The following is a 72,089-nucleotide window of genomic DNA, read 5'->3' on the forward strand; positions in this document are numbered from 1 at the left end:
CTCTGTTGCTCGAGTCGAACAAAGGATCAGGTTAGATGGTTACCCAGAGATGGTGGGAATGGTCACTTTGATTCTGGGCAAAGCCTTCGGTGGTTTGGAGGATGCGACCTTCAATGGTTTCGACGCTGGAGGCGGCGCGGTCTTGAGCTGCTTCGATACCTTCTCAGTCGGCACCGGAGAAGACGTCCGAGGGTGCTTTGAAGACTGCCCAGTTGGTGCGGCCACCAGGTCAGGGGCGCTTGCCGGGTCGTGAGCATGCTTGGACCTCCTTTCTCTGTGAGGAGGCGAGTCGACCTCTTCTTCGTCACTCGGGTCATCGCTCTCCTCGTCCTCCTCTGCATCCGAGTGCCACTCGCCGCTCTCGCCCCCGCTCGCCTCTCCCTCGACATTTTGCTCCTGCACTCCATTGGGCATTGAGTACATATCAACAAGAGCCTGAAAGACAAGGAATAAAAGAAAGGCAGTCGACCGTCAACAAGATGCTACATAGTAAAACAAGAAGACACTCGACAATGCAGAATCGTACCTGTTTCGGCTGGCGTGAATTGTCGAATGGAACCACCCTCTTGGACCCTCGGGGATTATCTTTGTTGCCGGTAATACCTCTCAGCCACTGCTCCACCGTGTCCTCACTAACATCCTCCGGGTGGATCCGAGTGGGATCCTCGAGTCCCGAGTACATCCACATTGAATGGTCACGAGCTTGGAGTGGTTGGATGCGTCGATTGAGGAAGACCTCCAACAGGTCCATACCGGTCACTCCATCGCGGACAAGTTGGACAACCCGCTTGACCAACACCTTCACCTGCACCTTCTCCTCCGGAATCACTCTCAAGGTGGAGGGCTTCTCCACTCGAGCCATGGAAAAGGGGGGAAGTCCAGTCGACTGGCTCGGGGTCGGCTGGTCCTTGCAGTAGAACCAGGTCGACTGCCAACCCCGAACCGAGTCGGGAAGGATCATAGTTGGGAAAGTGCTTTTGTTCCTCATTTGAATTCCAAGACCCCCGCACATCTGTATCACGTGCGTCCTCTCGTCACTCGGGTTGGCCTTCTTGACCGTTTGAGAGCGACATGTGAATATATGCTTGAAGAGACCCCAGTGTGGTCGACAACCCAAGAAGTTCTCGCACATAGACACGAAAGCGGCAAGGTACACGATGGTGTTTGGAGAAAAGTGGTGGAGTTGAGCCCCAAAGAAGTTCAAGAAACCACGAAAGAAAGGGTGGGGAGGCAAAGAAAACCCGCGGTCGACATGGGTGGCAAGGAGAACACACTCACCCTCCTGCGGCTGCGGCTCAGTCTCGTTCCTCGGGAGCCGCGCCGATTCGTGGGGGATCAGTCCCCCCTCAACCAGGTCGTCGATGTCATCTTGACTGATTGTCGAGGGGATCCAGTCGCCCTGGATCTAGCCAGGCGGTAGGCCGGACCTCGACGAAGATCCGCCCCGGATGGTCTTCTTCCCTTTCGCCTTCGTCGTCGCCTTCTTCGCACGCTCCAACGCCACCGTCTTCTCCTTCCCCATGGCAGCGAATCGAGTTAGAGCGGGGCGATGATGCTGAGAGTAGAAGCAGGCGCATCAGAGAAATCTGAGGAGGAGGAAAGAGAATGGGGGCGCACTGTTCAGAAGCCCCGGTCCGGCGCCTTATATAAGGTCACTTCCGAGTGACTGACTTGTAGGCCCGGACGATCTTATCAAATCCCGCAACAGTCGCGCGCGCGATACGTGGCAAAAAAGGTGACGTAGAGATCAAGGCCGCCTGCCTAATCCGTCCCGATTACTGCGGCCTCCCCCGCCCGGCGCGCTTCCCAAAATTTGAATCCCATGAAATCCGCAGACGACAGAACAACCCGTCAGACGGAAGATTTTTCCCATATCAACACTCGAAACTTAACAACGAAAGTTCACTCGACAAAACCAATAATGGATCAAGGCGACTGAACAAGCAGTTGAAGCCATCATGAATGTTCATTCAACCTCTGGGCGAGACATTCTCGAAGCACAAAAGCTGAATCGAAGAGATTATCAACTCCTCCACTCGAACCCTGAACCATTCAGGGGCTAGTGATGAAGCTATGTACCTAGGGTAGGGTCATAGACCTGACCTAGACATCCTCCCCTAGGACATCACCCTAAAGCCAGGATCATTCAAAGGGTACCATCATCCACTCGACCAGAGACATTCCACTCGGAAGAATCAATGTCACTCGACCGTCGCAGAAGTCACTCGACGGACAGAAGAGCTAAAGCCACTCTGCATGAGCAATGGTCGGGCATTTACTTATAGGCTTAATTGTCATTTATAGCACTTTAGTGTGGGTGTTACCAGTAACGTTCTCTCTTCAATGTACCTTAAACCCTCTGTGACGTGGGTGGTTGGGATCCTAGCGCATTCTATATAAGCCACCCCCTCCACAGGCACAAGGGTTCGCACCCCCTGTAACTCACACGCATATAATCCAGTCGACCGCCTCCGGGCTCTGAGATGTAGGGCTGTTACTTCCTCTGAGAAGGGCCTAAACTCGTAAAACTCGCGTGTACAACTCCTCCATAGCTAGGATCTTGCCTCTACATTCCTACCCCCCATTCTACTATCAAACTTAGAACCACGACAATCACTAAAATAGAAAATGTAGAGTCTTGAGCTTGGAGCTTGAGCCAATCCTTTTGTCCTTAGCATCTTGAAGGGGTTCCACATCCGCTAGTCCATGCCACTTCATTGTTGAACTTATCTGAAACATACTAGGTAAAAGTGTTAGTCCAACAAGAGATATGTTGACATTAATTACCAAAACCACCTAGGGAGCACTTGTGCTTTCAATCTCCCCCTTTTTGGTAATTGATGACAACATACATCAAAGCTTTAGATAAAGATATAGAGAATAGTAAGTAAAGCTTTGGAAAGACATGTAACATGCATAGGCCCCCCTACATGTATGCAATCATGTGAATATGGAATATAGGAGCATGTGAATGCATAAACATGACAGAGTAAGGAATGTGTTACATGTATCTTGGCTATATGCATCAGAGCAAATGATGTGAATATGAGAAATGTACCTTCATGCTCATGAGTCCTTCTTGCAAACAGTATGTACATCAGCAAGAATTTCTCATACACATGACTGTGATGCATATACTTACCTTGTGGTCTTGAGTTGGCTTAGGATGGGATGAACCTGCGTAAACAAGGTTAGATAACACAGATACACCTACTGGCCAGAGCAAACAAAAGAAACCACAAGAGTACCAAGACTGGGATGACATATAGAGTGAGTACTAAGTACCACATTGGATATAGACATGTCCCCAAAGGTAAAGATGTGCAATAAATTCAAGGATTTCCTTCCTTTAGATGTCTTGCTCCCCTAGAATCTAGCATGGGATACTGGGAGAAGATAGGGAACAGAAAATCAGAGCTCAAAGGAAATAAACAGAGCTAATGCAAACGAGCAAATATGAACATGTATTTCCCCTCTTGAAGACATGTGACTTCTCTCCTCTTGAACACCAAGCATCTGGGGTCCTTGATGATTACTCTTTATTCCCTTGAGTATTCTCTCCCCCTATAGATATGATTAAGCTTTGATGTGATCTCTCTCTCTCCCCCTTTGACATCAATTTCCAAGAAGGGTTCTTCTGGATTTTTGTCATGATGGGTTTGGTCCTTGAGTCACAGAACAAAGCAGCAAGTTGAATGGGATGCTGGCCGAAGACAAGATTCATTGAGTGGAGCTGGATCAAAAAGAATGCATAAACAAGTGGCAAGATGTCTTTCCTGTAGTGAAATCGGTGACACCGAGTTGTATGGTTCGGTTGTACCGAGAGGATTCGGTTGGACCGAAAGCATCAGACCTGTGAGACCGAGTCCATCATAGAGAAAACACTTGTCACCTCAGCTCACTAGACAAGTAAGATCTCACAAGGATTTGCAAGGAATTAACTGAAAGATTTGAAATGAATTGGATGCAAGGAATGCAGAATAGAAAATAAAAGAGAAGAAACTAAAAAGGAGTCTAGATGAAGTTTGTTTTGAAGAGGGAAACAAATATGCATGAGACAAATGCAAGAGCACAGAAAAGAACACAAGAGAACTTCATCTAGAATTGGTCGGCGACAAAGTCACCTATGTTAGAGTATATTGACTTAGGAGTCAAGTGAGATCACTTGATCATAGGTCATACTCATCGTTTAAGCTCAAAATGGGGTTACCATTTTTTGTTTAAGCTTTTTGATGTATTCACATCTTTTCAAGTTGCTTTAACTCATGACTTGGAGTAAAGCTTCTCTAAGATGGAATAACATACATTGGGTGGTGGTGTTGATCATGATCATGTAGTTGAACTTGTGTGGGTTGCTCAAGGTTGATGTAGCTCATCAAGAGTTGGGAGCACCACTTGGAGTTTGAGTTCATCTACCTACATGGGTTAGTTTTTACAAGGAAGAGCACTTGTGTATCCAAAATGACAATCATGAAACTCAACATAAAATTTGTCAAAGGATATGTTTGAATGGTTGCATGCTTCCTTGTCTTCATCCACCATTGTGTAGAGACTTGGTGATATAGAAATTGCTCAAGATGTGAGTGAGTTGCAATCTCATAGATTTAGATTCATCTAAGTACCTACATGGGTTAGATAACATGCAAGGTGCAAATATATCAAAGACATAAGATAGTCAACATAAAAGAAATATCAAGGATTAGTCATAGGCTCATGCCTTGCATGTATCAAATGGAGTTCCTACTCCAAATTTGAAGCATAAATGATGTTCAATTCACCTCTTAACCTACAAAACACTTTATCATCAAGTGGTTTCATGAATATATCATCTAACTGCTTTTTGGTGCGAACATGCTTAAGATTAATGTCCCCTTTGGCAACATGATCTCGAATGAAATGACGACGAACTTCAATATGATTAGTTCGAGAATGTTGCACGGGATTGTGAGCAATATTAATAGCACTTTCATTGTCACAAAGTAATGGAACATGTTTCACGGATATCCCATAAACTTTAAGAGTTTGGGTCATCCAAAGTAATTGAGCACAACATGATCCAGCGACAATGTATTCCACTTCGGCGGTGGATAAGGATACCGAGTTTTGTTTCTTGGAAGACCAAGACACAAGAGATCTACCAAGAAATTGACAAGTACCCGAAGTGGACTTTCTATCAACCTTGTCACCGGCATAGTCCGAGTCGGAGTAGCCAACAAGATTAAAGGAGGCCCTCTTTGGATACCAAATGCCAAAATTTGGTGTATGGATTAAGTATCTCACTATCCTTTTCACGGCCTTAAGATGACATTCTTTAGGAGCGGCTTGATATCGTGCACACATGCACACACTTAGCATAATATCGGGATGTGAAGCACATAGATATAACAATGAACCAATCATAAAGCGATAAACCTTTTGACCAACTGGTTCACCATCTTTGGTTAAATCAAGATGTCCACTAGTAGGCATGGGTGTAGTAATACCTTTGCATTCTTGCATATTGAACTTCTTGAATAAGTCCTTGGTGTACTTCATTTGAGAGACAAAGGTACCTTCCTTAGTTTGCTTGATTTGCAAACCAAGAAAGAATTTGAGTTCACTCATCATCGATATCTCAAACTTCTCCGACATTACCTTTCCAAACTTTTCACTAAAGTGAGGGTTAGTTGATCCAAATATAATATCATCGACATAAATTTGGCACACAAATAGTCCTCCATTAACCCTTTTAGTAAAAATAATAGAACCTATTTTCCAATTTCAAAGCCTTTTTCAATAAGGAACTTGGTCAAGAATTTATACCATGCTCTAGGAGCTTGTTTAAGACCATAAAGAGCTTTGTGAAGTTTGTAAAAATGATTAGGTTTCTTAGGATTGACAAATCCGGGAGGTTGCTTAACATAAACTTCCTCCTCTATTTGACCATTTAGAAAAGCACTTTTAATGTCCATTTGGTACAAGGTGATATCATGATGATTAGCATAGGCAATTAAGATGTGAATGGACTCAAGTCTAGCAACGGGGGCATATGTCTCACCATAGTCCATACCTTCGACTTGAGTGTAGCCTTGGGCGACGAGACGTGCTTTGTTGCGAACTACTTGTCCATCTTCATCTTGCTTGTTGCGAAACACCCATTTGGTACCGATGATGTTGTGGTTGTTGTCGGGCTTCTCAACTAATGTCCAAACTTGATTTCTCTCAAAGTTGTGTAGCTCTTCATGCATGGCATTTATCCAATCCGGATCTTCCAAAGCTTCTTCAACCTTCATAGGTTCAATGCTAGAGATGAATGAATAGTGTTCACAAAAGTTAGCTAAACGAGTTTTTGAGCGAGTGATTCTCCTAGTTTGGATATCATTGTAGATTTGCTCGACGGGATGGTATTTAGCAATTCTTGCTCGAACTCGTGAAAGCTTTTGCTTGGATCTTGGTTGAACATCTTCTTCATCTTGTTCTTCTTCTTAGCCTTCTTCGTTGTTGACGTCGTCGTTCTCTTGTCGTGGTGGAGAAGGAGGTTGTTGGCGTTCATCTTGGTGCACTTCCTAGTTTTCTTCATCTTGGTGTGTCCCACTTGTGGATGCTTCCGTATCAACTCTTGGTTCACCTTGTCGTGAGGTAGAAGCTTCCACTTGGATGGACGAGGTACTCTCCTTCACCTCCGTAGGACGAATCTTGCCAATAGACAAGTCTTGGATTGCTTCCGAAGGGTCTTTGTCTCCTACATCAATTGGCAATTGCTCTACTTGCGAGCCGTTAGATTCATCAAACTTCACATCTACCGTCGCTTCAACCTTTCGGGCGAAATTATTGTAGACACGGTATGTGTGAGAGTTTGAGCCATAACCAAGTAGGAAACATTCATGAGACTTAGGAGCAAATTTAGAATGACGATGCTTATCAAGAATGTAGCACTTTGAGCCGAATACTCGAAAGTATCCAACTTGTGGTTTGTTACCGGTGAGGAGCTCGTATGCCGTCTTGCCGAGTAGCTTGTGAAGATACAAGCGATTTGTTGCATGACAAGCTGTCTCAACCACTTCTGCCCAAAAGTGCTTTGGCGTCTTGTACTCATCAAGCATCGTTCTCGCCATTTCGACGAGTGTCCGGTTCTTCCTCTCAACAACTCCATTCTGTTGAGGTGTGTACGTAGCCAAGAACTCATGTGAAATCCCTTCTTCATCAAGAAAGGTGTCCACATTTGCGTTCTTGAACTTCGTTCCATTGTCGCTGCGAACCTTCTTGATTTTCACTTTAAATTGATTTTGGGCCTTCCTAGCGAAGTTTTTGAAGATCTTTTGGACCTGTGATTTTTCATCGAGAAAGAACACCCACGTAAATCTTGAAAAATCATCAACTATAACTAGACCAAAAGAATTTCCACCGAGACTTTTGTAAGCGTTAGGACCAAAAATATCCATGTGAAGTAGCTCGAGTGGCCTCCTTGTGGTAATGATGTTCTTCACGGGATGCCTTCCTCCAACATGTTTACTTTCTTGACAAGCGCTGCAAAGTCTATCCTTGTCAAATATGACATCGTTAACGCCAAGGATATGATTTCCTTTAATAAGCTTGTCAAGGTTTCGCATACCAACATGACCTAATTGTCTATGCCATAACCAACCTTTAGAAAAGCAAGTTCTAGGTTGAGCCTTTTTAGTGAAATCAACAATGTAAAGATCACCTCTGCGTATACCGGTAAAGACTATTTTATGATTATCTCTACAAAACACTTGGCAATCTACTTCAGTAAATAGGACATTGAAACCGAAATCAGCAAGTCTAGATACTGAAAGTAAATTGTAGCCAAGAGATTCAATGGGCATGACATTTTGTATGGAGCTATCATGTGATATGGCCACCTTACCCTTTGAGTTGTCACCGAAAGTGACATACTTTCGAGGACCATCGTTTTCAGCAAGCTCACGAAACATGTCTTTATCTCCGGTCATGTGATCGGCACATCCACTATCAAGAACCAATTCCTTTCCTCCTGCCATATATCCCCGAAGATTTGCCATAAGACCAAAGTGTCTCATTGCATCATCAAGATCAAAATCACTATCATCATCCTCGTCATAGTATCCATGTTCAACATCGTCATGCGGTGGATCAAATCCTAGAGAGGGTGATTTGTTAGAGTGAGTTTGACAATGATCTTCTTTATGAATTTTAATAGCTTCGGAAATAATATCACTAATAATTCCAACATCTCCTTTGGCACGCATAAGGTTTGTAAGCTCAAATAGACAATTGCCAAACATAGGATCATTGGAATTCATCTTACTCAAGGCAATAGACTTATGGAGAATTTCATCTAGATTTTTCAAGGAATAATTTGGAAAGCGTTCCTCAAGAAATTTTCATATGGTGTAGGCACACTTAAGAGTAGGCAAACATCCAATCAACTTTCTAGGCAAGCCTCTAGTGATAAGATTAACAGTTCTAAGATTGCGAATCATGTCAATTGACTCATCAAGGGTAGGATGCATGGGATCAACATGAGGTGCACAAGGGCTAGCAATATACTGTTCAAATGATATTCATTGAAAATCACAAGCATCTCATTTTTCCACTCATGAAAATACTCTCCATCAAGTATAGGCACTCTATGTCTAAGACTCCCCAAAGTAGACTCATCAATCTTCCTCCAATGGTGTTTAAACAAAAGCAATGGAGACCAAAGCTCTGATACCAATTGAAAGGATCGAGAAGAGGTGTCTAGAGGGGGGTGATTATACACTAAGTACCAAAAGTTGCAGTTTTTAATTTCTTTAAGTTGAAGTGGAGTTTTGGCACAAGTTTAACAAACACAATACATATCAAGCAAGCATGCAAAGAGTATATGAGCAGCGGAAAGTAAAGCATGCAACTTGCAAGGATGTAAAAGGATGGGATTGGAGTGTGCAAATGCAATTTGGAGACACAGAGATTTTTGAGACGTGGTTCCGATAGGTGGTGCTATCGTACATCCATGTTGATGGAGACTTCAACCCACGAAGGGTAATGGCTGCGCGAGTCCACGGAGGGCTCCACCCACGAAGGGTCCACAAAGAAGCAACCTTGTCTATCCCACCATGGCCGTCACCCACGAAGGACTTGCCTCACTAGCGGTAAATCTTCACGAAGTAGGCGATTTCCTTGCCCTTACAAACTCCTTGGTTCAACTCCACAATCTTGTCGGAGGCTCCCAAGTGACACCTAGCCAATCTAGGAGACACCACTCTCCAAGAAGTAACAAATGGTGTGTTGATGATGAACTCCTTGCTCTTGTGCTTCAAATGATAGTCTCCCCAACACTCAACTCTCTCTCACAGGATATGGATTTGGTGGAAAGAAGATTTGAGTGGAAAGCAACTTGGGAAGGCTAGAGATCAAGATTCATATGGTAAGAATGGAATATCTTGGCCTCAACACAAGTGTAGGTGGTTCTCTCTCAGAAAAGGTAAGTTGGAAGTGTAGGTTCGCTCTGATAGCTCTCTCCATGAATGAAGAGGAGGTGGAGGGGTATATATAGCCTCCACACAAAATCTAACCATTACACACAACTTGCCAATCTCGGTGAGACCGAATTGATAAACTCGGTCGGACCGATTCAGCAAATCTAGTGACCGTTAGGATTTTCGGTGGGACCGGCATGCAACTTGGTAGGACCGATATGGTTAGGGTTAGGGCATAACGTAATCTTGGTGAGACCGATTACACAAACTCGGTGAGACCGATTTTGGTAATAAGCTAACCAGAGAGTTGGCCAGGTAAACTCGGTGGGACCGATTCGCTCATTTCGGTGAGATCGGACTGTTACGAAAAGGAAACAGAGAGTTTACATTGCAATCTCGGTAGGACCGATTACGCAAACTCGGTGAGACCGATTTTGGTAATAAATCCATACAGAGAGATTGCAATCCCATCTCGGTGAGACCGAGATCCCTATTGGTGAGACCGATTTGCCTAGGGTTTGTGGCAGTGGCTATGACATCTGAACTCGGTGGCGCCGGATAGAAAGAATCGGTGGGGCCGAGTTTGACTTTTGGTTTAGGTCATATGTGGATGTGAGAAAGTAGTTGAGGGATTTTGAGCATATCACTAAGAATTTTGAGCAAGAGCCTCATTAAGCAACACCTCATCCCTCCTTGATAGTATTGGCTTTTCCTATAGACTCAATGTGATCTTGGATCACTAAAATAGAAAATGTAGAGTCTTGAGCTTGGAGCTTGCGCCAATCCTTTTGTCCTTATCATCTTGAAGGGGTTCCACATCCTCTAGTCCAAGCCACTTCATTGTTGAACTTATCTAAAACATACTAGGTAAAAGTGTTAGTCCAACAAGAGATATGTTGACATTAATTACCAAAACCACCTAGGGAGCACTTGTGCTTTCAAAGGGGGGAAGCAGGAGGAGAAGAGAAGGAAAGGGTGGCTGCCCCTAGCCCTAGTCCAATTCGGTTTGGTCTAGGGGGGGCACGCGCCACTCCTTGCCTGCCTCCTCTCTTCCACCACTAGGCCCATGAGGCCCAATAACTTCCTGGGGCGTCCCGGTAACCCTCGGTGCTCCGAAACTTATCCGAAATGACCTGAACCATTCTGGTGTCCGAATGTAACCTTTCAATATATGAGTCTTTATGTCTTGACCATTTCGAGACTCCTCGTCACGTTTGTGATCTCATCCGGGACTCCGAACAACCTTCAGTCATCAAATCACATAAACTCATATACGAATCATCATCGAATGTTAAGCGTGCGGACCCTACGGGTTCGAGAACTATGTAGACATGACCTAGACACATCTCCGTTCAATAACCAATAGCGGAACCTGGATGCTCATACTGGCTCCTACATATTCTACAAAGATCTTTATCGGTCAAACCGCACAACAACATACGTTGTTCCCTTTGTTATCGGTATGTTACTTACCCGAGATTCGGTCATCTGTATCATCATACCTTGTTCAATCTCATTACTGGCAAGTCTCTTTGCTCGTTCCATAATGCATCATCCCACAACTAACTTATTAGTCACATTGCTTGCTGATACGTCCATTTTGCATCATGCTTTTATATCGATATTTGTTGCATTATGGGCTGTTATTACACATTATGTCACAATACTTATGCCTATTCTCTCTTATTTTACAAGGTTGACATAAAGAGGGACAATGCCGGCAGCTGGGATTCTGGGCTGGAAAAGGAGAAAATATTAGAGACCTATTCTGCACAGCTCCAAAAGTCCTGAAACTCCATTGAAGTTATTTCCAAAATGTATAAAAAAATATTGAGCGCAAGAAGTACCAGAGGGTGCCACTCACCATCCACGAGGGTGGGGGCGCGCCCTACCCCCTGGGCACGCCTCCCTACCTCGTGGGCCCCCTGGTGGCCCTCCGATGCCCATCTTCTGCTATATGGAGTCTTTCGTTGAGGAAAAAATCATAAGCAAGCTTTCGGGACGAGACTCCGCCGCCACGAGGCGGGACCTTGGCGGAACCAATCTAGGGTTCCGGCGGAGCTGTTCTGCCGGGGACACTTCCCTCTAGGAGGGGGAAATCATCGCCATCGTCATCACCAACGCTCCTCTCATCGGGAGGGGGCCAATCTCCATCAAAATCTTCACCAGCACCATCTCCTCTCAAACCCTAGTTCATCTCTTGTATCCAATTCTTGTCTCTAAGTCTGGGATTGGTACCTGTAGGTTGCTAGTAGTGTTGATTACTCCTTGTAGTTGATGCTAGCCGGTTTATTTGGTGGAAGATCATATGTTCAGATCCTATATGCATATTAATACCCCTCTGATTATGAACATGAATATGCTTTGTGAGTAGTTACGTTTGTTCCTGAGGACATGGGAGAAGTCTTGCTATTAGTAGTCATGTGAATTTGGTATTCGTTCGATATTTTGATGAGATGTATGTTGTCTCTCCTCTAGTGGTGTTATGTGAATGTCAACTACATGACACTTCACCATTATTTGGGCCTAGAGGAAGGCATTGGGAAGTAATAAGTAGATGATGGGTTGCTAGAGTGACAGAGGCTTAAACCCTAGTTTATGCGTTGCTTTGTAAGGGGCTGATTTGGATCCATATGTTTCGTGCTATGGTTAGGTTTACCTTAATAATTTTTTGTAGTTGCGGATGCTTGCAATAGGATTTAATCATAAGTGGGATCTTTGTCCTAGTAAGGACAACACCCAAGCACCGGTCCACCCTCATATCAAATTATCAAAGTACCGAACGCGAATCATATGAACGTGATGAAAACTAGCTTGACGATAATTCCCATGTGTCCTCGAGAGCGCTTTCCTTCATATAAGAGTTTGTCCAGGCTTGTCCTTTGCTACAAAAAGGATTGGGCCACCTTGCTGCACTTTATTTACTTTTGTTACTTGTTGGTCGTTACAAATTATCTTATAACAAAACTATCTATTACCTATAATTTCAGTGCTTGCAGAGAATACCTTGCTGAAAACCGCTTATCATTTCCTTATGCTCCTCGTTGGGTTCGACACTCTTACTTATCGAAAGGACTATGATAGATCCCCTATACTTTGGGTCATCAAGACTCTTTTCTGGCACCGTTGCCGGGGAGTGAAGCACCTTTGGTAGGTTGAATTTGGTAAGGAAAAATTTATATAGTGTGCTGAAATCTACTGTCACTTGTTACTATGGAAAGTAATCCTTTGAGGGGCTTGTTCGGGGTATCTTCACCACAACCAGTAGAGCAAAGAGTTGCTCCTCAACCTACTCAACCTACTGAACCTACTGAAAATGAAAATGTCTACTTTGAAATTCCTTCGGGTATGATAGAAAAACTACTAGCTAATCCTTTTGCAGGAGATGGAACATTACATCCTGATGAGCACCTAATATATGTGGATGAAGTTTGTGGATTATTTAAGCTTGCAGGTATGCCCGATGATGTTATCAAGAAGAAGTTCTTCCCTTTATCTTTGAAGGGGATGCATTGACATGGTATAGGCTATGTGATGATATGGGATCATGGAACTACAAACGATTCAAATTGGAATGTCATTAGAAGTTTTATCCTATGCATCTTGTTCATCATGATCGCAATTATATATATAATTTTGGCCTCGCGAAGGAGAAAGCATCGCTCAAGCTTGGGGGAGGCTTAAATCAATGTTATATTCATGCCCCAATCATGAGCTCTCAAGAGAAATGATTATTAAAAAAATTATGCTCGGCTTTCTGATAACAATCACACCATGCTCGATACTTCTTATGCTGGCTCTTTTATGATGAAGACTATTGAATTCAAATGGGATTTATTGGAAAGAATTAAGCGCAACTCTGAAGATTGGGATCTCGACGAAGGTAAGGAGTCAGGTATGACACCTAAGTTTGATTGTGTTAAATCTTTTATGGATACCGATGTTTTCCGTAAATTTAGCACTAAATATGGACTTGACTCTAAGATAGTAGCTTCTTTCTGTGAATCTTTTGCTACTCATGTTGATCTCCCTAAGGAGAAGTGGTTTAAATATCATCCTCCCATAGAAGTAAAAGTAGCTGCACCTATTAAAGTTGAAGAAAAGACTATCACTTATAATGATCCTATTATTCCTACTGCTTATGTTGAGATACCACCTTTTCCTGTTAGGATAAAAGATCATGCTAAAGCTTCAACAGTGGTTGATACGTCTCCAACATATCTATAATTTTTGATTGTTCCATGCTATATTATATTCTGTTTTGGACATTATTGGGCTTTATATATACTTTTATATTACTTTTGGGACTAACCTATTAACCGGAGGCCCAACCCATAATTGCTGTTTTTTTGCCTATTTTAGGGCTTTGCAGAAAAAGAATATCAAACGGAGTCCAAACGGAATGAAACATTCGGGAACGTGATTTTCGGAACGAACATGATCGAGAGGACTTGGACCCTATGTCAAGCAATCAACGAGGAGGGAACGAGGTAGGGGGGCATGCCTACCCCCCAGGCGCGCCCTCCACCCTCGTGGGCCCCCTGTTGCTCCACGGACGTACTCCTTCCTCCTATATATACCTACGTACCCCCAAACTACCAGATACGGAGCCAAAATCCTAATTCCACCGCCGTAACTTTCTGTATCCACGAGATCCCATCTTGGGGCCTTTTCCGGAGCTCCGCCGGAGGGGGCATCGATCACGGAGGGCTTCTACATCAACACCATAGCCCCTCTGATGAAGTGTGAGTAGTTTACCTCAGACCTACGGGTCCATAGTTATTAGCTAGATGGCTTCTTCTCTCTTTTTGGATCTCAATACAAAGTTCTCCCCCTCTCTTGTGGAGATCTATTCGATGTAATATTCTTTTGCGGTGTGTTTGTTGAGACCGATGAATTGTGGGTTTATGATCAAGTTTATCTATGAACAATATTTGAATCTTCTCTGAATTCTTTTATGTATGATTGGTTATCTTTGCAAGTCTCTTCGATTTATCAGTTTGGTTTGCCTACTAGATTGATCTTTCTTGCAATGGGAGAAGTGCTTAGCTTTGGGTTCAATCTTGCGGCGTCCTTTCCCAGTGACAGTAGGGGCAGCAAGGCACGTATTGTATTGTTGCCATCGAGGATAACAAGATGGGGTTTATATCATATTGCATGAGTTTATCCCTCTACATCATGTCATCTTGCTTAAAGCGTTACTCTGTTCTCTTGAACTTAATACTCTAGATGCATGCTGGATAGCGGTCGATGTGTGGAGTAATAGTAGTAGATGCATGCAGGAGTCGGTCTACTTGTCTTGGACGTGATGCCTATATACATGATCATAACTAGATATTCTCATAACTATGCTCAATTCTGTCAATTGCTCAACAGTAATTTGTTTACCCACCATGAATACTTATGCTCTTGAGAGAAGCCACTAGTGAAACCTATGGCCCCCGGGTCTATCTTCCATCATATTAATCTTTCAACACTTAGTTATTTTTATTGCCTTTTATTTTACTCTGCATCTTTATCATAAAATACCAAAAATATTATCTTATCACATCTATCAGATCTCACTCTCGTAAGTGACCGTGTAGGGATTGACAACCCCTTATCGCGTTGGTTGCGAGGATTTATTTGCTTGTGTAGGTGCGAGGGACTCGTGTGTGGCCTCCTACTGGATTGATACCTTGGTTCTCAAAAACTGAGGGAAATACTTACGCTACTTTGCTGCATCACCCTTTCCTCTTCAAGGGAAAACCAACGCAGTGCTCAAGAGGTAGCAAGAAGGATTTCTGGCACCGTTTCCTGGGAGGTCTATGCAAAAGTCAACACACCAAGTACCCATCACAAACCCTTATCTCCCGCATTACATTATTTGCCATTTGCCTCTCGTTTTCCTCTCCCCCACTTCACCCTTGCCCTTTTATTCGCCCTCTCTTTTCCGCTTGCCTCTTTTTGCCCGTTTCTTGTTTGCTTGTGTGTTGGATTGCTTGCTTGTCATGATGGCTCTATCTAGATTTGGTGATCTGCACCTTAAAAGGTTAGAAGAGATCGAAAGCAACGTCAGGAGTTTTATGGTCTTACAATTTGAGCATAATAATTTCTTTAGAAATGAGCTTAAAGAACAAAAAAACTTTATGGGTTATATGAATAAAGAGCTCGATGATATGTCTAAAGAATTTGATGGTTTGAAATCTCAGATTGCTCATCTTGAGAAGTTGATAGCTGAAGTTTCGGATAAGCAAGCCACCTTAGTTAATAAGATGGCCGCTAAGCCGGATTTTTTTTGGAAGACAAAGATGAAGATCTAAAAGTTATTAATGTGTCCCCTATTAAATCTTTGTTTTGCAATATGAATCTTGATAATGATGGGACTGAATATGATCCACCTTTACCTAGACGGCGTTCCAAAAATTCGGAGTCTTTAGATCTTGATGCTAAAATTGTTAAAATTGGGATTGAAGAAGTCAAAACTTTAAATATTAATGAACCCACTATTTTGGATTTCAAGGAATTTAATTATGATAATTTCTCTTTGGTAGATTGTATTTCCTTGTTGCAATCCGTGCTAAATTCTCCTCATGCTTATAGTCAACATAAAGCTTTTACTAAACATATCGTTGATGCTTTGATGCAATCTTATGAAGAAAAACTTGAGTTGGAAGTTTATATCACTAGAAAACTTTATGATGAGTGGGAACCTACTATTAAAATTAAAATTAAAGATCATGAATGCTATGCTTTGTGTGATTTGGGTGCTAGTGTTTCCACGATTCCAAAGACTTTGTGTGATTTGCTAGGTTTCCGTGATTTTGATGATTGCTCTTTAAACTTGCACCTTGCGGATTCCACCATTAAGAAACCTATGGGAAGAATTAATGATGTTCTTATTGTTGCAAATAGGAACTATGTGCCCGTAGATTTTATTGTTCTTGTGTAGCGACCAGACCTCAAACGGTCCAATCTCTGGCTCGGGTGTCATCCCTAGATCAGTAATGCTGACACCACATAGTACTTGAAGGATTTATAACAGAGTAGCAATCACACACTTATTACATCGAGTGTCTCAAAAGAGAACTTATTACAATAAATATGGCTTAAGGCCATCTAATAACGATAACAGCGGAAGGCTTCGAAGATAAGTGAGTCCATCAACTCTGACAGCATCACTGAGTATAGAACCACGAACTGAAGGCACCTTAATCGTCATCTGAAAAGTCTGCAACATGAACGTTGCAGCCCGAAACGGGTCAGCACATGGAATATGCTGGCAATGTAACACATAGAGAGTAATGGAAGATATAGACTATACTACATGCATATTTGGCTGGTGGAAAGCTCTATGGTTACAGTTTTGTGTAAAGCCAAATTTTCCCTACTGCAAAGGAATAAATTTTATTTAACTATCATGGTAGTTGTTAAACATTGAGAATGGTTGACAGCATTCTCAATCCCAATTAAGCATCATCATTAAACAAAACCCAACAAAATTAATTAGAGTAACATGATGAGATTCACATGATAATCCAGATACTAGATACTCAAGATGTCCATAACCGGGGACATGACTAACCATGATTAGTTTATACACTCTGCAGAGGTTTGCGCACTTTTCCCCACAAGACTCGATCTCCTCCATTGGATTTCTCGCACTGCATGGTGTTTGAGAAACGGATGACCGAGACATAGTCTTTCAGAAGCGCTAGCACCTTACGATGGGTAGACCGTACCACCTACATCCCCTACATCTGCTAGTCTACCACTGTAAGAGTTCGCACGACTTAGTCAACTATGCTAGAGCCCATAGTAGCTTGTGGCTGCACACGGAAGTTTCTAGCATGAATAATCTCATGATCCCTTTGGGCCTGGGTGGCGGTCCAAAAGAAAAATAGGCAATCGCTGGAATACCCAGGTGCGTCAATCCACCCAGATGTGTATTTAAGTTGCCACCTTAGATAAACCATTAATTTAACAATCTCACATCTGTCATGGATACACTCACCCAATCCACGTCTACTAGCATAGCATGGCATAATAAGCAAACGTAGAAGTAACTCCCAAAGGTTTGATAATAAACAGGTAATAGGTACTACCTCAACTACTTCCCAAACCCACAATTTAATTAGATTCTAAACATGCAATGGTGTGAGGATTGATCTAATGCAATAAAACTGGGTAGTAGGAGGTATGATCAAAGTGTTACTTGCCTTGCTGATGATCCGGGAAACCTAGTGATTCGAAGTAGCAAGCGGCGCACTCCGGGTACTCTATCGCAAACAAACAAGCATACAATAGGTACTCAACTAATGCAACTAATGCACATGTAAAACTCGAATAAGGGATCTAACCAGAAAGTTCAACTTAAGAACTCCGGTTGGCAAAAAGAATCAAATCGAACGAAGCAATGAAAGACAAACGACAAAAGAAACATGCTTCGTTTACTATTCTGTATCTAGGGCAATTTTTTACAGGGGCAAAAACTTGTTTGAGTTCGTTAAATGGAAAGAAGGTTTCGAGACGAAACTCCAGGCGCTTGAATCGTCTGATTCCGATAAACGAGCGAAAAGTTATACTAGAACGAAAATTGGATCAGGAATCGCGATCAGAAAAATCGCGGATTTAATCCAAGAAAAAGAAAAACGATGAACAGATTAACGAACGAACGTTCGTTATCTGGATCTAACCGTTGAACGCGTTCGTTAAAATGAACGAACGAGCGAACGCTCGCTAATTAACTAAACCGAAAAAAAACCGATCTAATGAAAAAACAGATCTAACTTTTTTTAAAAAAACCGATCGGTTTTCTTCACGAAAACCGAGGCAACGGCGTCTACCTCGGCGGCTCCGGCGAACGACGGCAGCGGCGGCGCTGCTCCGGCGAACGGCGGTGAGGGGCAGCGGCGGCGGGGCGGCGGGGCGGCGCGGGTGGCGGCGCGGCGGGACGGTGCGGCGCGGGGCGGCGGCGGCGGGGGGGTAGGGTTAGGGTTAGGCCGGCGGGGCGGCTTGGGCTGTCCCGGGCCTCGGGCGGCGATACTTAAAGCCCCGGCCAGGCGGAGTCCTGGCCGGTTACGGCCCAAAGTCGGTTCGGACCCCCCCCTTTTTAAATAATTACGCTCAGAAAAAAACAAAAAAAATAGTAAACGGACTCTAAAAATCCCGAAATAAATTTTCCCCGGATTCTAAAATCAAGCCGCACAGGATGAACATTTATTTGGGGCCTAAATGCAATTTTTAAAAACGCGCATTTTTCCTAAATTCAAATAAAATAGCAAATAAAACCAAAATAAAATCTTATTTGATTTTATTATTAAATCCTCAATATTTCTTTATTTTGGGAAAGTCATTTTATTCCCTCTCTCATATTTTCATAATAGAAATAATTGAAGATAAAATAAATAAAATCAAATGATCCTATTTTCAAAATTTGAGAAAGCTCAAATATGAAAATAACAAAATCCCCAACTCTCTCCGAGGGTCCTTGAGTTGCGTAGAATTTTCTAGGATCAGCCAAAATGCAATAAAATATGATATGCAATGATGATCTAGTGTATAACATTCCAAATTGAAAATTTGGGATGTTACATCTTGGTATCGATTGCAATCCTTCATGTCCTATTATTCTTGGTAGACCTTTCCTTAGAACGATTGGTGCAATTATTGATATGAAGGAAGGGAATATTAGATTCCAATTTACGTTAAGGAAAGGCATGGAACACTGAAACAAAATAAAATTACCTTATGAATCTATTATGAGAGCCACTTATGGATTGCCTACCAAAGATGGCAATACCTAGATCTATCCTTGCCTTTATGCCTAGCTAGGGGCGTTAAACGATAGCGCTTGTTGGGAGGCAACCCAATTTTATTTTTATTCCTTGCTTTTTGCTCCTTTTTAGTAATAAATAATTTATCTAGGCTCTGTTTTGGTTGTGTTTTTTGTGTTTAATTAGTGTTTGTGCCAAGTAGAACCGTTGGGAAGACTTGGGGAAAGTCTTTTTAATCTTGCTGTAAAAAACAGAAACTTTAGCGCTCACGAGAATTGCTGCCATTTTTAAATGGAAAGTGATATTTAGTTAATTCTCTTTGCATATGATTAATAGATAAATTCCTCACGTCCAGCAATTGATTTTAGAATTTTTCGGGTTCCAGATCTTGCGTTAGCTATAGATTACTACAGACTGTTCTGTTTTTGACAGATTCTGTTTTTCATGTGTTGTTTGCTTATTTTGATGAATCTATGGCTAGTAAAATAGTTTATAAACCATAGAGAAGTTGGAATACAGTAGGTTTAACACCAACATAAATAAAGAATGAGTTCATTATAGTACCTTTAAGTGGTGTTTTTTTTTCTTTCGCTAGCGGAGCTCACGAGATTTTCTACTTTAAGTTTTGTGTTGTGAAGTTTTCAAGTTTTGGGTGAAAGATTTGATGGACTGTGGAACAAGGAGTGGCAAGAGCCTAAGCTTGGGGATGCCCATGGAACCCCAAGATAATCTAAGGACACCTAAAATCCAAAGCTTGGGGATGCCCCGGAAGGCATCCCCTCTTTCGTCTACTTCCATCGGTTACTTTACTTGGAGCTATATTTTTATTCACCACATGATATGTGTTTTGCTTGGAGAATCTTGTATGATTTGAGTCTTTGTTTTTTAGTTTACCACAATCATCCTTGCTGTAGACACCTTTTGATAGACACACACATGATTCGGAAATTATAAGAATACTCTATGTGCTTCACTTATATCTTTTGAGTTATATAGTTTTTGCTCTAGTACTTCACATATATATCTTGTAGAGCACGGTGGTGGTTTTGTTTTATAGAAACTATTATTCTCTCATGCTTCACTTATATTATTTTGAGAGTCTTAAATAGCATGGTAATTTGCTTAAATAATTCTAAATATGCTAGGTATTCAAGACTAGTAAAAACTTTCTTATGAGTGTGTTCAATACTAAGAGAAGTTTGATGCTTGATGATTGTTTTGAGACATGAAGGTAGTGATATCAAATTTGTGCTAGTTGAGTAGTTGTGAATTTGAAAAATACTTGTGCTGAAGTTTGCAAGTCCCGTAGCATGCACGTATGGTAAACGTTATGTAACAAATTTGAAACATGAGGTGTTCTTTGATTGTCCTCCTTATGAGTGGCGGTCGAGGACGAGCGATGGTCTTTTCCTACCAACATATCCCCCTAGGAGCATGCACGTAGTGCTTGGTTTTTGATGACTTGTAGATTTTTGCAATAAGTATGTGAGTTCTTTATGACTAATGTTGAGTCCATGGATTATACGCACTCTAACCTTTCCATCATTGCTAGCCTCTTCGGTACCGTGCATTGCCCTTTCTCACATTTAGAGTTGGTGAAAACTTCGCCGGTGCATCCAAACCCCGTGATATGATATACTTTTTCACACATAAACCTCCTTATATCTTCCTCAAAACAGCCACCATACCTACCTATTATGGCATTCCCATAGCCATTCCGAGATATATTGCCATGCAACTTTCCATCATTCCATTTATCATGACACATTCATCATTGTCATATTGCTTTGCATGATCATGTAGTTGACATAGTATTTGTGGCGAAGCCACCATTCAAAATCATTTCATACATGTCACTCTTGGTTCATTGCATATCCCGGTACACCATCGGAGGCATTCATATAGAGTCATACTTTGTTCTAGTATCGAGTTGTAATCATTGAGTTGTAAATAAATAGAAGTGTGATGATCATCATTTTCTAGAGCATTGTCCCAAGTGAGGAAAAAAGAAGAATAAAGGCCATAAAAAGAGAAGGCCAAAAAAATGAGAGAAAAAGAGAGAAGGGACAATGTTACTATCCTTTTACCACACTTGTGCTTCAAAGTAGCACCATAATCTTCATGATAGAGAGTCTTTTGTTTTCTCACTTTCACATACTAGTGGGAACTTTTCATTATAGAACTTGGATTGTATATTCCAACAATGGGCTTCCTCAAATGCCCTAGGTCTTCGTGAGCAAGCAAGTTGGATGCACACCCACTTAGTTTCTTTTGTTGAGCTTTCATATATTTATAGCTCTAGTGCATCCGTTGCATGGCAATCCCTACTCCTTGCATTAACATAAATTGATGGGCACCTCCATAGCTCATTGATTAGCCTCGTTGATGTGAGACTTTCTCCCTTTTTTGTCTTCTCCACATAACCCCCATCATTATATTCTATTCCACCCATAGTGCTATATCCATGGCTCACTCTCATGTATTGCGTGAAGATTGGAAAAGTTTGAGATTACTAAAGTATGAAACAATTGCTTGGCTTGTCATCGGGGTTGTGCATGATGAGAGCATTCTTGTGTGAAGAAAATGGAGCATGACTAAACTATATGATTTTGTAGGGATGAACTTTCTTTGGCCATGTTATTTTGAGAGGACATAATTGCTTAGTTAGTATGCTTGAAGTATTATTATTTTTATGTCAATATTGAAATTTTATCTTGAATCTTTCGGATCTGAATATTCATACCACAATTAGGAAGAATTACATTGAAAATATGCCAAGTAGCATTCCACATCAAAAATTCTGTTTTTATCATTTACCTACTCGAGGACGAGCAGGAATTAAGCTTGGGGATGCTTGATACGTCTCCAATGTATCTATAATTTTTGATTGTTCCATGCTATATTATATTCTGTTTTGGACATTATTGGGCTTTATTATACACTTTTATATTATTTTTGGGACTAACCTATTAACCAGAGGCCCAACCCAGAATTGCTGTTTTTTTGCCTATTTTAGGGCCGTGACCTTGATCGAGTTTTGCAGAGATGTGAAGAAACTAACCTTGTCTTGAATTGGGAGAAGTGCCACTTTATGGCTAATGAAGGTATTGTCTTGGGGCATAAAATTTCTGAAAGGGGCATTGAAGTTGATAAAGCTAAAGTTGATGCTATTGAAAAGATGATGTATCCTAGGGACATCAAAGGTATAAGAAGTTTCCTTGGCCATGCCGGCTTTTATAGGAGGTTCATTAAGGACTTCTCAAAAATTTCTTGGCCTCTGACTAATTTATTACAAAAAGATATACCATTCGTCTTTGATGATGATTGTGTAGAAGCATTTGAAATACTTAAGAAAGCATTGATCTCTGCACCTATTGTTCAGCCACCTGATTGGAATTTACCTTTTGAAATTATGTGTGATGCTAGCGATTATGCTGTAGGTGCTGTTCTAGGGCAAAGAGTTGATAAGAAATTAAATGTTATTCAATATGCTAGTAAAACTCTAGACAATGCCCAGAGAAATTATGCTACTACTGAAAAAGAATTCTTAGCAATTGTATTTGCTTGTGATAAGTTCAGACCTCATATTGTTGATTCTAAAGTAACTATTCACATAGATCATGCTTCTATTAAATATCTTATGGAAAAGAAAGATGCTAAACCTAGACTTATTAGATGGGTTCTCTTGCTAGAAGAATTTGATTTGCATATTATTGATAGAAAGGGAGCCGAGAACCCCGTTGCAGATAACTTGTCTAGGTTAGAAAATGTTCTTGATAATCCACTACCTATTGATGATAGCTTTCCTAATGAACAATTAAATGTCATAAACGCTTCTCATACTGCTCCATGGTATGCTGATTATGCTAATTACATTGTTGCTAAATTTATACCACCTAGTTTCACATACTGGCAAAAGAAAAAGTTTTTCTATGATTTAAGACATTACTTTTGGGATGACCCACATCTCTATAAAGAAGGAGTAGATGGTGTTATTAGACGTTGTGTACCTGAGCATGGACAGGAACAGATCCTACGCAAGTGTCACTCCGAAGCTTATGGAGGACACCACGCTGGAGATAGAACTGCACATAAGGTATTGCAATCCAGTTTTTATTGGCCTACTCTGTTCAAGGATGCCCGTAAGTTTGTCTTATCTTGTGATGAATGTAAAAGAATTGGTAATATTAGTAGACGTCAAGAAATGCCTATGAATTATTCACTTGTTATTGAACCATTTGATGTTTGGGGCTTTGATTATATGGGACCCTTTCCTGCCTCTAATGGATATACACATATTTTAGTTGATGTTGATTACGTTACTAAGTGGGTAGAAGCTATTCCAACTAGTAGTGCTGATCATAACACCTCTATTAAGATGCTTAAAGAAGTTATTTTTCCGAGGTTTGGAGTCCCTAGATATTTAATGACTGATGGTGGTTCACATTTTATTCATGGTGCTTTCCATAAAATGCTTGCTAAGTATGATGTTAATCATAGAATTGCATCTCCTTATCACCCACAGTCTAGTGGTCAAGTAGAATTGAGTAATAGAGAACTCAAATTAATTTTGTAGAAGACTGTTCATAGATCTAGAAAGAATTGGTCCAAGAAACTTGATGATGCATTATGGGCCTATAGAACTGCATATAAAAATCCTATGGGTATGTCTCCATATAAAATGGTTTATGGAAAAGCATGTCACTTACCTCTCGAACTAGAACATAAGGATTATTGGGCTATTAAAGAGCTCAATTATGATTTCAAACTTGCCGGTGAGAAAAGGTTATTTGACATTAGCTCACTTGATGAATGGAGAACCCAAGCCTATGAGAATGCCAAATTGTTTAAGGAAAAAGTTAAAAGATGGCATGACAAAAGGATACAAAAGCGTGAGTTTAATGTAGGTGATTATGTATTGCTATACAACTCTCGTTTAAGATTTTTTGCAGGAAAACTTCTCTCTAAATGGGAAGGTCCTTATGTTATCGAGGAGGTCTATCATTCCGGTACCATAAAAATCAGCAACTTCGAAGGCACAAATCCGAAGGTGGTGAACGGTCAAAGAATCAAACATTATATCTCAGGTAATCCTATAAATGTTGAAACCAATGTTATTGAAACCGTAACCCCGGAGGAATACATAAGGGACACTTTCCGAAACATTTCAGACTCCGAAAAGGAATAGGTATGTGGTACGGTAAGTAAACCGACTCCAAAACAGTTCTAATGGCAATTTTTATCCATTTTGGAATATTTAGAAAAATAGAAAAATAAGAAGTGGTCTAGGAAGGAGACGAGGGTGGAGGGCGCGCCCTACCCCCTGGGTGCGCCCCTGCCTCGTGGGCACCTCGTGCGCTCTCCTGACTCCGTTTTCTTGCACGTTACGTATTTTGGTTGGTAAATATTCATTATATAATCTCCTGAAGGTTTTGACTCCTGTATCATGCAATTGTCCTCTGTTTGTGTTTCGAGCTGTTGCTGCTGTAGATTAGAGCAAGATGTCCTCTCAAGAGTCAGTCGGGGAGAGCCGGGTGTCTCATCCGGCATCGAGATCAAGGACAAACAGCGATGTTGACCACTTTGGTCCAGCAACGGAGGAAGAGATGGAGGCTGATTTGAAGAGGATAGATGCCATGGAGGAGGATCAAGAAGTCACTTCTTGCTTCTGAGCTGGATTCACGATGGGGGAACTACAGAGCTCGATTATTCCAAACTCGATTATCCCTTCCAATGTTAGATTTCTTTCTTATGAAAATATGAAGAAGAGTGTCACTTGTTCTCCCGTAGCTATGCAACACCCTTGGGTGCAAGGAGCTCTAGCTGTCACAGGAAAGCTTTGTAAGGAAATAATGGACCTCAAGCAGCAAGTCAATAAGCTCGAGGAGGAGAATCGTATCCTGAGGGGCATCATCGCCAAGAATATCACATCACCAACAAAGGAGACATAATCACATGGGTATGGGCACTCCCCTTGGCAACTGCCAAGCTTGGGGGAGGTGCCCCGGTATTGTATCACCATCACATCTCTATCTTTATCGTTTTTCTTAGTTCGATCCTTTTAGTAATATCTTGATCTAGTAGAATAAAGTTTTTGGTATGATCTAGTTTTGAGTTTTGCTTTACGATCCCTCTATGTAATCGAGTCCGTGAGCTATAAATAAAGATTAGTGTTGAGTCAAGGGCTTGATTTATCTTGCTATGATCTTGAGTGAATAAAAGAAAAAAGAAAGAATAAAAAGAAACAAAGAGATCATATGGATCTTATGGGGAGTAATGAGCTCACATATAAAGAGTATGATGAATAAAAGTTGTTGAGAGTTAACAAACATAGTTTTGGTCATCGTTGCAATTAATAGGAAGTAATAAAGAAAGAGAGGTCTTCACATATAAATACACTATCTTGGACATCTTTTATGATTGTGAGCACTCATTAAATATGACATGCTAAAGAGTTGACGTTGGACAAGGAAGACAACGTAATGGGTTATGTTTTCTTACATCTGAGATAAATTATACTGTCATGGATCATCCAACATGATTGAGCTTGCCTTTCCCCTCATGCTAGCCAAATTCTTTGCACCAAGTAGAGATACTACTTGTGCTTCCAAATATCCCTAAACCCAGTTTTGCCATGAGAGTTCACCATATCTACCTATGGATCGAGTAAGATCCTTCAAGTAAGTTGTCATCGGTGCAAGCAATAAAAATTGCTCTCTAAATATGTGACTTATTAGTGTGGGAGAAAATAAGCTTTATATGATCTTGTGATATGGAAGAAATAAAAGCGATAGACTGCATAATAAAGTTCCATATCACAAGTGGCAATATAAAGTGACGTTCTTTCGCATTAAGATTTTGTGCATCCAACCATAAAAGCGCATGACAACCTCTGCTTCCCTCTGCGAAGGGCCTATATTTTACTTTTATCTCCTACCTTACATAAGAGTCATGGTGATCTTCACCTTTCCTTTTTACATTTTATCTTTTGGCAAGCACAATATGTTGGAAAGATCCTGATATATATAGCTAATTGGATGTGAGTCTTCATGAACAATTATTGTTGACATTACCCTTGAGGTAAAACGTTGGGAGGCAAAACTATAAGCCCCTATCTTTCTTTGTGTCCGATTAAAACTTCATACCCATAAATATTGCGTGAGTGTTAGCAATTGTGAAAGACTAAAAGATGGTTGAGTATGTGGACTTGCTGAAAAGCTCTTATATTGACTCTTTCCTATGTTATGATAAATTGCAATTGCCTCAATGACTGAGATTAGAGTTTGTTGGTTCTCAATGAAGTTTATGATTCATACTTGAAATTGTGATTGAATTGTTACTTTAGCATAAGAGATCATATGACAATATATATATATGTTGCTGTTCTAAGAATGATCATGATGCCCTCATGTCCGTATTTTATTTTTATCGACACCTCTATCTCTAAACATGTGGACATATTTTTTGATTTCGGCTTTCGCTTGAGGACAAGCGAGGTCTAAGCTTGGGGGAGCTGATACATCCATTTTGCATCATGCTTTTATATTGATATTTATTGCATTATGGGCTAAAAATAATCTCATTTTTTGAAAAACGTTCAAGAATTTCAAAAAATGTTTATGTTTTGAAAAATTCTCCCTGTTTCTTAAAAAAAGTTGATGTTTTGAAAATGTTCTCATTTTTTCTAAAGCTGATTTTATTTTTTCATAAAAAATCAAATAAAAAATTTCGATGTTACTTCAAGAAAACGAACGTTTTTTCTGGAAAACCGCTGGTACAGCAAGCTCTTTGTTTTTTAGTGTACACTGGTACAGCAAGCGCAAAACGCTACAGTGAATCGTTGCTACAGAACGGACCCCGTTGGTACAGTCCTTTGTAAATGGGCCGGCCCAGCCGTTGGTGCGTTGGGGCTCTCTGTTGGGAGAGCGTCATATAGGGCCTCCCCTTGCCACCCTCGCAAAATCTCGCGCTGTCTTCCCGTTCACCTACCTTCCCGTCCCCTTGCCCTTTCCGTTTCCCGCCTCCCCCAACCGCATAGAATGGCCGGCTCCGGCGGCTCTCCCGACGCCGACGATCCCAATTGCGGCGGAGCTGGGGCTGAGCCCTCCAGGACTCCTCAAGAATCCGACGACCGCTAATCCGCGCCCGGCTCCCCTCTCAGCACTCGCCCGTCCGGTCAGCCCCCGGGGACTTCGGTCGTCGCCAACGAGGGCTCCGCCTCGTCCTCCGCCTGGGGATCTGATGACGAAGACGAGCCCGCAGGCAGGTACAAGAACCCCGCCGCCGCTTCCTTCCTCTCGGGACCGTCGAGCAGCACCATGGGAGCGTCCTCCTCCGCCTCCTCCTTCTCCTCGGACAGCTGGATCGGCAGCGACCGTACGTGCGGCGGCGCCTCGACCTCCAGCTCTCTGGACGCCTCCAACTACAGGGATCTCTACAGGGATCCACCCTCTGAGTGGATGTATAATCAGGTATTGCAAGAAATCCAATGCGTTCTTGATTTGGGAATTTGCAAGAAACCTAGTACGTTCTCGATTTGGGAATCATTTCTGTGGATGTTTTGACCATGAAAGATTGATCTTGGACTTATGTGTTTGAATCTTTGATTATGGTTGCAATTTTAACAGTCACTGGCTTGGAAAGATTCACGGATTTAGGTTCTTGTAGGTATCCATGCTTAGAAAGATTCGTCAATTTTGATTTTCTGCATCGTCGTATACTTGTCTAATACCCTGCAAACATTATGCTTTCCCTACTTTCTTGTTAACTCTGTTGGGGATGCCAATGATTTACATGGTCGGTCTTCTGCAAGGCTTGTAAAATCATAGCACTGTTAAAGTCCTATATGATTGCCTCTTTCAGACATAAGCTGGAAAATAAATTAAAATTTACTCCCTAGCTTGGAAAACGATCTTATATTGTGGGGTGGAGGGAGTATATCTTGCTTCTGTGCCTCTTTATATTCCATATTGAAATTTCCCACAAAAAAATCCATATTAAAATTTGCGTGCTTCTGTGTGTGGAGTTGTGTTATCGATGAAAAGTTTTGGCTTTGCTCGAGCAAACCCATGACTTCTATCTCTGCATCCTTTTTCTTGGAAGTCTACATAGCGCCAATGGCGATTCCACTAGGGAGGCTCCAATAGGCTTAAGCCTATCCTTCAAAATCATATTTAAGCTAAACATACCGCTTGACAAATATATTCTGATGCTTTACATGCAACAATTGCACTGCATTTGCTAATTAGACTTAGGAAATTTATGTTTTAAGCCTACCCTCCAATGTCCTGCTAGATTCGTCACTGCATAGCGCGGGTCGTCTTTAAAGTGTAGCAATTGTACTAATGCTAAATGGCATTTGTTCATAGTCACTTCTTATGGATTTCACATTTAGCAGTCCATGTTATCTTTTGTCTTTATATGAATTTTAGCATTATAAATTAGCCAAGTGTAGAAGAATAGAATATTGGCATAGATAGGCAGTAACAGAAACATGAATAGTCTGCACCCTTTTCTTTTCAAAAAGGAGGCAATTCCCCGGCCCTATGAAAATGTCTGTACCTGTGAAGGTCTAGCTGAGAATTTTGTTTGTCACAAATCTTGCTAATTTAGATGTCAGATATTTATTATCCAAACTTTTTAGAATTCCATATAAACTTAATATGAATCGTACCACCAATTTCTTTGTTAAATATTACATTTGTTGCCCAGTTATGCAATGGCTACTTTTTTGTTGTTGCATTTTTTACAAAGCCGATGTTTACAATCGAGTCTTAGTTATCAATAACAGATACTGTTATCAGATAAGCTACTCTACAATGGTTTGCTTACTTTCTTCGTGAACCCTCTTCTATGCTTGAAATACTTAGTGCTCTTGAAGTCCCGTATGCTTGGCTCTTTTAGGTATAAGGTGAAATTTTTTGTTGGTTGTATAAAATTCACCATCTCGTAGATGTCAAAACAAAATGTGAGTCCACACCAGATATTATAAGATCAGCTACGCTTGGTGGTTTCTGTAATTTCTTGCTTAGTCCATTGGGGATGTCAATGGTGCTTCTTCATTTACATGACCAGTCTTCTTTTCTTCAACTTCAAGGCTTGTAAAATCTTAGGGCTGTTAAAGTCCCACATGATCGCCTCTTTCAGGCATAAGGTGGAAAAATATTAAAAAAAATTGCGTTGCTTCTGCACCCCTGTATATTCCATATTGAAATGTGTGTACTTCTATCTGTCGAGTTGTGTGTTATTAATGAATAGTTTCGCTTTGCTCAAACATAAGTTTGTAGCACACCAATATTTACAGTTCTTCGCTTTCTCAAGTTTCCGCTTTTCTTATAAAAGTGTTGGGTCTCCTACAGCCAAGGCCGCAAATGTAAACAGTGACTACAATCCAACTCAGATTGAAACTAGGCATCCTGCAAACTGTTCACAATTCTTCTGTAAATAAAACAAAAGTTTACGTTTGTTTTGTTTTCAGATTCTGGAAGCTCCTTTCTGGAGTCACGAGGCATCTGATGCTGTGAGGGCTTCTTGGAGAGACGAGTACGAGGCTTGTGATGATGTAAGGGTTTCTTTTCAAATGCTTGGTTTAATTAACTATGCCTCAACATTCCTTTCTTAATGTAACGCCCCGAGACCGTTGCGCCAGGTGTCTTCCGGTGTTTCGTTGTTGTTGCCTTGTCATTTGCTTGCGTGTCGCAACTTGTCATGTCATCATGTGCATTGCATCATCATGTTTTCAAAACCTGCATCCGTCCGGGTTCCCCCAGTGCCATCCGTTGTCAGTTCTGAGCCCAGACACACTTGCACGCGCCCGCGGCACGTCCGAAATATTATTTTTAAGTGGCCAAAAAATGTTCTCGGAATGGATTGAAAGTTGGCATGTGGTGTTGTTATGTTGTAGGTAGGCCTCGTCTCCTCGGATCCGTCGGGTCCCGACCATCCCCTTCGTTGCCGGACTCCTCAGCTAGCCGGAGCCCCGTTGCCGCGCCGTCCGTCTTCTGCATCGCCATGGCCTGCTGCTGTTTCTGTTCTTCAGAAACAAAACGAGAGCAGCAGTGGCTCGCTCGTTCGAGCGTTGACCGTGGCCTGCCCAGCTCCTTCGCCTCCTGGGCCACCAGCTACCGCCCCAAGCCAGCCTGCTTCCTTCCAGATCCGAGCTGGCCCAGTCAAGCCCGATGTGAGCAGCTCCCCAGCCCCTCTCAGTTTCGGCCCGAGTCACTATTTTTTTCCTGCGAACGATTTGTCTATTTATCCTGAGGGTGACAGATTTGCAGAAAAACCCCTCATGTTCATGCATTCAATAACTAATTAACCATGCAACAGAATTAAATAAATTATAAATGAAAAATGCTTAGAATTTTGTGTAGGTCCATAATATGCCACTTTCATCCATGTTTAAAATGTTTAAACTGATGTTTGATTAAATTTGCTTAAATAACTTGTTAAAATGTTTTGTTTCATAACTAAATAACCGCAACTCGGTATTTAATAAACTTTATATGTAAATGGGGTGGAAAATGCCTAGTTTATCATGGTGGCATCATTTTGCATGTTTAACAACTATAAAATATGGTTTAGGGCAGAACAGTACCATAACCAAAATATGCTCATGCGGAGTTTCCGGATTTGTTGTCTGTTGTTCCCGGCCTCATTTAAACTTGACTAGATAGGTAGTTTTTCTTTTGCTTCACCCTCTTGCCATGTTAATCAACATTTAATATTGTTGGGTACATAAACAAGATCGAACTAAATGCGTTATGTGGTGTTTTGGCAATATGCACCCCGATGCATATTGAGCTCCACTTAATTTGTAGGATTGTTTGTGCACTTTGCCATGCCATGCTTCATTAAACCGGACATGCATCATACTCGATTGCGCATCATGCCATGTTGATGTGTTGGTTGTTTACTATGTTGTTTGCTTCTTTCCGGTGTTGCTTCTTCGGGTCGGTTCCGATAACGTCGTGTGTGTGAGGATTCGTTCGTCTACGCTCGTTTGTCTTCCTCATGGACTCGTTCTTCTTTCTTGCGGGATTTCAGGCAAGATGACCATACCCTTGAAATCACTTCTATCTTTGCTTGCTAGTTGCTCGCTCTTTTGCTATGCCTATGCCGCAATACCTACCACTTGCTTATCATGCCTCCCATATTGTTGAACCAAGCCTCTAACCCACCTTGTCCTAGCAAACCGTTGTTTGGCTATTTTACCGCTTTGCTCAGCCCCTCTTATAGCGTTGTTAGTTGCAGGTGAAGATTGAAGTTTGTTCCTTGTTGGAACATGGAGATGTTGTTCCTTGTTAGAACAGGTTTACTTGTTGGGATATCACAATATCTCTTATTTAATTAATGCATCTATATACTTGGTAAAGGGTGGAAGGCTCGGCCTTATGCCTGGTGTTTTGTTCCACTCTTACCACCCTAGTTTCCGTCATATCGGTTTTATGTTCCCGGATTTTGCGTTCCTTACGCGGTTGGGTTATAATGGGAACCCCTTGACAGTTCGCTTTGAATAAAACTCCTCCAGCAAGGCCCAACCTTGGTTTTACCATTCGCCACCTAGCCTTTTTCCCTTGGGAGTCGCGCATCCCGAGGGTCATCTTTATTTTAACCCCCCCCCCCCAGGCCAGTGCTTGTCTAAGTGTTGGTCCAACCCAGAGCACCGTGCGGGGCCGTCCCTTGGCAACTTGGGTTACGTTGGCTCCCGTACGCTTAGCTTATTTGGTGTGCCCTGAGAACGAGATATGTGCAGCTCCTATCGGGATGTCGGCGCATCGGGTGGTCTTGCTGGACTTGTTTTACCATTGTCGAGGATGTCTTGTAGAACCGGGATACCGAGTCTGATCGGAATGTCTCGGGAGGAGGTCTATTCCTTCGTTGACCGTGAGAGCTTGTCATGGGCTAAGTTGGGACACCCCTGCAGGGATTTGAACTTTCGAAAGCCATGCCCGCGGTTATGGGCAGATGGGAATTTGTTAATGTCCGGTTGTAGAAAACCTGAAGTTGACCTTAATTAAAATGCATCAACCGCGTGTGTTACCGTGATGGTCTCTTTCCGGCGGAGTCCGAGAAGTGAACACGGTGTTGGAGTTATGCTTGACGTAGGTTGTTCTAGGATCACTTCTTGATCATAGTTGTTCGACCGTGCTTTGCCTTCTCTTCTCGCTCTCATTTGCGTATGTTTAGCCACCATATATGCTAGTCGCTTGCTGCAGCTCCACCTCATACCTTTTACCCTTCCTATAAGCTTAAATAGTCTTGATCGCGAGGGTGCGAGATTGCTGAGTCCCCGTGGCTCACAGATACTTCCAAAACCAGCTTGCAGGTGCCGATGAGTCCGTGCAGATGACGCAACCAAGCTCAGGAGGAGCTCGATGAAGAACTTGTTCTTTGTTTTGTTTCGTTCTAGTGGATCAGTAGTGGAGCCCAGTTGGGGTCGATCGGGGACCGTGTCGCATTTGGGGTTCTTCTTTTATTTTGGTTCCATAGTCGGACCTTGATTGTATCTGATTGATGTAATGCTTTATTCATGTAATTGTGTGAAGTGGCGATTGTAAGCCAACTATGTATCTTTTTACCTTATGTATTACATGGGTTGTGTGAAGATTACCTCACTTGCGACATTACTTTCAATGCGGTTATGCCTCTAAGTCGTGCTTCGACACGTGGGAGATATAGCCGCATCGAGGGCGTTACAAGTTGGCATCAGAGTCTTCCCCGACCTTAGGAGCCCCATTGCTTGATCGTTTTTAGCGGCCGAGTTGAGTCTAGAAAAATGTTTTGAGTCATTTAGGAATTATATATCGGAGAGTTTAGGAATTCTTTTTTACTGCCCAGTCTCCTCATCGCTCTGGTAAGGCATCCTGACGTAGAGTTTTGACTATTCTCTTCTCAAATTTCACTAAATTTTTTTTAGGATCACGCGGGTATCTTGGAATCGTTCCGATGGTTTTGTGACGAGAACATTGTTCTTGGTGCTTCCTGTCTTTAGGGGTTGTGGCAGTCTCCCGGGGAGTTGAGCTCCGAGGTGTTGTCGTCACAATTTTATCATTGCAGTTTTGGAATACCTAAGTTTAGTTCGCCGACATCGAAAATCTCTTTTATGCAGTTGTTGGTGAGATAACCTCGACGCCACCCAGTACTGGGGCGGGAGTTCGGGAGTATTGCCATAACTTGTATAACGGATGCTTTTCGAAGGTTGAGGTAGATGATTTCCGAAGATTTCTTGGTTATGTGTTGAAGGATGGATACAGCTGGATGTAGGATTTGCTAGTTTTGGGTGAGATATTATGCTTCCCCTGTATCCCCAACACCTGATTGCATAACTGGGAAAGTTTCGGGAGTTTATAAGTGGGAATTCAAGTAGCTCTTAGGATATCTTTCCGACAGATGTATGATATGAAATTGGGGTTCGACGTCTAGTGGTCTGCCTATTCACGGTTGATTTTACAGTGGTCTCGTTGTGTCTTAAAGAGTCCTTGGCTATGCCGACTCGGGGACGCTTCGTATGTCATGTGCACTGCCTTGTACATGATGGTGCTGTACGATCGAGCCCGTGTAGGCCCCACCACGAAAACTTCGGACGAAATCTCTATCATATGTTTGTTCTGGCTTATTCTGCAAGCCAATCCTTGTTTTGTTTTGAGTTGTGGTATTTGAGTTGCTTCGAAGTCAAATGTTGATTCCATACCTTTTCCAAATGGTGTTCTCATACTCCTATGTGAATACTAATCCTTCTTGTTCATCGAGATTGTCATGTCAATCCTTTTCAACCGGTGTGTCTCTCTTCAAGTGGATCCGATCATTCCAATATCAGCAAGATCAATTATCAGGTCTTCTCAACGGTGTTTGTTCCATTCGTCCCAAGCTGTCTTTGTTTTCCCGCCCACCCACCCTTTTTCTTCAACGATTCAAATTTCTTAATCAACTATCCATTTTATTGTTGTGAAGTCTCTTCATTCCTTTTTTCTGCCAATGTTCTTATCCGATGATTCTCATGAAGATTCTAACGGAGCTTCAAGTTCTTCACCCTTTACTCATTTTTTCTTCTCCGGTGGTTTCAATTCAAGTTTTGTAGTGTTGATCATATTCCTTTTCTTGTTTCAAATATTTTATCATGCCGGTGCACCTCATTACCATCCACTTCTCGCTATTCAATTGTTCCGAAGTGCTCTAGATATCTCGGAGATTCGTGTTTTCACTCTGCATTCGTTCAAGATCTTTTGAGGATGTTCCCTCATTCAAGCCATTTATTTCAAACGGTGGAATCTCTCTTTTCAAGCAATCATTCTACGGTGTTTCTTTTGAGTGGGCCCTAACCCACAGGTCTTTTTCCAAGATCTTACCTGACTCTTCTAATTCTCCCGGAGATATCCGTAAAAATTCTTTTCGAAGTTTGACGTAAGAATGAATTGTCATCAGTCAAATGCTTTCTCCAAGATCTTATAATTCTTTTCACCGTTGGCTCAACCTCTTCGTTTTGATTCTTACGGAGTGCCTAAATTAGTCATGATGGTATTTCTCGTCGTCATTCTCAGTTTGGAAGATCGAAGAAGATTCTTCTTTCAACCTTGCTCCATTCTCTTCAAGATTCGTCATTCGAGATTGTTGCCATCCTCTCATAATTGTTTTCGATTGTCAGAATTCTTTCTCACCCATCCGAAGTAATTCAGGAGTCTTTTCAGTTTGTTTATCTGAAGGCCATCAATTCAGGATTATTCATTCCAGCTTCCAGCTCTCATTCTCCAAATCTTACCGGTGCATCGCTCAAGTGTTCTCTAATCAGCTCGTCATCTCTTCGTTCTCATATATCTAAATTCTCTCAAGCATCTTCATTCATTTGCTAATTCTTCCCGGTGTTTTCTTTATCTTCTCTTCGTTCATTTTTAAGTCTTACGGTGGTTCATTCAAGATTCCTCTTCTTACGTTATCATACTTCCGTTCTTTCAAATTCTACCGGTGGTTCGTTGAAGACCTTCTCAAGTTGGCGCCATATCTATCCTAATCCTTTCTTCAAGAATAAGTAGTATGCCAAATCCGTTGTTGGTCATCAATTTAAATTGGTGAAGGATACGCATAACATAATTCTTATTCTTGTTCCATCTAAGTGATTAATTCTTTTTCCGGAGTGGTTCATCAAATTCTCGATTCGAGATGCTTTATCTATTCTTTTCCTGGAGTCCCAAGTTCTCTCAATCATTTTGTGACGCACTTGAACCTATGTGGGAGAAATTCCAAAGGCTTCATTTGCCTGGTTCATATTCAGATCTTCATGATGTAAGGCTTCCTGCATTGTTTCATCCACCAATTTTTTAGTTTTGAACCGCCAAGTGCACTTAAGTTATATATTAATTATATTGTAATTCGTCCAGGCTTTTGTGGGCTTCATACTGGAATGTATGGAACAAAAACAAAAACTGTCAGTAAGGTGAGTTTGCATTAACATTGTCGCAACAATAAACTGTGTTGCGTACTTATGTTATAAATTTTGTTGCAGTGGCTATCAAGAGTGGCTTTTCCAGGAGAGTCAAAATGAGCAGAAGTTTGCGAACAGTGAGAATATACAACAATTTTCTTAGTTATCTTGCCAACTTACTCTAATTTTCTGACTCCAACTATTTTTGTTTTGTGTTTAGTACTTTTGTATCTTTGACTTGTGACAGCTATTGAGATATGCACTAAGGTTGAAACTTTTAAGTCATACATAACCGAACTTGGTCAAGGAATGCCTGATGCAATAGGGGTGAGTATTTCCTTTAGATGGTGCAGTAATCTTCTATGCATAATTGAGTGTCATATGTAGGAGTACATTAGAAGCAAATGGTATTGCCTTTCTTGTCTGCTAGTTATGATCTGTCTGTGTGATGGAACTGCATAGTAGGAGCAAAATTTCATCATAATACTTGTACCAGCAACTGGAATTTTATGTAAAAGAAATGATGTGAAATCCTCACTGTCAGATGCCTTATGTGTTTTTGAACTGCAGTACTGCCTGGAGGAGGTTCTCCCAGTAAAGAAAGATGCACAACAAGTGAATCTCACTGCGCTCACCAATGTCCTACAGGTGCCACTCCGAGTTGTTAACATTGACGTTTCACCGATTGAGGAGCCTAACATCCACATCATCTACGAGTCACTAGATTCCTCGGTTCCTACTGTGACACTACTGTATAGACCAGGGCATTATGATATCATCTACTAGAAGCCATAGCTGTAGACTGTAGTAACAGATATCATATGACGTGTCACGGGAGAGTTGCTGGCCGCGTTGCGATATACTGGACTCTTGTTGTGTACATCAGCTGCACATATGCACTATTACTGTTTTCCTTCCATATATATGTGGGGTGAAGAACTACATGAAATTGCATTGTGACCTCTTTCCAAAATGCCACTGTATTTTGGCTATTCTCTAAAAATATCACTAGAATATGACCTCTTTCCAAAATGCCACTCAATTCTCTAATATTCCCAAAAAGCAGTTCCATTTGTTCTCAGCACATTGTGCTAGTCAACTCTGGACATGGATCCACGATCCATGGGTTGTTTGAGCCAATTATGTTAGTCTGATCTTGCAAGAAACTAATTATGTCAGTCTGATGCCGTTATGATGTTGTGATAATTCTGCTTTGTATGCTATTTAATCGTTGTTGAAATTTATGTAGTAAATTTAGGCAAATTGCTGCCAAAACTTCTGCTGGAAACAAGTACTAGTTTATTTTTCTTCTTATGGTGGGGGTGAAGAGGTGAACAAGTGATGGCAAAGCGTATGTTCGGTTGATGACCAAAACGAATGCTATTGTTTTTTTCTCATGACCCAAACATTAGTCTTGCTTGGGTTGGCCATGCCTATGCTCTTTATACAGCGTCAGTTAAGTTTGCTTGCCAATATTGATCAAAACATGGGCAACTAAACACATGGCATCAAATCGAGTTATGTTTCATTGTGTGAAAGGTTAAGGAAAAAAATATTTCTTAGACCCCGTTAGCTTCGGTCTGTCAATAGAGATGATACACTGAGATCGGGAAGGAGAAAAAAAGCAACGAACAGTAAACACGGCGATAATCTATTACTTGTGCATATATATTAATAATTCATCCTAAAAAAAGATTAACCATCCTGATGGATGACACGTGGCATTCACAAATCATAAAGCATCCCTCACCCCTCACTTAAAATTAAGGGGAAGAAAGATTAGATGCTTTGTGATTTGTGAATGCCACGTGTCATCTATTAGGACGGGTCTCACCTGCTAACCGTGAGACCTGGTCTCATATAATTTTTTTTCATTCAACATACAAAAGAACCATTCAACATATCTCAACAAAAAAAGAAGCTAATCACTGAACATATCCTCATCCCACGCGGTGCTCCGCCTCTCCCTGAGCCTCTTCAGATACCCAGCCATAAACCTCCAAATGAACTCATCATGCCCGCGACAGAAGGCGGACAGCTCCTTGATGCCACGGCGTGCCAGGGCGTTGGCTTCAACATGCCGGGACAGAGCGGCCAGAGCCCTGATGTAGATCGCGTAGGCATGCGGATTCATGGGAAAGGTCGCGAGGAGCGCCTCCCCGACGGCCCGGACGCGCTCGACCCCCCCGCCGTTGTTGATCTCGAACCCCAGGTAAGTACTCCAGCCTGCCTTGGACCTGGGGAAGCCGCCTCCCTGGGCCTGTGCCCACCGCGTCCACCGCTGGAGCGCGCGCCGCTGGCTGTCGACGTCGCCGAACTCGCGCTCCCTCCAGAACCAATCCCACATGTATGTCTCTCCATCGGGAAGTGCGGCGAGAAGTCGCTCGTAGACCGCGCGGGCGGCCTCGATTCCGCCGCCCTCCTCCAGCTCGAACTTGACGAAGCGGAGCCACAGCTCGCCGTTCCCCGGGTCCGCCGCCGTGCCAGACTCGAATTCCGCTCGCTTCGCCTCAGCGGACATCGCTGTGATCGCTTGGTCTGCCATCGATGCGTCTCGTCTGGTCGATCGGTTGTCGACCCTTGTTTGTGCGATTTTTCTGTATGGCACTTGATGATGAAGGTTTCCAGCGGTAGGCGGCGTCCAGTTTCCCGTTCCAAATCAGATCGGGTTCGGGGGGCTACGTGCGACTCGGATTTGATTTCCAGGGTACTTTGTCGGGTCGGATCCTGTGTACGTATTTTAGAACGGAGGGAGTATATCACACCATATACAAGGTTTGGACTTGTTTGCTAAAAAATCTGCGTAGCAACCCTCGGTTTGGTCCAGAGGCCTATTCTAGTCTTTCTTTTTCAAGCTACTTAAAAAAATGCCATCCTCAGGATAAAAATGCCATGAACAAAAAAAAATTATACAAATAAAAATTGCCATACTAAAACATTAAAACTGTCATCCTCGAGATAAAAATGCCATGAACAAAAAAACACAAAACTATAAATCGAGAAAATGCAATGCTAAAAAAATGCCGCACTACTTTATAAAACTATCATCCTCTAGATATTTTTTTAATCTAGATACGGCACAAATAAATTTTCATGCCATTACAAATTTAAAAATGTCATCCTCTAGATAAAGTTTTTATTTGGATACGCCCCAGCGATAAGACTGTCATGCCATTATTATTTTTTAAATCCCATCCTCTCAAACATTAAAAAATGCCATCCTCTAGATAAGTTTTTTATTTGGATACGCCCCAGAAATAAAATTGTCATGTCATTACAAATTTAAAAATGCCATCCTCTCAAACATTAAAAAATGCCATCCTCTAGATTTTTTTTATTTGCATAGGCCCCAAAAAATAAAACTGTCATGCCATTATTTTTTTAAATGCCATCCTCTCAAACATTTAAAAATGTCATCCTATTTATAATAAAAAATAGCCTCCTCTCAATAAATAAAATGTCATTTTTTGCAAACCAGAACCAATTCGTTGGGGGGGGGGCATTCCTCAAGTTTGGGTGGAATGGGAATTGCTATTCTTTGGGGGGGGGGCGCTTTGCGGGCGTCCAGGTTCACCCAAACCCCTCTCCCTCGCCCGCGCCCTTTCCCGCTCGAAGTGGTCAGCGCTGCTCCAATGCCACATTTATGCCGGACCAGAGTGGACGCGATCTCTCACGCCACTCCGGCATTGAAGCGGCGCTCTCGGCCCTGGTGCAATGCAACCGCTCCGTGTTTAAACGACACTCCGTCCATTCACTTACCTACATTAAACTTGTGCGGATGCTGAGGAACCTGCTTCGGCGCCACCCGTTCGTTCGCCTGCCGCCCATCATTAACCACCTCACCTGTTGCCCTGCCATTCGCCCGTTATTTAAACTCCAGCCCTGGCCATAGCCGCATCCAACCCTCCTCCGCTCCATTTCTCCTCTCGGCACCACACCCGCTATGGCCTCCTCAAGCTCCAAAACCATTTGGGATAGCCTCTCGTCCGTGCATAAGAAGCAGATCGCCGCCATTGCAGCCGACAGGTAGACGGAGACCAGCGGCGGGGGGCTGGGGCCTTTCGTCCGGGACTAAAATATGTTTGAAATGAAAAAGAATTAAATGGAAAACACAAAACTAAAAGGAAAAATAAACCATAAACCCAAAACTCCTAAAACATATTTCACGATACTACATATTGTACACGTTATGCATATATATAAATAGAATTTCTCGTAGAACCGATCATATATATCATCGAATGTCTCGCACGACCATTCACACTATAACATATGTATATATATACAATTTGGTATATACAATTTTTCCTACAATCTGCAGATCATTACATGGAGGCATTACAACTTGTAATAGTATTCTCCTTTGGGATCTATGAGCTGGTCGAGCAAAAATCCAGTTATTTCCTCTTGGATTGCTCGTACGCAATTCGCTGGTAGGAGCTTACCCCGCATCTCCTTCATCTTTAAAGAAAGAGATCAATATGCATGTATTAGTTGTGTGTGTATATATTAGATAATGATGTAAAAAATTGTGAATAGTGTTCTGGAAAACGTACCCATTGCTCTCTATCAGTTCTGGTCCTTTCGGACGTCATCATGCGAATGTTCTCGCAAACGTAGTATGCACATAAATCAGTCCCCGACGCCTGCTTTAGGGCCTTTACAAGAATATAATTCAATCAGATAATAATTAATCAAGCATGATAATGGTATTGAAATTAGAATTAAAGAGATGGTAGTTAGCTGGTAGTAGCTACTTAATTAATTACCTTGGGTCGACACCATTTCCGCTATTGTTTCCATGGGCCATTAACCTGTTTGATGAACTTTTCCCAAGCCCTGCTCGTCGGCAAAGAAAATGAATAAAGGAGTTATTAATTGGTTGATATCAGGAAATGATGAACTAAAGAGGCCGACATATAGTTCGATAATGATTGAAATTACATATCGACCATCCCCTCATGATTGAGTAGTCATTAACGTCTTTAAATAGTGAGTCCAGTACTTGAACTTTTCCCTCGTCAACTTCAATGATTAACAAGATCCAGTGGAAACTGTATGCACACAAGTTTGCATGTATAATTAAGCGGGCATGTGCATAACTCATCAGCTACCCTAAATCCTATACACTTATTAACATCTAGCTAGTAAGAAAAAACAGAATTTATAGTACAAGACAGTGTGACTCACCTGAAGTTATAAGGAAGTAGTATTTCTGGACAGGTATTTAGGCGCTTCAAGAACTCTAGCAAGCTTTTCTCCGCGTCTTTTCGATCCCATTCACGTGTCCATGTCTCTTGATTAATGGTATTTGGGTCAATGAAGCCAATGCTATAGCATCCAACTTTTTTCATTTCATAGATCTTCATTCTGCATAATACCACAGAAAAGAATATAGTGAGGATAATTACAGGTAATGATCAATGAGAACTACAGCTTGCTAGAGACTTAATTAAATTGCAGAAAGAAATCCCTTACAGACAATAGCAACTGATGATAGATTTGTCGAGTGCGTCTTGATTGAATAACTAAAACAGTTCTTGAAACTCAACATACAGAGCATTTTCATGGTAGTAATGCTCTCGCTTTACTCTCACCATGAGGGACTCTCGATCGGTAGTCTTGGCTTCTTTCATGTACCATTCATACAATTCATACATTCTCACTGATAGAAGCTTTATCTCATCAAGCTTGACCAAAGGTTGGCCGCGGGCATATTTCCATTTTAGTTTCTCCTCTTTACACGTTTCCATGGGCTCGATCTCTAGGAGTTGATAAATAGTGACACCGGCCTCTTCAGCCATCCTTCTAAGATCGTCAGTTATTACTAGCTGATCGGCGCTGGTACTCACATGTGTTGGTATAATAAGCGGGGGATCGATTGCACCGCATGTTCTCCCAGCCGGGGAACAATTTTCTCGCTTTTTTTGGCAGCTGCTTGGCTGGAGCTCGAGCTCGACTCCTTTTTTTGTGCTTGATATGACTTCTTGATTTGGCACTCATAGTCTGAGTCAATATGCTTGGGTGCTGGTGGTTGAGCCATACGAATAAAGTGGTCAATGACATGCTCAGGTACTATCTCCTTTGGTGGCGGTGGCGGTTTCGGTCCAAAATGGGCCTTCACTTGGGCCCTGCATTCGGCTTCATTTTCCTCCTCGGTCAGGTCATAAGGCAACCTCGGAAGAGGCTTGAGGCTTGGACCAAATCTGTATTCTTGCCTCGTGTTGTACCGCTGGCCGTCGTAGCTGCGGCGCCTCTCTTCCGTTGTTGCTTAGGCAGCGGAGACGGATGATGCGGTGCCTGACTTGGAGGAGGAGGACAGGGCTGACGCTATGCTAGACTTGGAGGAGGAGGAATGGGCTGATGCGGTGACAGACTTGGAGGAGGAGTGGGCTGACGCGTTGGTGGACTTGGAGGAGCAGGAGTCTGCTGAGGCGGTGGCAGATTTGGAGGAGCGGGAGTCTGCTGATGCGGTGGCGTACTTGGAGGAGGAGCCGGCTGACTTGGACTGACTTGGAGGAGCGGGAGTCTGCTGACACGGTGGCGGACTTGGAGGAGGAGTCGGCTGACGCGGTGTCGGTGACCTTGGAAAGATGATGCAATCCTTTGTCCATATAATGATACGATATATGGCCTCTCCCAGTGTGCGCTCGTCGTCACCTCCAGGAATGTCAAGCTCTAGCCCCGAATATTGTGCCACCACTTCATCAATCGTGGCACGAGCATAGCCAGGTGGAAACGGATTGCAATGGAAGGTTGCTTCAGTGGGATTTGTATAAGCAACGCCGTCCGCCACCTTCATGGATACGTTGCTCATTTTAAAGTGTAGCTCACAATTTTTCGTATCTATGCTGTCATCCACATGGTATCTATCCAGTAGTGCATCATCGCCCAGGGCGGAACCCACGCTACTTCCCGGCATGGATGGACGATGCTATCCAATGCTAGATGCGCTAGCTGCTGCCGCTGCTGAGACCCCCTTTCTTGGCTAAGTGAGTCGATCTGCTGCCGCTGCCACTGGAAAGCGAGTGCCAACTCTACGTGCCTTGATTCTAGGCCTTGAAGGCGGTCTGCTTCCTGCTTCCTCTGTTCCTCCTCCAACTTCCTTGTGACACCCTCGATTTAATCGTACACTAATCATACACGCAAATGTGTACGATCATACACGAAAATAGATCCGGCAAGAAAATGGCGAACAAAAAAGAGGGGCAAATAAAACGGCAATTTTTTGTGAAGTGGGGGAGAGTAAAATGAGAGGCAAACACTGGTGCGCGTTGGTACTAAACAAACGGTTTTTAACCCCTTTCCGCGACGACATATGGAACCGTCTCCAAGTGAGTGTGGGTGATAGGGGGGGTCCTTCCCACACGACCCAGAAATCGTCGGGGATAGGGAGCCTTGATGCATACAGTTGTCCCTGTATAACCGTTTCCGTTATCTTGAATATCCCAAACGCTTCATCCTTGCCACTCATTTGTGCTCGCATTGCCATCGCAGTAAGAGTTTTGTGGTTCTTCCTAAAACCAGGCAGATTCCAGGCACGAGAGTTTTCTAGGCAAATTCTAGGCACGGGAGTTTTACGATGCCTGGCACATCACAAGCAGTTCATGATTATAAACCGTGTATGATAGGTAGAAAATCACACACATTTAGTTTCCCCGCACCGTTTGTGATATTGTCTGACATCGCACACAGTTTGCAAATGGCAACTGTGTGCATGCTTGTGTTGGGGAACGCAGTAATTTCAAAAAATTTCCTACACACACGCAAGATCATGGTGATGCATAGCATTGAGAGGGGAGAGAGATGTCCACGTACCCTCGTAGACCGTAAACGGAAGCATTATGATAACGCGGTTGATGTAGTCGTACGTCTTCACGATTGACCGATCCTAGTACCGAACGTACGACACCTCCACGATCTGCACACGTTTGGCTCGGTGACGTCCCGCGAACTCATGGTCCAGTAGATCTTCGAGGGAGAGCTTCGTCAGCACGACGGCGTGATGACGGTATTGATGAAGTTACCGGCGCAGGGCTTCGCCTAAACAATGCAACGATATGACCGAAGTGGAATATGATGGAGGGGGGCACCGCACACGGCTTGGAACAATCAACTTGTGTGTCTATGGGGTGCCCCCTCCCCCGTATATAAAGGAGTGGAGGAGGGGGAGGGGGCCAGCCTCCTAGGTGCGCCCCAAGGGGAGTCCTACTTCCACCGGGAGTAGGATTCCCCCCTTGCCTTGTTGGTTTTAGGAGAGAAGGAAGGAGGAGGGAGGAGGAAGGAAAGGGGGGCCGCCCCCCTCCCAATTCGGATTGGGCTTGGGGGGGGGGGGGCTCCTTTGCTCCTTTCCCCTCTCTCCCACTAAGGCCCGGTAAGGCCCATATACCTCCCGGGGGGTTCCGGTAACCTCCTAGTGCTCCAGTATACTCCCGATTTCACCCGGAACCATTCCTATATCCAAACATAGGCTTCCAATATATCGATCTTTACGTCTCAACCATTTCGAGACTCCTCGTCATGTCCGTGATCAAATCCGGGACTCCGAACTACCTTTGGTACATCAAAACACATAAAATCGTAATACTGATCGTCACCAAACTTTAAGCGTGCGGACCCTACGGGTTCGAGAACTATGTAGACATGACCGAGACTCATCTCCAGTTAGTAACCAATAGCGGAACCTGGATTCTCATATTGGTTCCTACATATTCTACAAAGACCTTTATCGGTCAAACTGCATAACAACATACTCTATTGCCTTTGTCATCTGTATGTTACTTGCCTGAGATTCGATCGTCGGTATCATCATACCTAGTTCAATCTTGTTACTCGCAACTCTCTTTACTCGTTCTGTAATGGTACATCCCGTAACTAACTCATTAGCTACATTGCTTGCAAGGCTTATTGTGATGTACATTACCGAGAGGGCCCAGAGATACCTCTCCGATAATCGGAGTGACAAATCCTAACCTTGATCCATGCCAACTCAACAAACACCATCGGAGACACCTGTAGAGCACCTTTATAATCACCCAGTTACATTGTGATGTTTGGTAGCACACTTCCTCCGATATTCGGGAGTTGCATGATCTCATAGTCATAGGAACATGTATAGTTATGGAGAAAGCAATAGCAACAAACTAAACGATCATCGTGCTAACCTAATGGATGGGTCAAGTCAATCACATCATTCTCTAATGATGTGATCTCATTAATCAAATGACAACTCATGTCTATGGCTAGGAAACTTAACCATCTTTGATTCAACGAGCTAGTTAAGTAGAGGCATACTAGTGACACTTAGTTTGTCTATGTATTCACACATGTACTAAGTTTCCGGTTAATACAATTCTAGCATGAATAATAAACATTTATCATGATATAAGGAAATAAATAATAACTTTATCATTGCCTCTAGGGCATATTTCCTTCAGTCTCCCACTTGCACTAGAGTCAATAATCTAGTTCACATCGTCATGTGATTTAACATCAATAGTTCACATCTTTATGTGATTAGTTCACATCTCCATGTGACTAACACCCAAACGGTTTACTAGAGTCAATAATCTAGTTCACATTGCTATGTGATTAACACCGAAAGAGTGATCATGTTTTTCTTGTGAGAGAAATTTAGTCAACAGGTCTGCCACATTCAGAGCCGTATGTATTTTGTAAATTTTCTATGTCTACAATGCCTTGCACAGAGCTACTCTAGCTAATTGCTCCCACTTTCAATATGTATCTAGATCGAGACTTAGAGTCATCTAGATCGGTGTCAAAAGCTTGCATCAATGTAACTCTTTACGACAAACTCTTTTATCACCTCCATAACCGAGAAATATTTCCTTAGTCCTCTAAGGATAATTTTGACCGCTGTCCAATGATCTACTTGTAACATCCCAATTTGGATGTTAATAGAGCATTCATATGCATCTCATACTTTTCCATGCATTATTTGCTTTTCTGAAATATTCTCTTCATTATGCAACTAAAGGCAATTTATTGGAGTGGAGATAACATGACTTCTCCCCTGTTTTAAAAATGTTCATAATGTGCAGAATATTATTTCCAGTTTATCTAATATGTTCTGGTAATTTTTGCAATCTCCAAAATATTTTAATTGTGTGTTATTTTACTGTTTGTGTGGCCTTTTGCATCAAAATGAATTTCTAAAATTGAATTAGGTGAGGAACTAGTGTTCCTGTAGTTTATATTAGCAGTATAGATTTTACTGTGTGTCTACGTATTTTTATTTAGTTTTTATACTGTTGTTTTATTTTTAGTTTTTACTGTTGTAGTTTTTGTTAAAAAACACAGCACGCAACACCGCAGCGCAGCGCACTACGCAGCCGAACGCCCGCGGCCCAGCACCACACCGCTGCAGCCCACAGCCACCGCAGCCCATGCGAAGCGGTACGCACCTGATACGACCCGCACCAGCGCCCGACCCAATGTCTCTCTCTCTGCCAGCGGGCCCCGCACCCATCTTCCACCCCGAGCCGGACGCAGCCGCGCCGCGCGCACGCTGAGGCCGACCCGGATCGATCCAGTGCCTGGTTCGACCCCGTGCACCCGGAGACGTCACGCGCGAGGAGAAAGCCCTAGCCGAACCTACCGCAGCCTTTTCCCCGCCCCTCGCCACCTGCACGCACCGCTATGGCGGAACCGATCTCGCCGGAGCTCTGCAGTTCGCCGGAAGTTTGCGCTGTCGTAAGATCACCCACAGCAGCTCCGCCTGCACCCTTTGCTTTCCCCCTCGAAGACTCACCTCTCTGACTTATTTTCGTGGGCAGAGAGCCACCGGAGCGAGCAACTCAAGCTCGTCCGCCGCCGCCGGAGCACACCACGTTCACGTCGTCACCGATGCCCGCAAAGGACGCCCCGCCGCCGTTGAACACCACCACCGCCTCCGCCACTCACCGCCGCACCCGCCCGTACCTTCGTCTTCACCGAAGACCCACCGGAGAGCCGCCACAGCCGACGCCCGAGCCGCCGCCATCGTTTTCCTCTGTTTTGGGTGAGCACACGCGCCCGGTCAATCAAGAATCGACACGTGGCGCTCCGCTACAGTGCCGCACAGGTACAGTGCAGGAGTTTTCTGTTTTCTTTTTCAGATTTGAGCTAAAACTTCAACTAGCTATATCTTTTAGTCTACATATCCAATTTAGGTAATTCTTTTTCCTGTGCACTCACAAAAATCAGCACATTGTCATAGTACTGACCTTGCACATGTTTGGACTGTTCAAATTTGAATTTGTTTGAATTCAAATTAAACCTTCTAGAGGTCGTATCTTTCAAACCGCTTATCTAATTCGAGTGATTCCTTTTGCATTGTGACCATAGTGCAATTTAGGTGCTGTTATGTTGCTCTTGTTGAGTTTTAAAAATGGTTTTCGTGCTGTTGGTTTTGTTTTGGTTCTTTTCGTGTTCTAGTGATTGATTTGTTGAATTGTGTGAAACGTGTAGATTGTCCGGAGTGCGACGCGAACTATTGTCAGGAGTGTGACTTTCTGAACCAGAACCAAGGCAAGTTACATGTTGATCATCCTTTACCTATTGTTTTCTATGCATGTAGTTATATCACACTATGAATATATGCATGTATAGGATTACTATATTACTTTTCTATATTGTTAAGCTATCTCCCGTCACTGCAGATCGTGGTAGTTGTAGTTGCTATGCTTTGTAGACGGGGATTGGTTCATGTATTCATTGAGCTTATGTGAGGATTATATATATATATATAATTTGAGTAGTAACTCAGGATTTAATTCACCTCTGGGCGGAACTGGTATTGCTAGGGTGGTTTCAAGAACATCATGGTTTATACCCTCTGAATGTAAGTGGACGGGCGCCTAGGCTCAAAAAGATCAGACATACTTAGTGACTAGTAGCTTCCATGTGCGACCACAGGCTAAGTGGGCTCTGGCTTAGTTTATCAGTTGTGGAACCTTATCCGGATGTGCCAGCAGATGTAGATATAATAGTTGGGATGGGCCTTCTGTTGGGACTAGGGGACTGCTTCTGAAAGACTTCGTCTCAATCTTCGGGTTGGGTCCAGTGGGTAAAGCGTACTAAACTCTGCAGAGTATTAAAAACTAATCTTGATTAGTCGTGCCCCCGATTATGGGCAACTTTGAGCGACTATGCCATTACAGTTGTTGGATGATCTTGACAGATGTGACACTTAATAATATTTGTGGGAAAACTTAATAAAGGGTAGGTTGGAGTTGATTTTTCCAACTCAACCTTGTGTATTTAATTGTAGTAATAAAAGAACTAAATAAAAATTTGACTATTAGGTAGTTATGAGGACAAAATCAGCTTTCTGCAAAAATAAACCCTCAAGCCTTCCTTTTGATATACTATGCATATACATATAGGTCTGCTTTATTATTACTCCTGTGTAACTTGCCAATACATTCCAAGTATTGACCTATATGGCTGCAACGTCTCATGTTGCAGGATATTCAGACGAAGAGTAAGGTACCGTTAGGGTCGCGAGTTTGCACTCAGCATAGCCAATGGGCTATGATGGGACTCATCGTTATTTTCTGCTACTTTTCGCTGTTTGATTGAGTAAAGCTAGCCAAGTGCTATGCAATTGTTTTATTTTATATATTCTGGATCATACGATGTAATAAATGATGCACTTGCTATTCTGGTATTCATCTATATTGTGTGTGCTAGCAAGTTCGATCCAGGGACTAGCACGGTAAGCACAGAGACTCAAATCCTTCGAGGTTTGGTCGTTACACTACTCCTAGATCACTATTGTACTCCCTTGCCAAAATCATGCTAAGGTATACAATAGGTCTGGTACACAGCATAGCATACTTTATAGAACCTATGACTGAGGCATAGGGAATGACTTTTCATTCTCTTTCTATTTTCTGTCGTGGTTAGGTTTTGAGTCTTTACTCAACTTTACACCTTGCAACACAGGCAAGAACTCCTTCTTTGACTATTCCATTAAGCGTCTTGATATATTTCTATAGATCTTGATGCTCAATATGTAAGTAGCTTCACCGAGGTCTTTCTTTTGAAAAACTCCTTTCAAACACCCCTCTATGCTTTCCAGAAAATTCTACATTATTTCCAATCAACAATATGTCATTCACATATATATACTTATCAGAAATGCTGTAGTGCTCCCACTCACTTTCTTGTAAATACGGGCTTCACCGCAAGTCTGTATAAAACTATATGCTTTGATCACACTATCAAAGCGTATATTCCAACTCCGAGAGGCTTGCACCAGTCCATAAATGGATTGCTGGAACTTGCTCACTTTGTCAGCACCTTTATGATTGACAAAACCTTCTGGTTGCATCATATACAACTCTTCTTTAAGAAATCCATTAAGGAATGCAGTTTTGACATCCATTTGCCAGATTTCATAAAATGCGACAACTGCTAACATGATTCAGACATACTTTTAAGCATCGATACGAGTGAGAAAATCTCATCGTAGTCAACACCTTGATCTTGTCGAAAACGTTTTGCGACAATTCGAGCTTTGTAGATAGTAACACTACTATCATCACCCATCTTACTCTTGAAGATCCATTTATTCTCAATGACTCACCAATCAACGGGCAAGTCAATCAAAGTCCATACTTTGTTCTCATACATGGATCCCATCTCAGATTTCATGGCCTCAAGCCATTTTGCAGAATCTGGGCTCATCATCGCTTCCTCATAGTTCGTAGGTTCGTCATGGTCTAGTAACATGACTTCCAGAACAGGACTACCGTACCACTCTGGTGCGGACCGTACTCTGGTTGATCTACGAGGTTCAGTAGTAACTTGATGATCATCATCATTAGCTTCCTCACTAATTGGTGCAGGAATCAACTGGAACTGATTTCTATGATGAACTACTTTCCAATTCGGGAGAAGGTACAATTACCTCATCAAGTTCTACTTTCCTCCCACTCACTTCTTTCGAGAGAAACTTCTTCTCTAGAAAAGATCCACTCTTAGCAAAAAAAGATCTTGCCTTTCAGATCTGTGATAGAAGGTGTACCCAACAGTTTCTTTTGGGTATCCTATGAAGACACACTTTTCCGATTTCGGTTTGAGCTTATCAGGCTAAAACTTTTTCACATAAGCATCACAACCCCAAACTTTAAGAAATGATAGCTTAGGTTTCTAGCCAAACAATAGTTCATACGGTGTCATCTCAACGGATTAGACGATGCCCTATTTAAAGTGAATGTACCTGTCTCTAATGCATAACCTCAAAACGATAGTGATAAATCGGTAAGAGACATCATAGATCGCACCATATCTAATAAAGTTCGGTTATGATGTTCGGACTCACCATTACGCTGTGGTGTTCCAGGTGGCGTGAGTTGCTAAACTATTCTGTATTGTTTCAAATGAAGAACAAACTCGTAACTCAAATATTATCCTCCAGGATCAGATCGCAGACACTTTATTTTCTTGTTACGATGATTTTCCACTTCACTCTGAAATTCTTTGAACTTTTCAAATGTTTCAGACTTATTTTTCATCAAGTAGATATACCCATATCTGCTCAAATCATCTGTGAAGATCAGAAAATAACAATACCTGCCGCGAGCCTCAACACTCATCGGATTGCATACATCAGTATGTATTATTCCCAATAAGTCAGTTGCTTGCTCCATTGTTCCGGAGAACGGATTTTTAGTCATCTTGCCCACGAGGCATGGTTCGCAAGCATCATATGATTCATAATCAAGTGATTCCAAAAGCCCATCAGCATGGAGTTTCTTCATGCGCTTTACACCAATATGACCTAAACGGCAGTGCCACATATAAGTTGCACTATCATTATTAACTTTGCATCTTTTGACTTCAATATTATGAATATGTGTATTACTACGATCGAGATTCAATAAACCATTCACCTTGGGTGTATGACCTCAGAAGGTTTTATTCATGTAAACAGAATAACAACTATCCTTGATTTAAATGAATAACCGTATTGCAATAAACATGATTCAATCATACTATGCTCTACGCAAACACCAAATAACATTTATTTTAGGTTCAACACTAATCTCGAAGGTAAAGGGAGTGTGCGATGGTGACCTTATCAACCTTGGAATCACTTCCAACACACATCATCACCTCGTCCTTAACTAGTCTCTGTTTATTTTTGCAACTCCCGTTTCGAGTTACTACTCTTAGCAACTGAACCAGTATAAAATACCTAGGGGTTGCTATAAACACTAGTAAAGTACACATCAATAACATGTATATCCAATATACCTTCGTTCAGTATGCCATCCTTCTTATCCGCCAAGTATCTAGGGCAGTTCCACTTCTAGTGACCATTTCCTTTACAGTAGAAGCACTCAGTTTCAGGCTTGGTTCTAGATTTGGGCTTCTTCATGGGAGTAGCAAATTGCTTGCCATTCTTCTTGAAGTTCCCTTTCTTTACCTTGCCCTTTTACTTGAAACCAGTGGTCTTGTCAACCATCAACACTTGATGCTTTTTATTGATTTCGACCTTCGTCGATTTCATCATCGCGAAGAGCTTTGGGAATCGTTTCCATTATCTCTTGCATATTATAGTTCATCACGAAGTTCTAGTAACTTGGTGATAGTGACTAGAGAATTCTATCAATCACTATTTTATCGGGAAGATTAACTCCCACTTGATTCAAGTGATTGTAGTACTCAGACATTCTGAGCACATGCTCACTCGTTGAGCTATTATCCTCCATCTTGTAGGCAAAGTACTGTCAGAGGTCTCATACCTCTTGACACAGGCATGAGTATGAGATACCAATTTCAACTCCTAGAACATCTTATATGTTTTGTGTCATTCAAAATGTTTTTGAAGTCCCAGTTCTGAGTCATAAAGCATGGTGCACTAAACTATCAAGTAGTCATCATACCGAGCTTTGCCAAACGTGCATAACGTCTGCATCTGCTCCTACAATAGGTCCGTCACCTAGCGGTGCATCAAGGACATAATTCTTCTATGCAGCAATGAGGATAATCCTCAGATCACGGACCTAGTCTGCATCATTGCTACTATCATCTTTCAACTTATTTTTCTGTAGGGACATATCAAAAATAAAACAGGGAAGCTATATGCGAGCAATTGATCTACAACATATATATGCAAATACTATAAGGACTATGTTCATGATAAATTTAAGTTCAATTAATCATATTACTTAAGAACTCCCACTTAGATAGACATCCCTCTAGTCATCTAAATGACCACGTGATCCGAATCAACTAAACCATGTCCGATCATCACGTGAGATGGAGTAGTTTTCAATGGTGAACATCACTATGTTGATCATATCTACTATATGATTCACACTCGACCTTTCAGTCTCCAGTGTTCCGAGGCCATATCTGCATATGTTAGGCTCGTCAAATTTAACCTGAGTATTCCACATGTGCAAAACTAGCTTGCACTCGTTGTATGTGAACGTAGAGCTTATCACACCCGATCATCACGTGGTGTCTCGGCACAACGAACTGTAGCAACGGTGCATACTCAGGGAGAACACTTATACCTTGAAATTTAGTGAGAGATCATCTTATAATGCTACCGCCGAACTAAGCAAAATAAGATGCATAAAGGATAAACATCACATGCAATCAATATAAGTGCTATGATATGGCCATCATCGTCTTGTGCCTTTGATATCCATCTCCAAAGCACCGTCATGATCACCATCATCACCGGCTTGACACTTTGATCTCCATCGAAGCATCGTTGTCATCTTGCCAACTATTGCTTCTACGACCATCGCTACCGCTTAGTGATAAAGTAAAGCAATTACATGGCGATTGCATTTCATACAATAAAGCGACAACCATATGGCTCCTGCCAGTTGCCGATAACTGTGTTACAAAACATGATCATCTCATACAATAAAATTTAGCATCATGTCTTGACCATATCACATCACAAACATGCCCTGCAAAAACAAGTTACAAGTCCTCTACTTTGTTGTTGCAAGTTTTACGTGGCTGCTATGGGCTGAGCAAGAACCATTCTTACCTACGCATCAAAAACCACAACGTAGTATAGTGATTGCTTTTTGATCTTCAGAAAGAACCCTGTTCATAGAATCCGATTCAAGTAAAGCTGGAGAAATAGACACCCACTAGACACCTGTGTGCGAAGCACGTCGGTAGAACCAGTCTCACGTAAGCGTACGCGTAATGTCGGTCTGGGCCGCTTCATCCAACAATGCCGCTGAATCAAGAATCAACTAGTGATGGCAAGCAATATGGATATAGCCACGCCCTCAACTCCTTTGTGTTCTACTCGTGCATATAACATCTACGCATAAACCTGGCTCGGATACCAATGTTGGGGAACGCTGTAATTTCAAAAAAAATTCCTACGCACACGCAAGATCATGGCGATGCATAGCAACGAGAGGGGAGAGAGATTTCCATGTACCCTCTTAGACCATAAGTGGAAGCGTTATGACAACGCGGTTGATGTAGTCGTACGTCTTAACGATCGACCGATCCTAGTACCGAACATACGGCACCTCCGCGATCTACACACGTTCGGCTCGGTGACGTCCCATGAACTCATGATCCAGTAGAGCTTCGAGGGAGAGCTTCGTCAGCACGACGACGTGATGACAATGATGATGAAGTTACCGGCGCAGGGCTTCGCCTAAACACTGCAATGATATGACCAAGGTGGAATATGGTGGAGGGGGGCACCGCACACGGCTTGGAACAATCAACTTGTGTGTCTATGGGGTGCCCCCTCCCCCGTATATAAAGGAGTGAAGGAGGGGGAGGGGGCCGGCCTCCTAGGCACGCCCCAAGGGGAGTCCTACCCCACCGGGAGTAGGATTCCCCCCTTGCCTTGTTGGTTTTAGGAGAGAAGGAAGGAGGAGGGAGGAGGAAGGAAAGGGGGAGCTGGCCCCCCTCCCAATTCGGATTGGGCTTGGGGGCCCCCCTCCTTTTCTCCTTTCCCCTCTCTCCCACTAAGGCCCAATAAGGCCCATATACCTCCCGGGGGTTCCGGTAACCTCCCGGTGCTCCGGTATACTCCCGATTTCACCCGGAACCATTCAGATGTCCAAACATAGGCTTCCAATATATCGATCTTTATGTCTCGACCAGTTCAAGACTCCTCGTCATGTCCATGATCAAATCCGGGACTTCGAACTACCTTCGGTACATCAAAACACATAAACTCGTAATACCGATCGTCGCCAAACGTTAAGCGTGCGTACCCTACCGGTTCGAGAACTATGTAGACATGACCGAGACTCATCTCCGATCAACAACCAATAGCGGAACCTGGATTCTCATATTGGTTCCTACATATTCTACGAAGATCTTTATCGGTCAAACCGCAAAACAACATACTTTGTTCCCTTTGTCATCGGTATGTTACTTGCCCGAGATTCGATCATCGGTATCATCATACCTGGTTCAATCTCGTTACCGGCAAGTCTCTTTACTCGTTGTGTAATGCTACATCCCATAACTAACTCATTAGCTACATTGCTTGCAAGGCTTATTGTGATGTACATTACCGAGAGGGCCCAGAGATACCTCTTCGACAATCGGAGTGACAAATCCTAATCTTGATCCATGCCAACTCAACAAACACCATCAGAGACACCTGTAGAGCACCTTTATAATCACCCAATTACGTTGTGACGTTTGGTAGCACACAAAGTGTTCCTCCGATATTCGGGAGTTGCATGATCTCATAGTCATAGGAACATGTATAGTTATGGAGAAAGCAATAGCAACAAACTGAACGATCATCGTGCTAAGCTAACGGATGGGTCAAGTCAATCACATCATTCTCTAATGATGTGGTCTCGTTAATCAAATGATAACTCATGTCTATGGCTAGGAAACTTAACCATCTTTGATTCAATGAGCTACTCAATTAGAGGCATACTAGTGACACTTAGTTTGTCTATGTATTCACACATGTACTAAGTTTCCGGTTAATACAATTCTAGCATGAATAATTAACATTTATCATGATATAAGGAACTAAATAATAACTTTATTATTGCCTCTAGGGCATATTTCCTTCAGCTTGCACACGTTTCCTCTCTGTGAACCGTCTTGGATTATGGTGTATATTGCAAACGTTTGTGTTTTACCAACCGTGTGTGCCGTAATGACAGCACAACGTAATTTCGCCCTAATTTAATTGCTGAAATTTAAAATTGTACCTAATTTAAACTTGAAAGTAGGCTATAGCTTTATTCATATCCATCAGGTTCAAACAACCAATGCATTATTCAATTCACGGGTACATATGTTTAAGAATTACAGAAGCACCAAATATAGAATGATGTACCAGGGTTCTATACTTCTACTATTACAGATGGTAAAGAAAGAGGCGACAGACATTCCAGTTGCCGAACAAGGTGAAGTGGAATGGCCCTATTGTGCTCTCTTGGATGCAGAAGGCATGCAGGACTCTAGTCCAACCCCTTGTGATGGCCGGCCGCCAATCATGTAGTTTGAGAGGTAATCTGGAGTAAACTGCTTTAGGATCCACTGCAAAAGAAAAATGATTCAGTTATTGTCATCTAACACAACTCATTACGGGTAGTAAAAAGAAGGCTACATGGTTCTTACTTACCATCCTGCAGTTCACTGTTGTCTTGCATAAAGTGTAAACAAATAGTTCGATTGACATGTTTTGACCCATTTTAGTGACAATCTTTATCAGTCTCCTCAATTGATGCTGGTTCATGAATATCTCATTGCCCCATACGCAGAAAGGGTCGAAGTGTGGATCTTTGGCAATGATATATGTACCTAAAAGCACCAAGTTAATATTAGAAGCTAAACAACAATTGAAAAATGATGTAGTACAACACTCCATCCATCACATTATATAAGATTTTATTACATGTATATCTAGACATCATCAGAACATTAAGGTAACACTCTTCCTTGTTGCTATGTAGCCTAGGATTGCATATTTAGTCATTCAGTACAATGCATGTTGCTAAACAACAATTGAAAAATGAAAAGGCATGTTAACTGCAATATCCTTAACAACAACCACATATCGTAATTCATAGTGGTATTGTTGAAACTTTTATTGATGAAATTGAACTGCACAGCAAATAGTTCCACATATAGAGCATCACATTGTGAAGAATTGAAATAAACAAGTCAGAAGGACATCTCTAGGCGATCCTTAAAAAGTTAAAGGGCTAAAACCCTTAGTGGATATATATATATATATATATATATACTCCAGTAATTTTTGGCCTTTTCTAGTCGATCCCCTAAACTTAAGGTTGTAAACTTCAATTTGATCAAGTTCAAAGCAGGTTCAACCGAAAGTAGCATGCATTCAAACATAAACATAGATAGTTTTGCACAATCGAACATAAAACATAAATTTAAACTAAGCTAAACTACTTTCGGTCGAAGTAGAGGTCGAGCCAATCCTTCCTCGTCATGTACGGTGTGTCGCGAGCCGGGTCCGGGCTAGTACCATCGTCGGGGTCGTTGGGGAAGGCACTTCTCCACTCGTCGATGTCGATCTCCTCATCCTCGGGGACCACCTCGACGCCCTCTGCGCCGCCGTCACCGCCGCCTTCGACCTCGTCATCAGAGGAGAGCACGATAACCTCGCCGCCCTCCACGCCGCTGTCCTCACCGCCTTCAACCTCGTCATCGGAGGAGGGCGCGATAACCTCACCGCCCTCCGCGCTGGCAAAGATCGGCCGCTCCGCCTCCACGAGCTCCGTGTGCTGCAGGCGGAGCTCTTGCATGTAGTCCTCGTCGGTGGCCTCAGCCTCGACACGCTCGCACGCCTCACGGTCCTCCCGGGCTATAGCCGAGCTCACCACCCCTGGCTCGGAACGAGGTGGATCGGACGTGTGCCGAAGGGGAAATTGAGCCTAGCCGTCGCGCCGTGGTAGCGGACCTGCCAGCGGTCGTACTCCATGGTCGTGAGTTCGGCCGTGTGGAAGCTACCGAGCCACCGGCGGGTGTGCGTCTCTCAATCTGTAATCTCGGTGACCCACGTCCCCCATCGCCGCTGCCGGACCCTGAGGTAGGACTTCATCGGCTGCCGGGTCTGGGGGAGGACGGGGAAGTCCTCGAACCAAAGTAGGGGCGCGGCGGGAGGATCGAGGGACCGGCGATGGCGGATCAGGCCCGCGGAGGACGACGGGGACACCTCAGCGGCCACCTCGCCGACGTCAGGCGAAAAGGCCGCGATAAACCTCTTTTTGGCCATTGGCTACTCGAGCTGCCCGGCACACATGCAGAGGTTGAGGATGGAGGTGCTGGCGATGGCGGCGACCTACCAATGGTTTTGAGGGTTGTGTGTGTCTGTGTGAGTGGAGGTTGTGTTTGAGGAAATACCACGGCAACTGAAAATTTTACTAGGCGGGAGTAACAAGGCGGGGCTACTAAAAATTTGGATCAAGGGCGAGCAGATATTTTTGAGATTGCGAGGGATGCAGAGGCGGGAGTAAAATGACGGGGCTACTAAAAATTTGAATCAAGGGACTGAAGCAGAGCGGGAGTAATAGACATCGCACACGGTCTGCACATACTAATCATGTGCTATCAAACATTAAAACCTTCCAGGCGGTAGATATTTTCGAGATTGCGAGGGATGCAGAGGCGGGAGTTTTGGGGGAGCGAGCTAGTGTGCTTGACACGCCGACTGTGTACTGTAGCCGACGCACCTTCTTGCATAAGCCATAGGCGTACTATAGACCGACGGTGCTCCAAGATATTTTGTACTACATCTCACACAGTTGATGAGAATAAACTGTGTGGGATCTACTTGATTTGAATTACAAAATGGGGTCACAGCGGTAATGGACGGTGTTTGAATTGCTAGACCTTTTATGTGCAGTGAACATGCAAATGTATGTGTGTCGTAAAAGAATTGGAATTATTTAGCGTTCGTTTGGACATTTCATACATTAAACTAGTTTTCTAGCCATTTCAGGTGCACAATTCAAAATTAAACTACATGCACATGCTCCGGTGCATACAAATTGGTTGAAAAATCAAATATGTGTCCTTCGGTGCATGCTTAGGTCCCATGGAGGAAATGGGAATGCATTTTTCAGGGTTTGCTTGGCCTTTTTTATATATTAACTGGGTTTTCTAGGCATTTTATGTGCATAATTCAAATTTGAACTACAAGCACATGCTCCAATGCACTAAAGTTGGTTGAAAAATCATATGTGTGTCCTTGGGTGAATTTCTAGGTCCCATGCAAGAGATGGGAATGAATTTCAAACACCAGGGCACTGTTGATTGCCGGCAAAACGTTGAGATACCTGGTTTTCAAATTCTAGTAAATCCAAAACTCGTATGAAATTCATGAAACTTGGCATGCTATCGTGGAGCGGCATCAACAGGCCGTGGTGAAAATTTTGTCCCATTTGGGGCAGGTTTGGGTATAAGCTTCTCACAAACCAGAGCTTCTCACAACAAGCATGATGGTTTCGATAGGGAACGTACCACCTTTGGGGACGGGACAGTATCCGTTGCCTCTTATTTCTTTCAAAAAATTTCTAGTGTCAACATAGAACAACAGGAGTGGTATGTTCAATCTTGGAATTTTTCGGGGTTCGTTTGGCCTTTTTATACACTAACTGGGTTTTCTAGGCATTTTATGTGCATAATTCAAATTTGAACTACAAGCACATGCTCCAATGCACCAAAGTTGGTTGAAAAATCACATGTGTGTCCTTGGGTGAATTTCTAGGTCCCATGCAAGAGATGGGAATGAATTTCAAACACCAGGGCACTGTTGATTGCCGGCAAAACGTTGAGATACCTGGTTTTCAAATTCTAGTAAATCCAAAACTCGTATGAAATTCATGAAACTTGGCATGCTATCGTGGAGCGGCATCAACAGGCCGTGGTGAAAATTTTGTCCCATTTGGGGCAGGTTTGGGTATAAGCTTCTCACAAACCAGAGCTTCTCACAACAAGCATGATGGTTTCGATAGGGAACGTACCACCTTTGGGGACGGGACAGTATCCGTTGCCTCTTATTTCTTTCAAAAAATTTCTAGTGTCAACATAGAACAACAGGAGTGGTATGTTCAATCTTGGAATTTTTCGGGGTTCGTTTGGCCTTTTTATACACTAACTGGGTTTTCTAGGCATTTTATGTGCATAATTCAAATTTGAACTACAAGCACATGCTCCAATGCACCAAAGTTGGTTGAAAAATCACATGTGTGTCCTTGGGTGAATTTCTAGGTCCCATGCAAGAGATGGGAATGAAATTCAAACACCATGGCACTGTTGATTGCCGGCAAAACGTTGAGATGCCTGGTTTTTAAATTCTAGTAAACCCAAAACTCGTCTAAAATTCATGAGACTTGGCATGCTATCATGGAGCTGCATCAACATGCCGTGGTGAAAATTTTGTCCCATTTGGGGTAGGTTCGGGTATAAGCTTCTCACAAACTAGAGCTTCTCACAACAAGCATGATGGTTTCGATAGGGAATGTACTGTCGTGGTTCCAAGTCTGACAGTTGAAAGGGGGGTACGTAGGAGGAGGCAAGATCCTAGCTACGATGAGGTTGTGCACGCAAGATTTACGAGTTCAGGCCCTTCTCGGAGGAAGTAACAGCCCTACATCTCGGTGGCCTAAGGCGGTCGGCTAGATTATGCATGAAGTTACAGGGGGTGCGAACGCTTGTGCCAGAGGAGGGGGTGGCTTATATAGAGTGCGCCAAGACCCCAGCCGTCCCACGTTACACATGGTTCAATGTACATTAAGGTGAGATGTTACTGGTAACACCAGCAATAAAGACATATAAATGACCATTAACACTACAGAGTGAATGCCTGACCGTTGCTATCCTGAGTGACTTTAGATCTTCTGTACTCCGAGTGGTTTCTTGTTTGACCGAGTGATGATATACTGGTCGAATGGAATTGGGTTATCCGGGTGGAATTGTTGGTCGAGTGGGTTGCACTCTAAGGTGATTCCAGTCGGTGAAAACTGTTGTGCCTTGAATGCTGTTGATCTTAGGATAGTGACCTTGGGGAGGGCGTCTAGGTCAGGCCTATTACCCTATCCTAGGTACATGTCCTCGTCATTAGCCCCCGAATGGATCGAGGTCCGAGGGTAGAAGAGGTTAAAGATGGTTCTGACTCAGTTCTCATGCTTCGGGGGCATCGTACCTGTGATGGTGAACCACGCCGGACCTTCAACTTTATTTTCAATCGCCTTGATCCATTCAGAATTTTGTCGAGTGAATTTATCCTGGAATGCTTCGAGTGTTGGAGTAGAGTGAAATCTTTGGCGTGGCTGATTGCGCTGCCATTCCCGGATCTCACGGGATTCGAAATTTAGGGAAGCGCGTGAGATGGAGAGCGCCACAGTAATCGGGACAGATTAGGCAGGGGTGCCTCGATTTCCACGCCGCCTTTTTCACCACGTACTGAGTACGTGGCTGTTGCCGGATTTGACAGGATCTCTCGGGCCCGCACGCCATTCACTCAGAAACGGGCGGATAAAAGGCTCCGCGGCCGGTGCGCCTGCACAGCGCATCCCAGTCTCCTTCTCCTTCCTCTGTTTCTTCATCTCATCCTCCGCCACTCTCGACCCCTCCGCACTACCCATTAGCAGTCCGCTGCGATGGGGAAGGACAAGACGACGGCTCTGGAGCACGCCAAGAAGGCGACGACGACAGCTGCGGGGAAGCCGAAGGGAAAGAAGACGAGTCGATGGGGATCTTCCTCGAGGTCCGGCCTACCGCCCGGCTGGATCCAGGGCGACTGGATTCGCTCCACGATTCAGCTGGAGGATGTGGAGGATTTGGCCTCAGGGGGCTTGATTGCCCATGGATCTTGGAGGCTTCCTGGCAACGAGACCGAGTCACAGCCGCAAGAGGGTGAGTGTGTCCTCCTTGCGACTCATGTTGACCGTGGATTCTCTCTGCCTCCCCATCCTTTCTTTTGGGGTTTTCTGAACTTATTTGGAGCCCAACTTCATCATTTCCCCCAACACCATCACGTACCTTGCTGCGTTAGTTTCCATGTGTGAAAATTTCTTGGGCTGTCGACCGCACTTGGGTGTCTTCAAACACATCTTCACTTGTCGCTCTCAGTCCGTGAAAAAAGCTAATCCGAATGATGAGAAGACTCATGTGATCTAGATGTGTGGTGGCCTAGGTATCCAGATGAGAAGAAAAAGTTCTTTTCCAGCTGTGATCCTTCCCGAGTCAGTTAGAGGGTGGCAGTCGACCTGGTTCTACTGCAAGGACCAACTGACTCATGGTCAGTCGACCGGTCTCCCTCCCTTCTCCATGGAGTGAGTCCAACAACCCACTTCTTTGAAAGTAACTCTAGCAGAGAGAGCAGAGGTGAACATGCTGATGGAGAGAGTAGTCCAATTAGTTCGGGACGGCATGACTGGTATGGACTTGTTGGAAGTGTTTCTCAGTTGACGCGTCCAGCCACTCCAGGCCCGCGATCATCCTATGTGGATGTACTCGGGCATTGAGGACACCACTCAGAGGAGATCACCGAAGAGACAGTGGAAATGTGGTTGCAAGGCATCACTGGGAACAAAGATAACCCTCGGGGGTCCAGAAGAGTCCAACCACTCTGCGCTGGCCATGAACCTGAAAAGGTTTGTCCTTTACTGTCGAGTGCTTCTTCATTCTAATTTGTAACTATATTCGTGCATGACTGATGTCTATGTTATTCTCTGCCTTGTAGATCTACATTGATACGTACTCAATGCCCAATGGAGAGCAGGACCAGGAGGGAGAGGCGAGTGGAGGCGAAAGTGGCGATTGGAGATCCGATGACGAGGACGAGGAGGGGAGTGAGAACTCAAGCGGTGGCGAGGAGGTAGACTCTCCGCCCGCACTGAAAGACGTTCCAAGCAGACCCATGACCCCACGAGCATCCGCGGCAAGGTAGTTGCGCAAACCTTGAAGCGCACTCGGACTTCCTCCCCCGTTCCGACTGAGAAGGTGCCGAAGCAACCCAAGATTGCGGCTCCTAAGCCTCGGAAGACTCTGCCCAAGATCAGGATCGATGTTCCTATCACCTCCGGGTAAGTGTTTTTGTTTTCTCCTTTTATTCAAGGACTTCTTAAGTAGATGTTGACTCGATTTCTTGCTTGACCGAGTGAGTTCGGGAACTTGCAGTGCTGCTACTTCTGGGACTTCTGTGGATATTTACCGGAATGAGGATGATGCAGAAATGGAAGATGCGACCACCTCCAGAGCAGGTGTGACTCTGCCATCTTGCCTCCACTTTGGCAATTGATTTGCAGCTCGACTGATATATTAAAGTCGAAACTTTTGCAGCGCAGCAACATGCGATTGAACTTCCAGGTGATGATGATGAAGTGCCTCTGAGGCCCATGGGAAGGAGAAGCAAGAGCTCGGGCAGGAAAGCGCCGACCGGCAAGATAGCTCAAACGACATCAGTGCCCGAACTGGTGGTCGAGCAGACTGGAGACCTCAATCAGGCCTCTGTCAGTTTTGTCGATCCTGTGTCGACTGAACGTCCATCCGCGTCGACTGCCCAAGATCCTGCTTCATCTATTCAAATCCACACTTCAGACCCTCAGATTGCTGCGACTGTTCCACCGTCTCCGTTGTTCGTCACCCATCATGTCCCGAAGGATCAGGCGGGCGCTGCTAAAGAAGCTATACGCCAAGTAGGCCTGATGATGGAGCGGATGAAGATGGTGCGTGAGACCAGCCAAGCCGCCTATGACGCCAGTGCAGCTCTCCAAGCCAACGTCCAAGTTACTTGATTTCTGACTGATCTTCTAACTTGATGCTTGAGAACTGCTGCTTTCTTACTCGTAAGATGTCCGCGGATGAGCGTTTTCAAACTTTTTCAAACTTCATGTGCATTTGTTCACCCACTGGGTGCATTCTTCTATTTTGCAATATCGTTCACTTGAGTCGATGTCGAGTGAACTTTTGAATCAGTGGGGGCACGCAGAGTGCACCCACTGGGTGTAGTCCCCGAGACCGTCATTGAATGTTTGATTTGGCAGGGGTCTTAGATCTTTGTTGATAATAAATCCATTTGGTCTCGAACGGATCTTGTCGAGTGAATTCTTAAACCAGTGGGGGAACACCAAGTGCAGCCACTGGGTGTATTCCCCGAGACCGCGGTCGACTGCGCGTAGTCGGCGGTGGTCTGAGATCCAATATTGCCATTGCTTTTCTCTTTTTTTGAGCGACTAGGCTAAATCAGTCGAGTATCGAACCAAACCAGTGGGGGCACGCCAAGTGCACCCACTGGGTGTAGTCCCCGAGACTACTGTTGAATGTATGATTCTGCAGTAGTCTTAGAACCCTTTTCATCACTCAGGAGCAAATAATCTTTGATTTTGTCAACTGATATATCTTATTTACTGACTTCAAAAATCCTGTGAGCTCATATCCCAATTTGCTAAATTCGAGAGGAAGCAGATCCAGCTCAATCTTGACCTAGACTTGGCCAAACAGAACTTGAAGAAGGCCAAGGACGAAACGGCTGGTATGGAAGGTAAAAACTTGCCGACTGTGAGATTGGACTGTCTCCTAAGTCATCTTCCCGTTCTTCTTTCTGAATAGTGTGTTTTTTATTATAATGTAGAGAAAATGAGGCAGGCTCTGGCATAGAAGGACCTTGATCTTGCAGCGGCACAGAAAGAGGCCCAAGAGAAAACATCACTTGCCGACGAGAAGTTGGCTTCAGTCGGGAAGTTAGACGAAGATAACGCCAAGCTGAAGACTGCTCTGGCTGAAGCTAACAAGGAAGTGACACGTCTGAAGAAGGACAAGTTAGCCCTGAACGATAAGATTGAAGATCTCTCTCGGAAGAGAAATGAGCTGGAGGCTTATCTGGGGGGGACTCGCCAAGAAGTTATTCCTCATGCTTGAAGGTATTTTCTCCTAGTCGACTGGTTTCTCTTGATAGTTGTTGACTCCTCAGATGGATCTTTGACTCATTATTTTGCTGTGCTGTGCAGAATTTTGCCAAAACTTTGAAGAAGAGACTGGATGGATCAAAATGAACTTGAATCCCATCAACTCTCCCGTTCAGGATGAAGCCGCCATGAACATGCTCCGACTGGAATCTCGTCTTGCCAGCGTCGTCGATTATCTGGCCTGACTGAAGGTTGCAGTTTCCCGAGTCGACATAGCGCTTTGGCTGAAGGAGAGGTTCCAGAATGACCTCGAGTCTCTGATGACTCGATTCAATGAGATCCCCGGCCGAGTGCAAGCATGAAAGAAGTCCTCCACCCGATGTGGTGCTGATGTGGCTCTATGCCTGGTTCGTGTCCACTTCAAGGAGGCCAAGGAAGAGAAGCTGGCAGCGCTCAAGGTCGCTAACACCAAACATCACCGATTCCAGTCCTTCATGGAGACCTTCATTGAAGCAGCCACTCGCATCGCGGACGGAATTGTCTTGGACGAGTTCGTCGAGCCAGCCAGCCCTCCTCCAGAGGAGTGAACAAACTTTAAGCTTTAATTCAATTTGCCTCTGAATGCCGAGTGATTTTGTAACTGTTAAAACTCCTTCGGGCCGCATGCCCGAGCACTTTTATCTGCAGTTCTGAACCTTGTGAGATTTATCTGAACTTTGTTTTGACCTTTGCTGCTTTTGAATCTATTGACTCTGAGTGAAACTTGATTCTTCAGTCGGAATTGTCACTGACTTTGTGATGCAGCTTTGTCGAGTGGGTCATGGACAAGGGCACTTGGTGCCGTCCACGACCTGCACTTCGTTGCCCCTGCGGATTGGAATGGAGTGGACGTTATACTTGTGGCGCAGCTCCGTCGAGTATCATGGACAAGAGCACTAGGTGCTGTGAACGACCTGCACCTCGTCGTCCTTGCGGATCGGGATGGAGCGGATGTTGTACTTGTGGCGTAGCTCCGTCGAGTGGGTCATGGACAAGAGAACTAGGTGCTGTGCATGACCTGCACCTCATCGTCCTTGCGGATCGGGATGGAGCGGACGTTGTACTTGTGGTGCAACTCCATCGAGTGGGTCATGGACAAGAGCACTAGGTGCTGTGCATGACCTGCACCTCGTTGTCCTTGCAGACCGGGATGGAGCGGACGTTGTACTTGTGGCACAGCTCCGTCAAGTGGGTCATGGACAAGAGCACTAGGTGATGTGCACGACCTGCACCTCGTCATCCTTGCGGATCGGTATGGTTTTTAACTTAGGCGAGTACGAGACTGCAGCTAAGCCCCTGAGGGGAGGATTGCTCTCCACTCGGTAGGATTTTAGAAACTTAGGCGAGTACGTGACTGCAGCTAAGCTTTTGAGTGGGAGGATTGCTCCCCACTCAATAGGATTTTAGAAACTTAGGCGAGTACGTGAGTGTAGCTAAGCCTCCGAGTGGGAGGATTGCTCTCCACTCGGTAGGATTTTGGAAACTTAGGCGAGTTCGTCACTGCAGCTAAGCCTCAGAGTGGGAAGATTGCTCTCCACTCGGTAGGATTTTTTAAACTTAGGCGAGTACGGGACTGCAGCTAAGCCCCTGAGTGGGAGGATTGCTCTCCACTCGGTAGGATTTTTTAAACTTAGGCGAGTACGAGACTGCAGCTAAGCCCCCGAGTGGGAGGATTGCTCTCCACTCGATAGGATCTTTTAAACTTAGGTGAGTACGTGACTGCAGCTAAGCCCTCGAGTGGGAGGATTGCTCTCCACTCAGTAGGATTTTTTAAACTTAGGCGAGTAGGGTACTGCAGCTGAGACCGTGAGTGGGAGGATTGCTCTCCACTCAGTAGGATTTCTTAAACTTAGGCAAGTACGGGAGTGCAGCTAAGCCCCCGAGTGGGAGGATTGCTCTCCACTCGGTAGGATTTTTAAACTTAGGCAAGTACAAGACTGCAGCTAAGCCCCCGAGTGGGAGGATTGCTCTCCACTCGGTAGGATTTTAGAAACTTAGGAGAATCAGGTTCGCGGCTAAGCTACCCACTGGGGGATTTGGACACACAACTTGATAGGATAACGATCATTATGGCACCACAAGGATCTTGTTTTTGATAAGCAAAATGAACGATTCTTATTACAACTTGCCGACCTGAGTGCTTAAGTGTTAAATGGCGGAGCAGATCCACGTTCCAAGCGCGTGGCTCGTCTTTCTCGTGTTCCACATTATAAAGGTGTTAAGCTCCATTGCGGAGCACCTTGGTCATGATGAAGGGACCTTCCCAAGCAGGAGCAAGCTTGTGAGGCCGTTGCTGATCCACTCGGAGCACTAGGTCTCCTTCCTGAAATGCTCGAACTCTCACGTTTCTGGCATGGAATCGATGGAGGTCTTGCTGATAACTAGTCGATCGTATCAAAGCCATCTATCTCTTCTTCCAGGAGGTCAACAGCATCTTGCCGAGCTTGCTCTGCTTCAGCTTCTGAGAAAAGTTCCACTCGGGGCGCGTTGTGAAGCAAGTCGCTTGGCAGCACGGCTTCAGCCCCATAGACCATGAAGAAGGGAGTTAGACTAGTCAACTGATTTGGCGTTTTTCTCAACCCCCAAAGGACGGAAGGAAACTCATCTACCCAAGTGCCTGCTACATGCTTGAGGTCACGCATCAACCGGGGTTTCAGCCCTTGGAGGATCAAACCATTTGCTCTCTCTGCCTGTCCATTCGACTGCGGATGCACGACAGACGCATAGTTGACCCGAGTACCCTGGGAGGCATAGAATTCTCTGAACTCATCAGAATCAAAGTTGGAGCCATTATCCATGATAATAATGTGAGGAACTCATCAGATGAAACTGATGGCAGTGCTTGAATCAAGACTCCTGATAGGCTTGGCTTCGATCCACTTAGTGAACTTGTCGATTGCTATGAGCAAATGAGTGAAACCACTTCTGCCGGTCCTCAGGGGTCCAACCATATCCAATCCCCAAACAACAAATGGCCAGACGTGTGGAATGGTCTTCAAGGCAGAAGCGGGATTGTGAGACATGTTGAAGTAGAACTGGCAGCCCTCACACTTGTCGACTATTTCCTTTGCCATTTCATTTGCATGTGGCCAGTAAAAACCTACTCGGTATGCTTGGCCATGATTGTCCGAGAGGACGCATGGTGACCACAGGTCCCCAAGTGGATATCATTGAGAATCATTCCACCTTCTTCTGGTGTAATACATCGTTGAGCAACTCCGGTCACACACTCTCTGTACAGTCGTCCACCTATCACTATGAAGGCTTTGGATCGACAGACGATCTGACGGGCCTCATCCTCATCCTCTGGAAGCTCTTTCCTGAGTATATATGCAACATATGGCACTGTCCAATCAAGGGTGATGACCGGAACCTCCATGATCAGGTCGACCACAGCTGGAATTTCAACTTCAGTCGAGTCAGTGGAACTTTTCGGTTGTGGGGGCTCTTCTGTGAAAGGATCCTCTTGAACTGACGGAGTGTGGAGATGTTCCAAAAACACATTGCTGGGAATAGACTCGCGCTTGGAGCCTATCTTCGCCAGATCATCAGCTGCTTGATTCTTGACTGGGGTTATGTGGTGGAGCTCTAAGCCTTCGAACTTCTTTTCCAACTTCCTCACTGCATTGCAATAGCCAGTCATAGCTGGGCTCCTGATATCCCATTCCTTCATCACTTGATTGACCACCAAATCTGAGTCACCGTAAACCATCAGACAATGGACGCCAAGTGAAATGGCCATACGCAACCCGTATAGAAGTGCCTCATATTCAGCCTCATTGTTGGAGGAATCAAAGTGAATCTGGAGAACATAACTGAGTTTGTCACCTTGCGGGGATACCAGGACCACCCCAGCACCAGAACCATTCAGCATCTTAGAGGCATCAAAGAACATAGTCCAATGTTCTGAGTGAATTTGCGTCAGCTGTTGCTGCTCACTCCACTCGGCGAGGAAATCTGCTATTGCTTGGGACTTGATTGCTTTCTTTGCCTCAAACTTGATATCTAACGGAAGGAGTTCAATCGCCCACTTCGCCACTCGACCAGTTGCATCTCTATTGCTCAGAATTTCTGATAATGGAGCATCACTGACAATTGAAACCGAGTGATCTGAGAAGTAATGTGCAACTTTCTTTGTCGTCAAATAAATTCCATAAACCAACTGATGATAATGAGGATATCTCTGCTTGGACGGAGTTAAGACTTCAGAAATATAAATCACTCGCGCTGAACTTTGTAGGCTTTGCCTTCTTCTTCCCGCTCGACCGTGAGCACCGTACTGACAACTTGTCTAGTGGCTGTGATATAAAGCAGTAAAGGCTCTTTGCTGATTGGAGCAGCAAGCACCGGTTGGGTGGAAAGCAGGGTTTTGAGCTCTGCAAAAACTGCGTCAGCTTCAGGAGTCCGCTTGAACTTGTCAGACTTCTTCATCAGTCGGTAAAGAGGAAATGCCTTTTCATCGAGACGAGAAATGAATCGGCTCAATGCAGCCAGGCAACCAGTAAGCTTATGGACATCATGCACACGCACATGGCGTTTCATTCGAAGAATTGCACCAACTTTTTCTGGGTTTGCATCGATCCCTCGTTCGGAAACGAGAAAACCGAGTAACTTTCCTCCCAGGACTCCGAATGTGCACTTTGATGGATTAAGCTTGATATCATACCTTCTCAGATTGGCAAAGGTTTCGGCTAGGTCAGTCAGTAGGTAGGAACCTTTACGTGACTTGACCACGATGCACTACAAAAAAATACACATCCGTGACATTTTGGGCCGAACGAAATTTTTTTCTGTCATACTTATGACACTTCTATGATGATAATTGTGACAAAACCCGATATCATCATAGATGTGGTGGGGTCCTACTTCTATGACAAAAAATCATGACAAAAAATGGGCTTTTTGTCCTGGGCGGGCCGGAGACGCAGCTGCATGACATTCTTTGGGCCGTCCATGATGGAAAAAACCATGGTAGAAGCGAGGGCGAGGAAAATATCAGGGTGTTCCCAGTTACGGTGGGTGGTCGGGGCCAAGAGATGCGCATTTATCTCATACACGCACGCGCGTGGGTGCGAGGCATTGGGCTCTAACTGAACCCGAGCGAGGTGTTGGGCTCTAACTAAACCCAAGCGATTGCACTGCAGGTTACGAGTTACTGAACCCGAGCGATCGATCGATGGCTGTTAACTGAACCCGATCGAGCGATTCCTTCGCTACTGCTGCTAACTGAAGCCGATCGATGCTGCCTCTGGATGAACAGTGAGTGTTGCTGGGGGTTTGGATGAATAGTTCCTGGTGGGGGTGGATGAACAAGACCCGGTGGTGTTGCCTCTGGATGAACAGGACCCCGGTCGATCGAGCTGGTTGGGGCTGGATGAACAGGACCCCGTGGAGGGTAGGATGAACAGGACCACCCCATGGAGGGCTGGATTGTAACGCCCCGAGACCGTTGTGCCAGGTGTCTTCCAGTTATTCGCTGTCGTTGCCATGTCTTTTGCTTGCGTGTCGCATCTTGTCATGTCATCATGTGCATTGCATCATCATGTTTTCGAAACTTGCATCCGTCCCGGTCTCCTCATTCTCTCCGTTGTCCGTTCTGAGCCCAGACACACTTGCATGCGCCCGCGGCATGTCCGAAATATTATTTTATAAGTGGCCGGAAAATGTTCTCGGAATGGGATGAAAGTTGACATGCGGTGTTTTTATGTTGTAGGTAGGCCGCCTGCCAAGTTTCATCACGTTTGGAGTCCGTTTGACGCCCCAACGGATAACTATAGTGGCAGTATAGCCGGTCTAACGTCGGACGTTTTTGGTCTCCGAAAACTGTTGCCGGGCTTTCCCTCTCTTTCCTCTCTAGACCGTCTACACAGCCCACCTAGGCCCATCCTACTCCTCCTCGTGTCTGGAGCCGTCCGATCGTGATCCGAGGGCCCAAAAACGGATGAAAACCCCTAACCCTAGACCCCTGCCTATTTAAGAAGCCCCCCTTGCCATTTTTGGGTGCCCCTAGCCTTCCCCTACCCTCAGCCGCCGCATCCCCCTCAAAAACCGCACCACCAGCCAGATCCATCCACCCCCTCCTCGTTTTCCGGCGCCCTCCACCTCCACCTCGCCACTTGGCGCGTAGCCGTTGGCTATACCGTCACCGCCAGCCAGCCTCCTCCACTCCCCCTCGCGTCACGTGCCCCTGCCTGCCTCCCACCTCACGCAGGGCCCGCGAAACCCAGATCGGGGCCCTGGAAGCCCATCTGCGCCCGAAACGTGTCGTCGCCCGGCTCCTCCCAAGTTTTCCCGTTCGACCCCGTCGCTGCTGCGCTCAAAAGCTCCTCCGTCGACCAGTCGCCGCCAGAGAGCGTAGCCACCGGAGCGCCTCGCCGGAGATGAGTCCGCGCCTTCTGCTTCCTTCGTTTCCCTTTTCTCCTCGTCTCACATCTCGCTCTCTCGCTCTCTGTGTTCTTCCCCACAGGTGCCCCATGGAAGCACTTTGATGCAGCTCTGCCGCCGTTGCGTTTTGCTTCAGATCCGGCGCCTCGCGGTCGCCCTCGCCTAGAGCTACCCGTCCGCTTTGCCGCCCGCCGCCAAGTCCCTCGCCGCACCATGGATTTCCTCTGCTTCGTGCCGCCGTCAACTCGAACTACTCTAGCCCTGCGTGATGTGCGCATTGACCCCGCCTCTCCTCGTCGTGATCTCATTGAGCACATGGGCCAGCAGATTGCAAGCCCAGCTGCAACCTCTGCCAGCCCATGCCGGCCTGCGGCACCGAACCAAGCCGGCCCATCTTCTCCTCTCCTTCGGCCCAGCTCTCTCGCAGCCTGTAGCCAGCTCCAGCGACTGGGCCAAGGCCCATGGTGAGCTCCCCAGTGCCCACCAGATTCGGCCTGCATCTATTTTTTTTTTCTGTTCTGGCGATTTTATCATTTATCCAGAGACTAACCAGTTTACAGTAAGGTCCCTAAACTTCATGCATATAATAACTTAATAACCGTGCATCGGTTTAAAATGATTTATATATGAAACTTGTTTAGAATTTTGTCTAGATTCATAATATCCAACTTTCATCTATGTTTGAAATGTTTAAAATGCCGTTCGGTTAAATTTGCTCCTATGCCATGCTAAAATGGTTTATTTCATAACTAAATAACCATAGCTCGGTTTCTAATAAACTTTATATGTAAATGGGGTAGAAAAATGCCTAGTTTAACTTGGTGGCATTACTTTGCATGTTTAACAACTTTAAAATTGTGTTTAGGGCAGAACAGTACCAAACCTTAAAATTTGCACATGAGGAGTTTCCGGACTTGTTGCTTGTTGTTTCCGGCCTCATTTAAACTTGCCTAGTTAAGTAGTTCTACTATGCTCCATCTCTTGCCATGTTAATCAGCATTTACTATTGTTGGGTACATAAACGAGATCGAACTAAATAACTTGTTGTGGTGTTTCGTCAATATGCAACTCGTTGCATATTGATCTCCACTTAATTTGTAGAATTGCTTGTGCACTTTGCCATGCCATGCCTCTTTAAACCGGACATGCATCATACTTGGTTGTGCATCATGCCATGTTCATGTGGTGGTTGTTTACTATGTTGTTTGCTTATTTCCGGTGTTGCTTCTTCGGGTTGGTTCCGATAACGTCGCGTTTGTGAGGATTCGTTCGACTTCGTCCGTTTTTCTTCTTCATGGACTCGTTCTTCTTCCTTGCGGGATCTCAGGCAAGATGACCATACCCTCGAAATCACTTCTATCTTTGCTTGCTAGATGCTTGCTCTTTTTCTATGTCTATGCTACGATACCTACCACTTGCTTTATCATGCCTCCCATATTGCCATGTCAAACCTCTAACCCACCTTGTCCTAGCAAACCGTTGTTTGGCTATGTTACCGCTTTGCTCAGCCCCTCTTATAGCGTTGTTAGTTGCAGGTGAAGATTGGAGCTTGTTCCATGTTTGGAACATGGATATTTGTTGGGATATCACAATATCTCTTATTTAATTAGTGCATCTATATACTTGGTAAAGGGTGGAAGGCTCGGCCTTATGCCTGGTGTTTTGTTCCACTCTTGCCGCCCTAGTTTCCGTCATACCGGTGTTATGTTCCTTGATTTTGCGTTCCTTACATGGTTGGGTTGTAATGGGAACCCCTTGAGAGATCACCTTGAATAAAACTCCCCCAGCAAGGCCCAACATTGGTTTTACCATTTGCCACCTAGCCTTTTCCTTCCCTTGGGTCGGCCGGCTCAAGGGTCATATTTATTTAACCCCCCGAGCCGGTGCTTCTCTAAGTGTTGGTCCAACTGAGCGATGTCCGGGGCTACCAGGGGCAACTCTGGGCTGGCCTACTCGACGTCTTGCTCATCCGGTGTGCCCTGAGAACGAGATATGTGCAGCTCCTATCGGGATTTGTCGGCACATCTGGGTGGCTTTGCTGGTCTTGTTTTACCATTGTCGAAATGTCTTGTAACCGGGATTCCGAGCCTGATTGGGTCTTCCTGGGAGAAGGAATATCCTTCGTTGACCGTGAGAGCTTGTAATGGGCTAAGTTGGGACACCCCTGCAGGGATTTGAACTTTCGAAAGCC

General features: G+C 43.9%; 1 protein-coding gene across 2 annotated transcripts; it reads left to right on the top strand.

Moving 5' to 3' along the window:
- The first annotated feature begins 27,174 nt into the window (after positions 1-27,174).
- LOC125521388 lies at positions 27,175-36,551 on the top strand. Of its 2 annotated transcripts, XM_048686447.1 has the most exons (6): positions 27,175-27,666; positions 29,673-29,756; positions 35,566-35,621; positions 35,691-35,746; positions 35,830-35,936; positions 36,180-36,551. In XM_048686447.1, exons 1-5 carry the CDS (start codon positions 27,514-27,516, stop codon positions 35,844-35,846), a joined length of 366 nt encoding a protein of 121 aa, XP_048542404.1. In that variant the 5' UTR covers positions 27,175-27,513; the 3' UTR covers positions 35,847-35,936; positions 36,180-36,551. The 2 variants fall into 2 exon arrangements, with proteins under 2 accessions (XP_048542404.1, XP_048542403.1); XM_048686446.1 differs by having other exon boundaries at positions 35,691-35,936.
- Positions 36,552-72,089: the final 35,538 nt, after the last annotated feature.

This window comes from Triticum urartu, chromosome 7 (genome assembly GCF_003073215.2).
Source record: "Triticum urartu cultivar G1812 chromosome 7, Tu2.1, whole genome shotgun sequence".
Classification (NCBI taxonomy): domain Eukaryota; kingdom Viridiplantae; phylum Streptophyta; class Magnoliopsida; order Poales; family Poaceae; genus Triticum; species Triticum urartu.

Excerpts from the sequence above, each read along its gene's own strand:
- LOC125521388 (XM_048686446.1), top strand. The coding sequence starts at position 27,514 with ATGGGAGCGTCCTCCTCCGCCTCCTCCTTCTCCTCGGACAGCTGGATC. Across the intron at positions 29,757-35,565 it reads AGTACGAGGCTTGTGATGAT|GCTTTTGTGGGCTTCATACT; the intron begins GTAAGGGTTTCT and ends TAATTCGTCCAG. Across the intron at positions 35,622-35,690 it reads AAACAAAAACTGTCAGTAAG|TGGCTATCAAGAGTGGCTTT; the intron begins GTGAGTTTGCAT and ends ATTTTGTTGCAG.